Consider the following 72,089-nt stretch of genomic DNA (forward strand, 5'->3'; position numbering starts at 1 on the left):
ACGGGAGCTGAATTTGTCCTGAACCAGACTTTCCAAGCAAACAAGGTGCAAATGCACCCATAATGTTGTACACAGTTGTAGAATTGGGTAGGGATGGTAGGAACGTCTGCTTACCATTTTCCATCTCACAAACAGCAGAGAGGTTAGTGCTGCACTACTTTCTATCTGTAAAAAGTGGTTGGTGCTCTAAGTCATGCCTGATAACATATTTTGCTATTATAAGTTTTCCTCTTTCATTGTTTTACTCACATGATTAGCTGTGCCTGCTGCCACTCAGTCTGTTGAAGTAGCTAGCATTTCTGGCTAGTGCTAGCTAGTGCCAGAAAGTGCCTCTAGCTGCGGTTGTGTCTTGACTGTCAGGAGCAAAGAAAACAAAGGTAGGAGTTATTTTAGAGTGAGTCAGTGTAAATGTTGAAATCACAAAGACATTAATTTGTTGACTTATACTGAGTCATTAATAACATTCACTTAATGAAAATCTTGCTTCCTTCCAGTCACGAATGTGACTGAATCAATCAGACAGAATAAAAGCTGCCATGTGATTCAGAGGGAGAAGCAGATGCTGAAGCAAGCAGATAAGCAGGGTCACGGCAACAGGTGGGTTTTAGTACTCAGAGTTGTTGTTGTTATTTCTACATAATTATTTGAAATTTTATTAAAGTTAAACATGGCAGGATAAGTTTACCTGACCTTTTTTTATTGAAATGTTTATTTTTATTTAAAATAAGAATAATAGTTTAAAAATTAACATTCCTTCTAATATCACAAGTTCTATGCAATTGTAATGAGTCAAAATGAGTCACATATAGATTGTTTGCTAAATCATTACAATTATAAGGATTTATGCTACATTGGTTTATTGCTATATTTACAATTATATATTTTAACTACTATTTTAGACTATTCTGCATTTGAACCTTTTTTTTTGTTGTTTTTCCTGTCTGCTCAATATTATATTGTCAATAAATGTCTACCATAAGTACAGAACACTCACTAGTCTCACAGGAACCCTCTTACCAATGTCAAAATCAAACTTGCACACTTGATGTTGCATTTGAGTTGTTCATTTTGCATCATTATGGTAACAGTTTACTCAAAGACTTAGTAGTGCCTGTTACACCATGCCTTTAAATTGCACTTTATTTCAGCAACAATGGCATACCTAAACCTACAGAATACATGATAACTTTTATTATGACCTTCCATCATCTAATTTAGCTCAGTATGCTTGTCACTCGGCTCTCCTTCTTTCTTTCTGAGCTGATGCTGTCTTCAAGGAACAAATGGGCCCTTTCATGAGATGTGGAGTGGAGCCTGCACATGAATAATTTGTAGCTAATATCCCCTCTCCTCACAGCAATATAAACATGTTTTTCCTCAGTGTCTCACCTCTGTTGATGCCTTATTCTCTGCCTTTCCCCTCCCTTCTTCTTTCACTCAGTCACTATCTCCCTTTCTGCCTCCTGCATCGCTCCCAGACTTCACTGAACAGGCTTATAAAGGAAAGGGTGTTATGCTTTGTTTTCTTTTTTCGCTCAAGTTCATAGCGTTAGCATTCAGAAGATGGGGCCAAAAGGCACCATTATTAATTGAGAAGGCAGTTGTGTATGTGCTCTGCAAAAGTTAAAATATTAAAGTATCCATCTCTTGTTTGGCAAGCTAGAGTGTATCTATTTAAACACATGAAATTTCAGCTCTGCTGCAAAGAATGTGTGAAGAAACAGGAATCACTTCCACCACAAACCACGGGTCAGGTTTTAACACCACTGGAGCCACATTGGATGTGTCAGGATCCACAGGCACACCATGTCCTCCAGAGATCAGACTGTTTTTATTGTGTCCCTGTTGCATGATGCATGAACAACTTGCACTGAAAAAAGCGTCTAATCATCAAAAAGTTCAAGAAAAGGAAATGCGTTTAGTTGACTGCAGATACTTCAGCTGAATAGAAGAATATTTCAAACAATATCATCATGAAACTCTCCATGTTGATGCTAAGCTCCATCAAAGACTATGAAGTGCAAAATAAATAAATAAGAAATAGCAAAGAAGCCTCAGAGTGTTCTTTATTTAACTCTTTATTTCACTTCAACAAACTACTTATGTCATTTCCACCGTAGAGCAAAGCTAAAGCAGCAATGCCAACACCAATATAAGTAAGGCCAAGAATACAACAAATGGTTGGGATAATAGTAAATACTATGATAATAGTTAAAATGATAAAAAGTACTCACACCATTACATTACCTGGTGCTCTTATCTATGTGAGGCTTACTGGTTGTTCTTAAGTCTAAATAAACAGGTCCATGTCTCCACACAACCGTGTGGGAACGTGCCACATTGCTGGATTTCGTGTGAACATCTCTGTTCTATGAAGGAACCTTTTATATGTGTAGCAGAGATGTGCACACAGATGGCAATAATTAGAACAAACTGGTTTTTATTTGCCACTGGCTATGTACCCATTGCCCAAAGGTTGGAGCCTGAAAACATTTGAATGGACCAGAGCCATGTAGACCCAACTTCTCCCGCAGTTGATGTCCCCCCAGGCTAAATGTCAATATTTCTAGCATTTCTGAAGATTTGGACAGCAAAAGTAGTGGATACCACAGCACTTCACTAACAAAGGAGTTTTTTTCTTTTCAAGAGGTTTAAGATTATTTAATAATTGAAGCAAATTAGCATCAAAGCAAAACCTTACAATTAATGTGCCATCGTCCTCTGAGCTTGTTTTGTAAATGTTTTACAAATAATATTTTGATGTTAATCTCAGCTTAAGCGCAAACATTTCACAGATGAAAGTTTGAGGCTGAATCACCTCCTCAGTCCTTTATTAATTGAGTGAATTTATGAATGATATTTGCTGTCTTTTATGCAGCCTTTAAGAACTTTGATTCTTCTTTTTTTCTCATTTTCTTTCTTATTTTTTTAAACCTTTTTTTTAGGCCTCAAGTAATGTTAAATTTGGAAGTCAACAGTGAACGGGACAGGTTTACCTGTCTTATCTGAACTGAACAAGGACAGAAAAGCTAAGAGCAGGTAGCCCAGATAAAAAAAATTAAGACACCATTTTATAAATATCCAAGTGAAATGAATTCATTTGAAACTAATAATCTACTTATCATAGAGGCCACATTTACAAGATTTATCCCCAGCACTAATATATAAATTTCTAAGCATTAATCCAATAGAACTCTTCAACTAGCCCCTAGATGATGAACAAGTGATCAAGTGGTCAAAGCCAAACACCTGCAAGCATTGGACACTTCTTCTAAGTTCCCACTGGGCAGGTTGAAGTCTGTGCAGGCACAAAACCTATAAAATGTACTTAAGTGAGAAGTCCTGGAAAAAGCTAGGGTTCTACTTTTTAGAAAGCCTGTGCTCACCAAAACTAAATTTATGCCATCGTGAGCACTGAAAGAGAAGCATGTTAGCAAGCTTTGATTCAAAGGCACAATGTGGATTTTTTTTCCTTTTCTGCAGTCTTGAATGTTTTTTTTTCTACCTTCACTGGTTTTGATTTATTTCTTTAAAACCCTGCAAGATGCACCACCTAAGAAAGCAAGGGAGCATTACATCATATTATCAGCTAAGGGTTACTTATAGGAAAAGGTATAGTAGGAAACTGGATATCATTCTAAGTAGATTATCTTGCTGAGACTAGTCTGTGCAGTCATTTCTTTTTCTTTCTCTATACCTCATAAGAGGATTTGATGGTCTTCTCTTTTTTTTTTTTTGACTGAGGACACAGGGCAGTGAGACAAAGGAAAGATGCTGAATATATCAGGTCAGCTGGCTTTATTTAGAATGCTGTGAATGGAAGAGCTGAGTCAGAATCTTTTTTTTTTTTATTAGATTGACAAGCTATGAAATTATGGCAGTAGATTGTTTCCATAATGTTGGAATTTAGTATTAATGAAGTCCAATGTGGTGTTTAAAAGCTTTTCACATGCAGCGAGCTGTTCACAGCAAAGCTGTTGCTTTGCGTAGATTTGTTTGAAAAAGTTAAACTGCTGTTGCACCTCTGAGCTGAAAATACAGATGTGTACTGAGGCCAATTTACATGGATGCTGTTTACAACAGCTGTTGTCAAGCACCTCATTGGGCAACAACATACGCGGTTTCAATAGGGTGGCTAGGGGGGCCGGTGCCACCCCCAAGGTTTGATTGGCCACCCCTGATGCCACCCCAAAGATCTTTGAAGCTCATTGGTTTGCATCCATTTGAGCTTCCAGAAATTTACCAGCCGGACAGGACTTGGACGCAACAGGTGCACAGGATCGGCGGGCGACAGCAGTTTTTTTTTTATTTTTATCTACAGTTTACTCATGGTAAGTCAATTTTCCCAGTCTGTCCTTTGCTACTTTTTGGTTTGCTGCTGTAATAAATTTTTTTTGAATGTTTGCTTTACGTTTAAGCCTACTACAGTGCTTACGTTTTTGGCTAGTAACACTAGCTTGTACTGTAAAACTCGTTTGGATGCTGGGGTGTGTTGGTATCTATGTTTGCTGAATGGTAGACTCCTCGCTCCGTGGTAAAAGTCAGGCAAAAATCCAATTTGTCTGCGGGTCCACCAAAAATAGACCAAAGGCTTTTTTTAAAACCCTAGGGTCGCAATGCGTCGGTTTTCACTGCTTTGCCATGATCAATTAAGGCTTTAAAAATTTTTTTTTTTCCTCCGGAGTGCCTTGGGTTTGTTTTTGGTGAGCCTGTTGACAAATTAGATTTTTGCCCGACTTTTAGCACGGAGGGAGGAGTCTACCATTCAGCAAACGTAGATACTAACTTGTACTGCATTTGGCAAACTAGTAACACTGGCTGTGGCGCTGAAGTGCATCATGCTAAAGCACAAGAGCGCGAAATGCGCGTTATTAAACATGTCGGGACATGTGTAACTAAATGCTTTTTCAAATAACTTGCAATAAAAATGAACTGATAAAACGAGAAATTTTCAGTAAGAAAGTGTGGAAAAAAAAAAAAAAAACAAACAAAAAAAACAGGATTGTCCAAAGATGTCACACCAGTTTCCTCTTCATGTGTGAATGCTGTTTTGTTTGTTTATTTTTTTTAACCTGAGAAGTTTGTAGCTCATATGATCGCCTTTCAAGCTCTTGTACTTCATGAATATGCCTAACTATTTTTAAGAGTGAAGTACTCACTGCTCAAGCTGAGCAGGGCAGCAGCAGAACTGATATCATTTGACAAGTTGATATATATGGGAAATATCTATAATCAAAAATATCTATTGACAATAAAAACTATTCTAAGCTTAACTTTTGCTTAGCTTGACATTAAAAACAGTATGTAATTGGATCAAACAGGTCAACAAACTCTCTGAAAGAATAACTTTATAGATAATGACTAGCCTAAAAATGTTGTCATTTGTTGTTCAAAGAGGCACACAGCCAGACATCTAATATTAGTAGAAGTAATATATTTGTAGAAAAGCGCTCTACAAATACAGTTCCATTTACCCATTCCATTTAATCTTTTGTTTCACAACAGCCCACTTCTAGGTAAAAGGCCCCTGTCTTCAGCTCTTTTTATAGTTTTTACTGATATGACTGCAGATACTTGGTTTATTTACAGTTTAGTACAATATTTTTTACATTCAAGGGCCTTACAATGTTGCTTTAAAATATTTTGAAGATATTTGAATGATTTTAGCATATATTGGTTGAATATTATTGTATATGAAAACGTGCATGTTTTCATGCACATTTTTAATGTGGCCACCTCTGGAAATCCCTAAGCCACCCCTTGGCCACCCCTGTGAAAAATTCCTAGAACCGCCACTGGGCAACAATGGTATTCTATTTGAAAGCTCACATTTAGTGCTATGCTGTTTCATCGGTATTAAAAAGAAAAATAAAGTAACGTTGCTACAACTTTTCAATCAAATCTCAGTGCTACAGCGTAATATTCTTTTAACATAACATGTCTTGCACTGTACATAAGAGGTATGGATTTAATGAGAGATGATTCTATTTTGTATAAAAGCAGCAACAGTACGTCCATAAAACTAGTAGTAGTGTTATTGGAAGATGAGAGAGAATATGACAGGAAGCTAAGTGAAATATTATGAAGTCTTTTCATTTATTTCCCACCCCTTTCTTTAAACCTCAACATGATTTACAAAGTATGGAGACAAAGGTGAGAATAGGTGATGAAAAGGGATGTCAGTATGTTAAGTTACATTTTTAAACATTTACAAAACTTTAAAACAAAACCAAAATGAACTAAATTAAATATGTATGTATGTTGGTTGGTGCTTGTTTGCATCAGTGGTTCGGGCGTAAAGTTAAAACTAAAATGTCTTTCCAAAGATTTTGCACTACAAACACTTACATACTTGGTTCCAGTATATTTAAGGTCCCTTCATTCAGTCTTATTTAACACTACACAACTTAGGCAGATTTTACAGCGCGCCATAAAAAAGATTAATATGGCATCCATCTTGCCTCTCGCCAAAGCTCTCTCCAGCCAGTACAAGTCAGTCTGATGTTGACTCTTGACTTATCTCCTACTCTGTCTCTTTCTCTCTTTCTTTCTGTCCTTCTTTCTCTGATAATGTCCTCTTGGTTTCTTTGATGAATCAGCCTTGATGTGTGTTCAAAAGTTTGTGGATATCTAAAAATGGGCTAGATAAAAAAAAAAAAAAAAAAAAGGATTGTGGAGTGTGGTATCTCCGTGCTGCAGGGCAACAACGCCTCCAGGAATGTGCATCATGGATGTTACTGTGCTATCAAAACAAGTCAGAAGAACAATGTTTCAATGTCAAAAAATTATGCAGCTTTGCTTGTCTGAAAAATTTTAGACTTTTGGACTGAAGGAAAAAATACTTTACTTCACATCTACAGTATTCCATTACAAACTAAATGAATCCAACATAACACACATTTTAATAAAGAAGTTAGGGTATAGAACAATTATGACCAGTAACCAGGTTAGGATCCATCTTGCATCCTACCTCTCCAGCCAGAAAGAGACAGTCTTATCTTGACTCTTGTTCTGTCTCTTTCTCTCGTTCTTTTTCTTACTTCCTCTGATAATGTCTTCTTGCATTTCTTTGCGGAATCAACCATGCTGCACATTCTAAACGGCTGGTGTGTTTACATCCATTTCCTAGCATGTGAAGTGGAACTCGGCTGCAATGTTGCATGGTGATTAAAAAAAAAAAAAAAGTTTTATAGGGCAGTTAGTGCGATTTCCCAGCCTCGAGATGCTGCTGGGTAGCGACAGCTTCAGATATGTGCACGATAGATGTCACTGTGCAATAAAATGAGTCCAGGACGCTAAGTTTTAATGTTGGAAAGCTATGTAACGCCTTTTTAATCTCTTCTGCAGCATTAATGATAAAAAGTTGCTGAAAATATATATCAGAGCGACATGACCTCTCATATATTGCAAAGGCAAGGCTGAGAAATAAGATGACACATGGAAAGACTGGCTGGACTGCAGTCATGACCCCTCCCCAATAAAGAAAATGTGGAAAATCTTGAGTCAAAATTGCAACGACAATGACAACCTTGCTGCACACCTACAGAATGACGCAAAATAACACCTCAAATATTTTGGTTGCAGATTTACCAAAAGTTTTTTTTTTTCTTTTAGCATGCTTACTTTATTGCAGATGCTTCTCCCCTACATACGTACCATACTCAGGATTAGCATGTATGCAGACGGGACCGCGCTTTATGCTCTACTAGCTCTTTCTATTTCAAATCTTCTTTCCCCCAACTCCACCTCCCTTTTATTCTTCATCATGCTTCCACATTCCTCTCATTTAGCCAGAGTGTGATGCTCAAATGAAGTTTTAGCTAGCGGAACATATTAGCTGGAAGTCGCAGCTGCTTGTAAAATCCAATATCAAATTCAGTCCAGCCCAACAGTAGCAAAGCTGCACTGGCGCATCTCTTATTTTGACAACATAAATGAATATATGGATGGAAGCATAGAGGAGGGCTAAATGGGTGTGAGGGATGATTAGGGGGGAAGAGGGAGATGTGCTTAGGATTATGGATGGATGAATGAAGGGATGAGAGTGTACAGTTGGTGCTGCAGCAAAGACAGGGGTTAAGGAGTTTGGAAGGCCGCAGTGGAGAGAGGGAGAGTGAAACACAAGTGAAGAAAAAGCTTTTTGCAACCTGCCACAGGAGACATCACAGTTTTTCTGCTCAGAGGGTTTTCACTCGTTTGCTTTGTGTGTATGAGTGTGTGCGCGCTAAACTAAGCCTTAGCATGTTAGCACCACTGGGAATGCCTTCGTTTCTGTTGTCCTCTTCTGCACTGACTTTTGTCTTTATGCTTATCATTGTCTTTCCTCATATGTGGACATATTTAAAGACAAAATTGTCCTCTCTGTCTTATTTTTCCTTAATTCTTGCTTTCACTTTTTTCTTTGTCTTTTAGTTTTTCCTTCTTCCTTTCAAATAAGGTTATTTGTTCATTATTTATTGTCTCGACACCATTAGGTCCATATCCCTTCCCATTACACCTGAGTATCTTCGACAGAGTGTGACCACACAAAGAAAAGCTCTTCTGTCAATAATAGATTGAGCAACATGCAAAAAGCAGTGATATGTAAAAAGGAGAGGAGGAAATAAATAAAAGAACAGAAATGAGCTTGTTTTTTTTTGCATGAACTATCACCAAGTTGCATCTGTGTAGAAAGAAAGGCACTTCAATACAATTCATTACTGGATGTATAATGGAGGTGAGGAAGAGAGAAAATGAGTTAATTTGTTGTATAATGCTACCTTATAAACACTGGCTAAAACATGCTTCATGCCACACAAACTGGTTATCAAACATCACAAATACAGACAACTCCAAGGATAGCTTGATTTGGAGTCCTGCAGCTCCTCAACACAAGGGACTGAGATGTATTGTGACAGGAGATGGATAGAAAGGCATGCAGGCAAACATGGTTTAAAATGGCTTGGTGGGAGGTAAAATTTACTCATACGTGGGTCATGTTAAGCAGGGCATTGCAAAGACAAATTGCATTTTTCAGCCACCTCAGCCAGACATGGGTTGGTTTTATGAGAGCTGAAACGTTATTCCAGAGATGAATCTCCACTCTTCATTGTTTCTTTCTGAAACTATGGCTGCAGGTTATGGTCGCAGTGATAAATAACAGAAAAAGCTGAAAAGGAAGGGGAAGTAAAGGAATGAATACAAATGTAAAGAAAAAACATTTGTGAACTTGTGCTTTTTTCCCTTTTATGAAACTTTTGTTCATTTTCATGAGATGATCATTTGGTGGTTTTAATTGGGTAAATTTGGAAACGATACAAGCTTTAGTTTAAGAAGGCAAATGCTGAAAGAAAGAAGTTCATTAAAGTTCTTCTCCATTCATTAATTAAACCTCTAAAAACTCAACTCTCTTAATCAAATTTGCATTTCAGAACAATTTTTTTCAAGGAAAATCTGATTATACCTTAAAATATCTTAGATTTAATTACCCCTTTGTTTCATTGGGTATATGTGAATGTGTGGATTCGCAAAATAGGTCTTTCTCTATTTTTGCTTCTGCTGCTACCTGAAAACTTTAAAGACAACGCAGCCACATTTCCAATAAAATATCCAGTACAGAAGTATCAAGCACAGAGCTTGTCTGTGCTGTAAAGTCCTGTGAATATAAAGTAAATTAATTAACTGAGTAGAGGGCCAGAAGTCTGTTTGTGGAGCAGAGTTGAGCTGCAATGAAAAGACGAAATCCAGTCAAATTAATAACCATTGAGGTAAGTTATTGAGGTCTGGGTGTTTTTATTTTACTTTAGAAATGCAGCAGCTGTAAAACCATCCATTCATTCTTTTTCTTTACTGCTTAATGCTGTTCAAGGTTGTGGAGGAGTTACAGCTGTGTGACGTTACACAGCTGTAGAGCTTGCAAGATGTTTTATTTATTTGATTAACCGCTTGTTCTCTTTATTTTCGTACCATGTTAACCCCACAAAGACTTGCTCACTCATTTATTGCAGCTCATTTTTCAACGACTACATCAGGACATTTCTGTAGAATCGTGCCGTGGTAATTCAATTCAATTCAATTCAATTTAGCTTTTTTTTTGTATAGAGCCAATTTACAACAACGTCATCTCAGGGCACTTAACAAACAAACCAATTCAAGCCAATCTGTTGCCATTCAATCAATATTCATACAAGTCGATTCATAATAAATAATAGCTTAGCTAAAGAAAACCAACAGAATCTTTCACCTTAAACAATTTATTGAAAGAAAGCTAAAGACAGTGGTGGGTATACCACAACATATAACTTCTTGGTCTGCTGATGTGTAAATGTGAACAGTGTGTTTAAATACAAGCTGTCATAGAATCAGAACATTTAGTGGCCAATTCATGGTTTAGATACTTCTATCGGGGTTTTCAGTGGTCATGAGAGAACAACAAGGAGTATTTAAAAATTGAAAAGTTGTGCATTCAAAAGTTTAGAGAAAGCTAAACAATGTTCACCTGTAAAGGTTATAGTGTATTTAAGTGCATTCTGACAACATATAAGGCCGAATACCCCTGTCTTTTAAATTAAGTACTTTTTTATATTTGAAAATTAAACCATGATGTTCAGTCAAAAAAGAAAGGAAATAAAACAAAAAATTGATTTTTCTTTATTTTGCTCCAAAGAACTTTAAGATGTCAAATAAGTATTACTAGTAACAAATATTCCAGTGGTTTAACTTAAAGTAAAGAAAGAAATTCTGAAATATGTCCGGGATTAAACTTGACATTATTTACACAGGTAGGCATAAATTAGAAGCAGAGAGTCCTCAGCTAAACTAAAAACATTCAGCAGTGCAAGACCAAAAATAAGAGGTGCTCTCAAAAGTGCTGTTAATGTGCCAGTGCAGCTTTGGAGTATAAAATGTTCCCCTGATATTTTTGTTAAGCCTTAGATAGATGGAGATAAATGGGGGTCAAAAAAAATGATCATTTAAATTTGTTAGACCCTGAGGAAGCGTCCCATGGTTGAAACCCAAGTGGCAATAAAATTTATCTGAGCTATACAGGGGCCTGTAGTAATACAGGACCCCACATTCTTTATAAATAACACATGGCAGATTGTATGAAGACACCCACTTTTGGAGGAAGTTATGAAAAGAGAGACAAAGTGGATGAGCAGTGCAACAGGGTAAAGAAGACAGATGCAAACTAACAATGTTACTTGTTGCTATGGGAAGTAATGACCAGTTGGTTGACCTGTTCTGTGTCGTTTTGTGATGTGTCTGTCAGGCTCAGTCAGTAACACTGACCACGTGTGGGTTTAAAAATTTGTGAAAGAAATTCTTTTATTTAAATATCTAAAAGGTTAAAAGGTAAACTTGACACTAAAGTTGCAGCATACTTACATGGATGGGAAAGTGTGTCACACTGGTTTTAGTTTATGTCCAGGGGATGAAAGCTTTCTAAGGTGTATTTTGTTCACTTTGCAGTTGTTGTATCAGCATGTTACCATTCTGCATACGTGGGGAATAAGAGGATATTGAGTCATATAATAAAATGCAGCTTAAAATATGTAAGAGGCAAACAAATTATATTATTTATATGTGCTATAACATTACGTTCAGTGCTTCATATGACAGCTACATACACAATATTTTGACAACAGCATATGCAAACCTGTTTGTTCATTTATCAGTAATCAAAGGGTAAGTTATGATTATACTGTTCACGAACTCAGAGTTGATCCAAAATTTTGGAAGTTTACAGCTTTTGTTAATGTCTTCTACTGACTTGCAGGGCACACCATTGTAATACAAACAATGAACACAAAAGGCGAAAAAAAATTATTATTTTTTTTTATTATTATTTTCATAACCAACATCTTACTTTATAAAACTATTATATTCTTGTTTGGTCCTTAAACCACCTTGCCACTGAAAATCTTTGGCGGCTTTAGGCTTTGACTTTGCTAACATCTTCAATGCAATGACAAATTCACGAGTCAGGCTGTGTATGTGGTATACAGACACTGTGAGCAGCCATGTTAAGGGAAGGCAGTGGTTCAGGCGGTAGAGCGGCTCGTCTGAGTTGTTGGTTTGAACTCTTTTTCAAGTCATCAACTGCTTCGTTTTACCACTGTGTCTTTGAGCAAGACACTTTACCTCCAGTATCAGCAACACATTATGAATGTGAAGGAAAGTTTGATGCCTGGAGAGGCTGTTGGTGCTGATTGGCCAGCATGTTTCTACCCGTCTGCCCCTTTCAGGGCAGCTGTGGCTACACATGTCGCTTACCACCACCAGTGTATGAATGTGGCTTGAATGAATAATGGATTCAGTGTCATGCAATGTTTAAGCACCTTTAAAAGCGTTACAGAAATCTAATACAATATTATGCCTGCCTGCAATTACTTACTTTTGATGCAGTTTCAAAGTCCCAAACCACTTCAGCTGACTCCTTTCAATGCAGAGGTGGATTGAATCCTTGCATCTACTCCAAGGATGTAGAACCTCCTTACCTTACAAGGCTGAGCCAAGCCAACCTTTCGGAGGAAGTTTATATCAGCCGCTTGTACCTGCAATCTCAGTCTTACCCAAATATAGAGACCACAGATCATAGGACAATTTTCTGTGAAAGTGATATGAATAAATCAAGAATACAATATTTATAGTCAAGATTATATCTAGAATGTTATTTCACAGAAATCTTGAGGTAAAGAAAAAATTTGGAGAAATTACAAGCTCATTAAAAGCTAATTGTACTCATATTTTCTCTAACATACAGGTAGTTTCCATTTTGTACATTTGTTTTGAGATATTTACTTTTTTGTTGGGTTTTAATTTTAATATAAATTATTTTTTTAAAACCTAAGAATATTTTGCAATAAAAAAAATGACTGCGAAAACAAATCTATCTTCATGGTAAAATACTGCAAATGTCAAGATAGTTATTGCTGCATTTTGGCTCCTACATGTCACATTTTTCTTTTATCCATCTGCTCCCTTTTTTCATACATCTTGCCTGTGGTAAATTCTTCCTCCCCTCCCTTTCTCCACCTCCCATTTTGTATCTTGACATGTGTCTTCACTTATTGTCAAGGTCAGCTCTTACCTGTGCCTGCTTTCTTCTGCCATCTCGGCTCATCCACACCACCCTCTGACCTGTACATTTTCAAACACACATAATGTATCTGTAATATACATGCAATGCATTTGACCCTTAATGTGCAGTGTGCAACATTCATGAGACCTCTGTGTCCAGGAAATTGCATTAGTGGAGGCATCATCCTCTCCGCAATGGTAGAGACATTAATATAATATAATTTTAGGTGACAGAGTGCAGGAAAATGAAAGTAGCCGCTTGTATGGGAACTGTTGACGTCCATGAGATTTTTAAGCTGCGATTGTGATTTTATTTGCTTATCGTTTTAAGTTCAGCTCTATACAGTTTGACATAAGCACAACAGAAATATGTTTCAGGGGATTCAGTGCAGGTAAAAAAGGAGAGGGACATGCAGTACCAATAATTCTTCTGTTGAAGTGATAGTTTATTGTACTTTTTCATTACCAATATTTTTTGCCCCTTTAAGTGAAATCACTTGATTGAACAGTGTTCAATAATATCTTTATTGTAAGTGCAATGGGAAATATAAATAAAACTCATGAACATAAGTATCTATCTATCTATGTGGATAGATAAAAATGTGTCCACATTCAATGCTGCTGCTGTATGATGAAGAGACCAACTTTACACTGATCATTTGACATTTTTACTGAATTTATATTGTCTAGGCTATAAAACAATCTGTTTTACTTTTTTAGGGCTAAAATTTCTCTGGCATTCAGTTCACTTCCAGTCTGGTGAAGATAAATTTTGACAAAATGTCTTTCTGTTCGGTGTTCGTGCCTTTTTAATGTGGTATATAAAGACAAACAAAGCAAAAAAAATAAAAAAAAGGAAAAAGAAACCTATGTCTTCATGCAGAACCAATGTCAGCTTCCCATGAATCACCACCAAGACGAACATGGGGATCGTTTCTGTAGTTTGTGCATTTACGTTTCTGGATTTTCTACCTTTACTGGATATTAGACACTCAGATCTAAAACTCTTGAAAAGCTTCTTCCGCAGGCCATCAAGGCCATCAGTCCAACACATGAACATGGTCTTCAGTTCATTTTATTAATGTGTTAAACTGCAGAGAAAGTGAGCGAGCTGGAATCTCTCACCCTCCATGGGCGCAAAACCCATCTTAGTCTATGTGAGAAGGGAGATTCATGCACACTTTCTCCGAAGTACAAAGTAATGATGAGTTGTCTCGTAATTCCGAGCGGTAGGTGACGTCATTATCAGGTAACTGTCCTCTCAGTATTGGAGCTCCCTTCTTCCCCTCCCTCTCCTGTTGCTTGTTGTCTGAGAGTGGCTAACGCAACTCATATCCAATGTGAACATTTTTAAGGCTGACAGAGAAAAATTTCAGATGATTTTGAAATTCTGACGCATTTTTTTTTATGTCTGGGTACAAGAGGACGTTTGGTCACCCTAGAATAAGATATCACTCAGAAGGTAATAAAGCCTGTAATAAAGATAGTTTGTTGTGATATTAGAAGAAGTTGTATGTGTTTTTCAACTAGATGGATTCTTGATTCTTGTGATTGCACTGCAGTAGTAATGCGAGGAAAGCCACCAGCTGGCTATATGTTTCATCTCAAATGAGCCTAAATAATTAACATATTTTAGGCCATACAGCAAGATATTACCCATGATTGTTTGTTACAATATGTAATATAACACAGATTTCACACCTGCTTTGGTTAATGCAACCTACTTTAGTCAGTGTGTTGTACAGAGCCCAAATATTGTATTTTTTTATTTGTTTCTTACTGCAGTAACACAGTGTGAAAAGAGACTGGGCTTAATAACCTCTGCCAATACTCCCCCACCTCTGGTGCTTTAATAACGTTGCATATCAACAACAAATACTCAATTGCTTTTGGCAATTTAACCTTAATTTGTGGTTTAAAATGTGTAAAACATTTCCTACACAGTTCCTTTACTAGCAGTAAAGCAGCAAAATGAGGATCTGTTTTAATGAGGAAGGTCAACCGCATAAAACATTTTCATTTACAGCTAAGTTGTCTATTTTTAATAAAAGCTTTTTTAATATTCATCTTGTAAAATTGAAAATAATATATAATTCATTCATTCAGTCAAGGCTGTAATGCAGGTGAAAATGAACTAAAAACAGGATTCCAGAGGCTACGTTTCCTGTGTTTTTAGCAGCCTGTATGTCATATTTTCTCTTAAATGGTGTGTTCCCTGGGAAATGCAGGTCAGAGGAGCTAAAATCACACCAGGTAAAGGCTGGAGGAAAAAAATATATAAAAACCATTTCTAAAAAAAACATCTTAAAACCTTTTAATCCTCAGAATTCTCATGTTTGTACAATAATGTAATTCAAGGTTAGCTCATCAGGTAGGTACTCATAGAGAATCGTCTCTAAATGGTTCGTCTTCCACAAGCTCTAGGTCAGTATGTGAACAAATTAAAAGTAATTCAAGACCTTTTGCAAGACTGGAAGCAAAGATCAGTTTAAGAGCAAGCCATGCAACAATCTGCAAGGTAGCAGCTAAAAGCCTCTTTCATTTTGTCCCATGTAAATGAGAAGCATTAGAGAAATAATGAAAGGAAACATAGTTCCAGCATAAAATCATTGTAATGACCCTCAGACTCAAGTAGGGCTGCTTGATTATGGCAAAAATTATAATCGCATTTATTTTGATTGAAACTGAGATCTTAATCATTTAACAGTTATTCATTATTCACTTTAATAATTAGATTTTTTTTTATCTATCTATCTATCTATCTATCTATCTATCTATCTATCTATCTATCTATCTATCTATCTATCTATCTATATATCTATCTATCTATCTATCTATCTATCTAGTGGTTAACACCGCAGCCTCACAGCAAGAAGGTTGCTGCTTTGAATCTTGGCTGGGGGGAGGTTTGCATGATCTCCCCATGTATGTTTGGGTTCCCTCTGGGTACTCTGGCTTCCTCCCACCATCCAAAGGCATGCATGTTAGGTTAATTGATGACTCCAAATACTCCCTAGGAGTAAGTGCGAGTGAGAATGGTTGTTTTGTCCCCTATGACCTGTCCAGGGTGTACCCTGCCTCTCACCTGTTAATGCTGGGATAGGCTCCAGCTTACCTGCGACCCTTAATGGACTAAGCTGTACAGAGAATGAACGAATATATATATATATATATATATATATATATATATATATATATATATATATATATATATATGTTAACGTGCTTTAACACAATGCTTAATTAATGCTGTTAATTTTTTTAATAGCGCGTTAAGGTTTTCTTTTTTTTTTTACTGGCAGCTGGCTTTGGTGACAGAAACATGGCGTCCATTTCTCCTTTCCCTGCTGCAGCGGTGCGCCTGGTGTAATCAGGAGAGAGTGGGTTTATTAGAATAAAGAGACATTTTCTATCTGGAACTTAAGAAAGAAGAAGAAGAACCAACGTTTCTCTTTGTCTGTCAAAACTCATACAGGTGAACAGAGCATTGAGAAACGTTTTATTTATTATTATTTTTTTAATAAATGTGAAGCATAAATCGGGTCTTCTTCTGTCTCTGGTTCGGTGAATCTTGGTCATAGCGAGATGAAACTTCCAGCTGTGGAATCTGTGAGATGTGAGCTTTCAGTAGAGGAGTGTTTGTTCGTGTTCATGAGGAAACATCGTCTGTGTTTACATATTTTTCTGATTATGTTAACCTGAGGGGTATTGCACGAAACCAGAATAAAGAAATCCAGGATAATTAAGCAAGCCCAGCTTGACCTAGCTTGCGCGGCCTATCCTGGCTTAATTGGTTGCACGTTTGCTGAGCCAGGATGAGAAGGTGCGGCTAGGTTAAGCCAGGTGAAGATAGTTGGGATAAGTGCGTGTGCACGGCATACTGAAGCAGACCTCGCGATCGCTCACAGAATCACCGATGGAGAAATGGATAAAAGTCGCGCGTCGTACGTCACGGCCGCTGAACAACAGCTCCTGACGGAGTTCTCTGACGAAGTTAAGGATATTATAAGGAAAAAAGGCAATACTAATGCCATAAGTAAAGAACGCGAGAGAGCCTGGCAGACAATAGCCGACCGGCTCAATGCGTAAGTGGTCAAAAACTGTACAATTAATAAACAGTGCTCCACTGAAACTGTCATAATTAGGCTACAATTAAAGGAGTTACTTTTCAAATCCACTAACTGTTGTATACTTTAAGAGTGACAAGCAGGTGCATGTTACTCAGGAAATGTAGAGTATGATTAGGTGCAAACAATTATCCACAATGTGTCATTTAATCTATTTTCCTCATGTTACGTTTTTATCTATTTTATCTTTCTGTCCTTCTTAAAGGACAAACCTGTCTGGCCATAAAAGGACCTGGCAGCAAGAAAAAATTAAATATAAGAACATTTTGCAGGCTGGTAAGTGACTCCAAAGTAGATAACCGTGAACAAATGAGATGAATAGATGAGGTGTCTGCTGACATGTTCAATGTCTGTATGATTGTAGCAGTTAAAAAAAGGCCTATAAACTGGCACAGGGGGCGGCCCACCAAGCCAGGATGTGACTCCAGCAGAGGAACTGGCACTCCATTTAAATAAAGGGAGGCTAGTGATGGAGGGGATCCAGGGAGGGACAATAACTGACTCTGTCCCAGCCACAGAAACTGTCCGCTTCATACAAGGTACACAAAGTACTGCAATTCTACTGCACATGGGACACAATCAAATATAATATAGTGTCTGACTTTGGATAACCTTGCAGTGTCTGGGAACACAATTACACTTTTGGAGCCACCAGAAGATGATCCGGTTAGTACAGTGTCTCGAAATCACAGGCTTGGTATGTTCTGTGAAATCTTAATCCGAGTCCTCTCGCTGCATGTATACGGCAGGGGGAAGGCACATCTGCAGCTGCAGAATGCACGTCTGCAGATGAGGAGACTGTGTCAGTGGAGTCCAGAAGGCTTGAGGCATGTCAGTTTTATGGGATTGGCCTGCTTATTTATTCCATGAAGGATATGAAGTCAGTGATGTGGTGCTAATAGAAAATGTGTAGCAGGACCCGAATGCTGCACAGTCTCCTAAGCGGCCTGGTAACATTGTGAGTATTGGCTAAAGTACATCTACGTTATGCACAAATCCTGCTGTGCTAATTGACATTTCCTTTACAGACTTCACAAACTGTCAGAACGCTTTATTCAGGGCACCTGGAGAGAGAGAGAGAGCTGGCAGATGTTAAAAGCTGACTCAAAAAGAGAAAGCTCCAAGAACTAGAGCTGGATCTAGAGATTAAACACCAGACACTCAGAAAACTGCTGGAAATCCAGTAACCGAAAATCTGTATCTCTCAATGACATAGTCATCTCCAAAGGCCAGGGGATGTGAGCTGTCCCTGAAGACTCGTTCACGTCTGAATGCTCTTCTGAGGATGCGGGCTTCCTCGTCCAGCACATCCTCCGAAAAAGGGCAAGCCATTATGAAGAGGGAACAGGTGAAGGGGAGTTGGACCTGAATATTCTACATTGCCCTCGTCATGGATTTCTTTGAATACACCTTTGTAACCTCATCCGCTGTGTTTTGTAATCTCAATTAATGCAATAAAACACATATTTATAAAACCTCTGACAGCAATTTGACGAGCAGTCTTCATCAGCATAGCAATATAACACTTGGCCTGATGAAATCATGCACTTATGACCAAGTTGATATTGTGTGATGAAATCGTGATCCTGTATTTAAATAAAATGACTAAAAAAAATAAAATAAAAATTATATGCACTGCACTAGCACTACACGACAGAACCTGGGTCTAACTGGACTCAAAAGCGGTCTGACTAACACTTAATTATGATGTCCCATCTTGTTTGAATTCATGCTTGTGTTGTTCTTACTCTCAAATGTAAGTCGCTTTGGATAAAAGCGTCTGCTAAATGACTGTAGAATAGAATAGAATAATAATACTACAACTCGAATCCATATAAAAAGGCTGTTGCGATTACGAACAGATTTCGATTAAATGTACAGTGACTGTATATGTAATATTTTAATACTGGATGATTAAAATGACGCGCCATACTTAGGAAGACCATGGACATGCTGTAAAACACATTCATTCGTCATAGAATTGACGTTGGACATGCAGCTGACTCGCTAGGATTAATCTTAGCCTTTGGAGTTAGCCTGGTCTGGAGCAGGCTAGCTGCAGCGGATAAATCACCACAGTAACTTGGCCGGGATTAGTTTGAGCTGCTTTCATGCAACTGACTTAGGGCTAAATTCAGCCAGGATAACCAACATATCCCGGCTTAATCCCTTATCTTGGTTTCGTGCAATACCCCTCAGGTCTTTGAATTGTTTGTTGTCTTAACTGTGTTTGTTGGTGATAGAAAGGATTTTGCTGAGCTGGTAGCTGAGACTTTCTGTGGATACCACACATGTTTATAGTTACATCTACAAACCTGACGCTACACCTGGAAACGAGATGTTAACCCCTTAATTCCTGGTAGCGGAGGCTGCAGGTGCAGTCAAGCTAAAAATTAAAATTTAGAGAATTTATATGCCAAAAATCTGGATAATTAAGCACTGAAGGTGCATGGATGGAAGTTATTGTGCACATTGTGAATATTTCGCTCTCCTCACCATCTAGAAGCTGTGAGATTCTAATCCTGCTTTCTGTCTGTTCACCTGATGCTGATATTCATCACATATTGTTCCTTCTGTGTTTAGAGGGAAGCAGCTTCACAGCTTTAAATTCATCCTGCTGACTTTTTACCTTTTAGTTAGTAAATCCTGAACATTTCATCCTTCTTTGTCATAAATATTTCATTTTATAAATATATATGAAGAAATATTTTAACTGTTGCTGTTTAAAGAGAAAACTCCTCTTAAACCTGTTTATGTGTTTAGTGCAGGGGTCTGCAGCCTTTCCAATCCAAAGAGCCATTTTTCCCTCAGCCGACTAAATAAAACTCCCATAGAGCTGCCAAAAATGTTACGAGACCTTTTCAAAAAGGCAACTTAATATATACCTTTTTAATGAAGAGTCACCATAGGATATTTGTTATTTTTTGAAGAACCACTTTTTTATTTTCATTTTTAGGTTTTAAAATAAAGAAAAACATAAAACCTTTATTAAAAGAGGATAAACAGACTTTCTTCTAAGGGATGTAGATATTTGTGGAAAATGATGTAAAAGAAAAAAAGTCCCTGGTTTCCGACCTAATGACAAGAAAGATAGATTTAAAAATATATTTTAGCCACGTATTTAGAGGCATTGTGAAAGATCCAGAGAGACATTTGCGGCTCCAGAGTCGCAGGTTGGAGACCCCTGATGTAGTGTTTGTAAACCAAAATTTACTGCGTTTTCGTTATATAGCTGTAGGCCTTCTTTTAAAGGAAAGAGACATTTTGCACGTAACAATGCGATTAATCGTAGCATGTCATGCGATTATTCGCGATTAAAAATTTTAATCCAGCACTAATATATATATATACATATATATATATATATATATATATATATATATATATATATAAATAAATGAAGCTTTGTCACAGGAAAGAAAAAGTTAATCCAACTTTGACTTCAGACTGAAAATGCTTTGTGTGTGAAAAACGACAGATTAATCCAACCACATGCACAGTTATCTGTAAGTTGTACCAACCCAGGGCGGAACCATCAGCAATGAAGGCATCATTTTTCATTATTTTTCTAATCAAAAATATGCATTTCATCTTATTGATATTTAGTAGTGAAAGCACTTTAAGTGAACTCAGCCTCATGGGAAAGCAGGTAATGCAACAAGATCACGGTGTTAGACTCCCATCTGCTCAAACAGGATGATTAAAGAGGAATAAAGTTCATTCTCAGTCACCCAGGTCAGTTGTTTCACATGTTGTCTAGGAATCTAAAAAGTTCCCAAACAACCCACAGGACACACACGGGACTTCAATGATTCACAAAGGTGTGAGGGTCCCAGTAACTGCTTTGAGATCAGAAATTTCCCCCAGTTGTATTTGAAGTGAAGAGGCGTTTCATGGGAAGGATGAAGTAATGTCAAGAACTAGCAACAAAGTCCATCTGCTTACATTTTCAGCTCTTTCTTTAATGTAAAGGGAATGTTGTTGAACTCGAATGAAGAGTTTGATTTTTCAGGAATTAACTACACCCACATGAATTGGCTTCATTCCCTCAGCCTGATGTGTGCAGTATTTAAATGGCAATTATTCTGCTGAGAGATGGTCACACTAAATGTCCAAAGCAAAGGCTAACATGCCTTTGCTACTTAAAGATATATAATATTGCTTTGAATATAATGAATAACGAAGTATGTCATTTTGTTTTTTTAATTAGAAACTTGAGTTTTCTTAATCTTTGACTTTGGAATCTGGTAAAGTCTTAGATTGTATTTATACAGACAAATTTCTTACAAGCCCACAAACTTTCAAGCGCAGTTGCATATAACTACAGAAGATGACATTTTTAAAGAACAAACACCCAAAAACACAGTCTGGCTGATGGTTTTCTTTCTCCCTCAGTCACACAAGTAGTACCTGTATTCCCCACCATCACAGCACACCGAGGACAAGACGAACCCCGTTATCAGTCTTCATAACCACAGCATCTGCTCTTGTCCATGTCTGTCTTCACAATATATGAGTGGGAGGTAAATGCAGTGCCCAACACTATCTCATTGACATTAACTCATGATGGGGATTAAGTGAAGTCCAATACTTCAGAGCTCACATTATATCATCATTTCCTCCCCCATTCCCTCTTCTCTGAGGCATGTTGTTGGCGATATAGTTGTTCTCTCTGCTATTGTTTTGTCTTTCTATTTCTTTGCTGTCAAGCAAATGCAGTCAGCTGGATTGCTACTTTCATGGACCACTTGCATGATAACTAGCACTATTATAGACACTGTCAGCGGCTTTTCAAGATTATTCATTATGGTTTTTCAGCTGTGACACAATGATGCAGATTTTAGAGATCTTAGAGATGCAGATTGAGTTCTAAGGACACAAAGTCCAATGATACAGGGACATGATATTAGGGAGGTGGAAAATGGTCAGAAACAAATAAAACTGCAGTTGTCTTTCTACCCGTGTCTGAGATTTCGATTTAGATACCGTGTTTGTACATTTGTTTAACGATAAATGAACTGGCTACATTAAGATAGCAGTTCTCACTATTTAGTGTGACAATGTTTTGGTAATTAAACATCACCGCAGTCAATTTGTTAATCATTAAAATATATCAGTCATGTTTCTTTAAAGCTGTTTTGTCAGGTGATTCAAAACCCAGACAAATCAAATCTTTTGCCCCTTTCCCCACAAACCCTGTTGACTCATTATTTCCACTAAATACTATCAAACAAAGGTCACAGCAAATAATCTTAATCTGATTGTTGTGCTTATTTCAGAAACTGTAACAGATTACAGCTTCAAATTCATGTAATCCTGTTACATGTAATCCCTAAACTCCCCAACCCTGATGAGTCATTGCCTCCATTAAGAAATAGTCATACATATTACACAGCTGTTATCCTCCCAAAGCTTTTATCTTCCGTTGCTCTCAGCGAGTTCCCTTATCTTCATAAAAGGAAGCTTTTATCCAGTGTTTTGCTCATGGCATTGTCTTGAGGGTTGGGCAGAGGGTATATATGTGTGTGTGTGTTTTAGTGTTGGGGTGGGTATACCTCTCTCATCTAAACCAGGGTTCATATATCTACACTGTGCAGTTGTTAAGTACCATCGCCTGTTATGAGATTGCACAATTAGCTTCTGTTATCTTTAAAGGAATAACATTTTATCCTGCCTCTTGTTCATAACATTGTCTTGTTAGCCTGTGTAATCTTACTCCTTGTTATTATCCCATCCCTCTTTGTGCGAATTCCACTCATTTTTCCAAAGTGATTTGTGATTAGTAGAAGATAAAAATAAAAGAAATGCTGACTTATTGTAGCATCTGCTCTGATTTTAAAGTTATTCTTTTATCTGTTTAAACCATAGACTTTTATCCATTATACATCTTAATTACAATTCTACTGGAAATGACCAGTTACTTACTGGAAACTTTGCACAGTGTGTTTGGCTTATTCTTAAATCTACTGTGTTGCACAAACTGTACAATAACTCATGTGACAGATTGACGTTGGTCCTATGTGAGCATTCTTTCACACAGCTGAATTAGACACATATGCTGTTATGAATGTTAGATCATTGCTTGGAATTTTGAGACATGTATGACTTTTATGGGAGCTACACAAACTTAGCACCACCCCAGAAGTAAAACTGGTTAAAAGCAGCCACTTAGACCAAAAACTGAATTAAAGCTATTAGCTCTATGTTTACCTTTCTAACTGGTAAAAACCTGCATCTTACAAAACCCTAAAGCATGTTTGTTTTCTATTTTCAACAAAAGCTGTGGGTCATCAGTTTGTGTTTGTTTGTAGTGGAAGCAGCTTCAAGTCTGTTGCTTCCCATTCTGTATCCTGAGGGCAGAGGCTACAGAAAGTTGAAATTGGAAAAAAAAAACAAACTAAACAAACAAAAAAAAAAAAAAAAAAACCAAAGCAAAGTAGAACACCATTAAAGTTTTAATGATCTGAATTATTTTGGTTTCTCATTACAATAAAGAGGTTAGAGAATCAGACAAAGTCAGCTGTTACTGTCATAAGAAACTGATGAAATTGGCAAATAAACTGAGTTAAAACAAACAGCTGTTAACCTTCATCTGCCAAAACATTCAACTCAGAAGGTTTCAGATACACTATATGAGTGAGTTCTGCAGGTAGTTTCTGAGTGGAATTGTAAGCATTAGATTGATTAGATTTATTTAAAATCTAATCAAACGCCCTCTAAATTAATTGCTGTTGGTTAGCCCAAGACCTTTATTTGACAATTTTTAGCTTTTTATTTTGGCCCAATCTACAATAATGCTCTTATTTTGCAGAAAAGTGCCTTTATATTGTGATTTTTCACCTCTTTTCTTGTGCAGAAAGCATTTTTAGTAAAAAAAAACAAAAAAAAGAGAGAGAGAGATTTCTACAAGCACTCTTCAAAGTGAAGCCTTTTAAGACTCAATTTTCAGCATGTCTATGTGAACATGGTAAAGCGGGATTTTGTGGGAACAGTGACATCTCATGAAATCACATCCTATATGTACTAGTGTCTTTTTGCCTGGATAACTTTACCTTAATATTACATTTTTCTTTTGGTGGCATTTGGGCCTTGTGCTAGAACAAATGACTAAACTTTTGACGTGAAAGCGCTAACAGTGTCCACATAAACAAACTATCATTGCTTTGGTTTTGAAGTCACTACCAAAGGAGCAAACCGAGGATCTTGTATTCTGATGTGCTGTTAATGTAAATGCTATCACCAGCAATTGGCCTGTGGTGATTTCTGCAGCAACATTCTCATATCAGTGGAGATATTTTGGAAAACAAATCTCAGATGTTGCCTGGTTATACAGTGAGTAAAAGATCCAAAATGGAATTTGGACTTTCTGGAGTGGTTCTTTATTAGTTCAGGTCCTATTTAGAAGGCTGAAGTTATTGAGTGCTCTTAAAAAAAACAAACAAAAAAAAAACACCTTTATACATATCTCTATGTATCCAAATATATGTACATTTATATAAATCTCTCTCTCGCTCTCTTTCCACACACACACACACACACATATATATATACTCAATCATCTGGTTTGGGAATGTCCAGGGATCCCAGAAGAGCTGACAAAAGTGGCTGGACAGAGGGAAATCTGGGCTTCCCTGCTTAGGCAGCAGCCCTTGCAACCTAGTGAAAGTTATGTAATCTAATAAGGCTTCCAACCTGTGATGCCATAATATGAAATTAGATGAGTGATTTTACTTCCATCATAAACTCTGGTTCATATTTAGCATCTCTTGTATGCTTTAACATTAAATAACATTTTCTTTTACTCTGGTGCCTAAATCCTAACCATCCTTTTCCTTTTGTCCTCAACCCCAAACTGAAAAGAACTGACAGCAAAGTTAAAAAAACATGGAAAGCAGACAATACTGAGTTGGATAAGCAGTGTAATTCAACCATCTATTCCTTATTTCTCTTTTTTCCCTCATATGTTTATGTTCAATATCACTTGTTTAGACAGCTTTACACAAAGAAGAATGTTTAGGAAATTCAGACACACAATATTAGCCTTTTCTCTATTTTCTTTATCTGAGGTGCCCCGCAGTGTTGTTTTTGGCAGGAATCTCAGTTTTAGTCTTAGATTTGGTCGTCTTGACAAAAATGCTGATTAGTTTTAGTCCCGTTTTAGTCGACAAAAACTCAAAAAGGTTTCAGTCTAGTTTTAGTCAAATAAAAAAAGTATTAGTTTTTAACAAATTAATTTAGGTCAATAATGCGTATTAAAAAGTGGAATCAAGGTTGACAGGTTATAACAAGTAATTCATAAAAACAAGTTAACCTTAATCCTTTTACATAATTACCAGATCCTTTACCAGACTGATAGCTTTAGCCGAGACTTTCCCATCAACAGGGATGCAATGCTGCCGTGTTATACTTTGCTTTTTATTTCTATATTTCACCTTTTTTCATGAATTGATGTCCTACTTCATCATACAAAAATGTCACACAAGAAAATAGCAGATCTATAAGTTCAACATATAGCAGCGCATTGTGAGCTTGTTGTTTGGTTATTTTCATCAATAATTACAAAATTAAAAGGAATGATTTTAGACTTAGAAAGGTTTCTGAGCCAACAGCAAATACTGTAATCAATTACTCCTAAAAAGCAAAGAGCAACAGCATCCTTATGTTAGTAACTGGTGGCTTTATTTCTGAGAATTTTCTGAAGTGCAATACTATACCCTGAACATACACATGCCCAAAATATGAGCAATGGATGAGGAACACGTGCTTAACTTGACCTGGTCTGCTAGTGAAATTATGATGGATTATAGTTAAAATATGTATCGTCGCTTCCCACCAAACCCCTTTGTTAACACTGCGTCATGATTCATCTGTGTTATGGGATGTGTCTAACTGCTGTGTGAGTGGTTCAGCCAGCTCAGTGCGTGTGTTAGCGTGAGTGAACGTGCACGTGGAGAGAAACACGCATCGAGAGTGAAGAGAGCAGAGAAGTGGTGTAAAAAGTATGAACGAGGTCTTGTAATAAAGCCGTTTCTCAGCGCGACCACTGCCTTCCTTTCCTTGTGTTTCACCCCGTTAACAAGTGTAGAGAGGAGCGTAGGGAGTTAACCCCGAAGCGAATGCTACTTCGGCCCTGGAGAAGAAGGATCTCCCTGTGTCTTCTGACCACGGTCAGAAGAGGAAAACTGGAAAGGTTAACATATGAATAAATAAACTACTTGTCTGTGTGCACTGCACGTCTGGTGGTGGGCGTGGCCAAGGTGCAGCAGCATTGCTGACTGACAGAGTGCACTCATAACAGGCAGAAATGTTGTGTTTTTAATGTTTTTAATCAGCCCTTGAACATTTTCTTCTCGTCATGTCTTGTCAACGAAATCTCACAAACGTCTTGTCATGTTTTCGTCATCAGAGAGCCATTTTTAGCTCGTCACCATCTCGTTATCGTCATGAAAGAAAGGTTCGTCAACGAAATAAATTTGTCATCATTTTCATTGACGAAAACAACACTGGTGCCCCCTTACTATAGCTAATTTAACATCCATCTTGCATATTGTCTCTTCTCTAGCCAGTAGAAGTCAGTCCAATTTTTTTATCTCTTGCTTTGTCCCTTTCTCTTTTTCTTCCTCGCTTCCTCCAAAAATGTCCTCTTGGGTTTCTGTGCTGAATCAGCTACAGTGTGTGTTTAAAATGGCCAGTGTGTTGATATCCAGTTGCTAGCGTGTGACATGATGCAGTAAAGTAAAACCCAAATGTAAAGTGTGCAGCTTCTCACCCTCAGGACGTTGCTGGGCTACAGAAATGCACATGATGAATGTCGCTGTGCCATCAAAATGAGTCCCATTTTTAAGGTCAGAAAGTTATATCACGCTACTTTAATATGTATAATAGTTAGCTGATATGTCATCTTTGGTAAGTTAGATCAGTGCATCCAGTTACGCAGCTTCTAATTTTTTTCTAGCAAATCTTGTGGCACAGTTTTGAAAATGTTTCCCATTTGCCCTTTGAAAATCCATGAAACTGTCTCTCAGTATTCAGTTAACAGATAATGCTGTAGTATGACACTGTAACCAGGTTATCTAAATGATTGCCAACATGCAATATATGTTATATATTTTATTTACAAAGCAAACATACATTCCCAAGTGCTGGCTGTCTGATACTGAAGTCACTTGAGAATATGCAGACAGAGATAGTGAGCCACAGACTCACTTACAAAATGCCTATGGGGCCAAAGAGATCTAACCAGGCATGTAATCTGAAGATTTCTACCAGAGGAATATTCACTTTTCCATCAATCTGTTTCTTCATCTCTCAGTTATCACTATTCCTATGTCGTTCATTTCTCTTCCTTCTGCCTCTGTTATTGCAGAAGCTCTCACTTGCTAAAGTAAACATCACCAGATGGAAATGGACTTTTTTCGGTGTGTATTTGCGAGTGTGTACTGTATGTCATCGTTTCTTCTTTGCTGTGTATGCGGGACTTATTCAATTTTTAATTTATTTTTCTTTTTTCTTTTTCTGAACCACAAACCTCCCTTTCCTTGGATTTGTTTGTCACTTGCACAAACACACATGCACACAACCAAACACACACACTTTAATGGACCAAAAGGCTCCATTGTGTCCACTAGGGGAAAAGCCAATCGTCCCATCATGGTATTGTTGCTGTATGAAAAATGTATGATAGCATATAATACAGAGCAGAGCCCATATCTACGCAGTAGTGAATTAATCATTTGATTTTAAGAGCACTCAATAGTCTAAATTCTTTTTTATCAATATGTTCTTTCATTTTTTGCTTTTGACTGCCCTTTTTTTTTGTTTGTTCCTCTCTCACATATTATTCCACTGGCTGTCTACCTCACCTCTTTATCCTCTTTTTAGGCGATAGCTTCAGTAAACACTGGCGTAATCATTCTGTCCTTCCTGAAGCCACATTGCCAGCATCCAGTCTGAAATATCATCAATATTTAATTAAGTGATTATCTTTTTAGGACACAACACAGATAAGAAAAGGAAAGAGGCTTAAAAGTTGGCTCCAGTTCATGGATAATCCTCTTGTCAAAACGGCCACCCCTGCAGCGGTGTTACTGCCCACCCACCTGACTTAAACTAAAATCCCACAGATATAGCAAAATTGGGATCATGATGGGAGCAGAATGGTTTTTATTGAATTTAGTTTTGCCTGGCTGGGCTTCTGCTCTCCCACTAACTTCTTCTTGCTCCCCCTCGAGGATCCCCAGCTGCTCTGCTGCTGTTGGAGATGCAGTCACTCTGCGTAACAACAGTGAACCCAAGTTCAGTTTTTGGTGCTGTCAGCCAGGGAATAGAGGTCAAAACACTTCCAAAATACCAAAGAAATATCTCAGGTTCTTGGCTCATTTCCTTGTTGTTTCTTTTAATTTGAGTCATAATCCTTAACCCATATATATACGCAAATAACTCCAGCAGTCTCATGTTTTGATCCCAACTCGAACTTTCTGATGGCAGATATCATACTTTCACTACTGACTCTTTGGCCTCTAAGGAGGTAGGGAAACCCCTATCTGTTATTTATGTGCCTCAAATAAGCCAAACTTAATCCAATCATGTAATCTTGTTGACCTGCTGCAAGATTCACGTACTGTGACAAAGACTAATTCATATGCCTAGATCACAGATAGCTGGATCATCTGAAAAAACAAACTCAATGCCAGTGGCAGCCATTCAGCAGATGAACTGAGTACATTCAAATTAATTGTTTACTCACCAATAACTTCAGTCAAATGACCATGAGTGGAAAGCATAGCCCAGACGCTTGAGGATGAAGCAAGTAAAACTAGATCTACATCTTACTGTCTGCATATGCCATCAAGTGTCCCTCAGAGCTCAATTCTTGGTCCAACACCTTTTGCTAGATTTATACCTGATATTCCTCAATCTGTTTGTAAAGACTTCATGTACTTATATGCTGATGTCACAATCTTAAACACCTCTGGGCCTTCAGGTGAAGTTCTTAAGTCTCTTAGACATAGTTTTATTATGAAATATAGCAGACTTTTACCAACCTAAACTTAGTCTTAAATGCTAAAAAAACTAAAGTTATGTGGTGTTGTCACAAAGGCAGGGTTAGGCCATCCACCACTAACATCGCTACCACAGTTATTGAACAGGTTAGGATGTAAACATGTCTGGGAATTTGGTTAGATAATGAACTGTCTTTTACACATCACATAAATATGTTACTAAGTTCAAAGCAAAACTCCTCATTTACAGTTGCTCAGTCAAATGGATGATTGCAGAAAAGACCATCCTCCCCTTATTTCCTTACATACAACCTACTGACATGCAAGGCAAGGAACTCTTCAGAGACTGGACACAATCTACTACCCTGCTTATCTGACGAGTCACAAATGCTTCATTCAGAACTCTCCAATGTTTGTTTACATTATGAAAAATTTCATTGGTTCAGTCTGATCAATAAAACACTCCAAGGCCATTCACCTGTATAACTATAATAGCTCTTGTATCTAGTATCAGTATCCACGTCCAGCACACTGACTTCACATCTTACAATGCTACACATCCTCAAAACCAGGTTTCTTTTTGAACAATTGTCCTTTTTCATTCGCTGCATCAAATGACAGGAATTTAAAAAAAAAAGCATTGAAACTGAACACTATTTTCTGTCTCTGGCTTTAAATGTATACTAAAATGTATATGTCTACAACAGTTTATTGTTTTTTTTTTTCTCTCTCAAGGACAATGTCATCTGCAAACTAGAATCTCTGAATTGCTCAAAGAAACATGTGCAAGTCCTTTGACTGCAATAGAAGCTTTGAGAGAAGAATTTCTAATGGCTGCTTTTGCCAGCTACCAAGACCTTGAGTCAAACATGTGTGCACAGTTTTCTCTATAATGACCATGTGTCCATTAGCCACAACCTCTGTATGCCTCAGTATGTATAACCGGGATGACAAACATATAGGGTTTTGTAAGATCCAGTCTTGGTTAGCAAGTTATCAACAGCTATCAACATGTCACATTTGTGTAGAATTCAGTCAGCCTCCTCTGTTGTCTGTGGTAGAGATGTATGTTCTAACCTGCAACAACCCCATGCAAATTCTGTGGTTTAACTCCTCACCTGTGATGTGTGATAATATATTAAATAGGCTTTAATAAGAAAAGCATGAAATATGAAAATATCCTTGAGCTCCTGTTGAATTTTTTAAGCTTAAGTTGTTTGGATATTAATTTGAGGTAGACCCTGCTGCCTGAAATTGTAACCTCCTGAAGGGGGTGGGGGCCTCATATTGAGCTATCAGCAGCCAAAATAGACCTATTAGGCCTGCTGTGAATTTAAAAGCAGAACCCTTTTAGATGCATCCGGGGAAAACCACTAATGGTGGTATTCAAAAGTCAGTAACCAAGGTTGGCTACTGCATTTTCAAGCAGCAGTCTTGTTACCCAACAGTCAGGCATTCAGCTCAGAGCTGTGTTAACACATACGGGTTAACTGCAAAACTTAGTAAAATAAAAGTAAACAACAAAAAGCCTGATCCAACTTGTGCAATTTCTATACTATAACTATAACTGACATTTTCATGAAATGTATATAATAACAAACCCCAACAGAAATGCACACAAGTGCTCAGTCACTGACATTTGCATACCTAGCTCTTGTTTGTCTTTATAAGCCGCCGGGTTGACACTTTCTGTTGCAGCCCCTGTGCTACACTGCACTGAGAGTCTGCTGCTTTAAAAGTCTGCATGGCAGGGGAAGCGCTTCTAATGCGGAACCCCCCATTAAGACAACTATTATATCTGTGTTGTTGTTGGAGGTGATAAATCAGCATCTCTGAATAATTTACCAGCAGGAGGAGGAGTGCTTTGAGAGATTTAAAGGTAAGCTCTCATTTTGTTTGTTTCTAAGCCCCCCCCCCCCCATCCCTCGATCTTTACCTTGATCGCTTCCTGTATCCTCCATCTGTCTCCATCTCTCTTCTCAGGTTCTGTCTTTAGCTGCCTGAAGAACACTCACAAATTCTTCTTATCAAGCTGTAATTTGGCATGTATCAAACATAAATCTTATCTTAATTAAGTCCCCAGATGGTTTTAGTTGATACAGGTTATCTATTGATAGATTTAGTCTTTGATAAGGGCTATTAAAAATTTGACAAAGAAAAGGGTAAATCGGATGTGACCTCTATGTAGATGGCTGCTTCCCTTATAAACACCCCCCCCCCCCACACACACACACAATTTCTTTTTTTCTTTTTATTACTGTTCTGCCAAATCTTTGTATTTAGAAAAGGTCAGCCTTTCAGAGGCAGTCCTTTGCTTACTGTGCAACAGAAAGGTCTTGCTAAAGATTTTCTTAAGACAGAATTCGGGTTAATGGGCAATCTGTATTTCTTCATCCAAAACAGTGTCAAATATTCGCTGCTTGCAGTTTCTGCCTCTCTCAGAGATTGCATTGACAAAGTCATTGACCTGAAGCCTCAAAGCTTTCAGGTCTGGAGTAGAGTTAGGCGTAACTTAAAGCCTGTGGAATATCATTCAAGTCTAACTTTGACTCTTTTGAATCATGCTTTGTTACTTTCTTTGTTTTACTTTGACTGTATCTACAGAAAGTATTTAGCTAAAAATGTTTTATATTTGTGAAAACGAGTTGCTGTAAATTAATGAATTTACTCCACTTGTGTAATGTATTTCATGATTGTAAATAAATTCAGTTTTGTCACTGCAACCTGTAAATATACATTTATTGCAGTAAGTTTCCAGGCATAATCTATTATTGGCCTTACAAGGCAACATTTACAAACCAGGCTTTAATGCTCAATTGGTAGTTACGTTAAAATTAAATGTGATTACCAACAAAATCACGATATAATATGGTTCTGTCTATTGTCTTCACTTGATCTTCCTGCATACTGCTGCTTCCAGAGTAGAATTGTGACGTCGGACTCACGTTCATTCACTTTCAAAAAGATTCACTATGTACCCGATTTAGTACCAGATATGAAAGTAAACTCTTACAACTTTCCTCACCATGTGTTACAACCCAACTGGTAGTGGGGTATGCTGTAAGAAGGGACCACCATGTATTTGACACTTGAAATCTGTGTTGTTCTTACTCTCAAGTGTAAGTCACTATGGATAAAAGTGTCTGCTAAGAATAGAATAGAATAGAATAAAAAATCAGTAAAATTCTTGTAGAGTAAAAATTGGTACCATTTGTAGTAAACAAATGTGGGTATTTTATATAAAAGTTTGACAACTGTAGCTCTAAAATTAGCTGGTGACAGGCACTGAAGCAAAAAGTGTTACAACCATATGCAGTCTCCCCTAGTTGTGCAAAGTTCTGTTTTTGCAGTTGTGTCTAGCATTAAATAGCACACACTAGCATGTTGTCAAATGACATACATGACCGCAATATGAACTGCAGTTTGAGAGCTGGTGCATGTGAGAGAAAAAAACTAGTTATGTTTCATAGTTTGAATAAGACTTCTCACTGATTGTCCATGAGCGTTTTTATATCTTCCTACTTCCAGATTCAGAGTTCTAATCAAATCAGAACACAGGGTTCACTGCTCCATGGACTTCTTTTAAAACATACACAGCAATTAATTAGCAAGCTTTGTGTGTGTAACAAGCTGTGAAAAGGTGCTGAATAAAAGACTGTTGATAACAGTTATGGTTGCTGATCATCAAAGCGTCATATTAATGATTTTGTTCTTAAACTTTATAACGTTTTCTTTTTCTTAGTTATTGCGTTTTCAGATGTTTTTGTTGGATTTTCATTCATTCATTCATTCATTCATTCATTCATTCATTCATTCATTCATTCATTCATTCATTTATATCTGGCAAATTTTTTAACATCAAAATTCTCCCATTCGAAGTATAATTATACTGACATGACTATCATCTAAAGAGTTCTCTCTTTTATTTTTTCTTTCTTTATTTATTTTAATTTCTTTATTTATTTTATTGTTTTATTTTTGTAATCTTCAAATTTATTTTCTGCTTTTGATAATAATAAAAAAAAAAAAACAAAGTTTTTTTTTCTTTTTTTTTCATCTTTATAGATATTTGCTAAAGATGTTATCTTGAATCCAGACCTTCAGCTTCCCAGTACCTCTGGGGCCAAAACAGTATACTCTATAAGCTCAGAAGCTCTTCACTGGCTGTCAGTGAGCATCCAGGGTCATCACATCCAGAGCCCACAGAGCAAGTGCAACCCAGATATGCATGAACAGTGATGTCTGAAATTGTGATCCCTTGTGACTGATCAATATTCTTGCAAAAAAAAAAAAAACAAATTCAGATAGTACAAATAAAGATAAAAAAGAGAACCGTTTATTATCCTTCAGTAGTGGTTTACTGAAAAGATTACTGCAAGAGCAAAGTGTGTAAGAGTCTGTCATGTCACAGTGGAAACCCATAATTGCTCCAAAGCAACTGCTGATGTTCATAAATCCTCCATAAGAAGAACCCTGAATAGTAATAATGTGCTGAATTATATCAGCGGATTCTAAATAAAAAATCTCTTAAGTCTTAAGTCTATATGAACTGAACCTGAGAAGAGGAGGAGGTCACACAGGCACAACAGCCCAAAGCTGATTTTTCAAACAGTGAAGGAAAGATTGACTAAGTTAATGTTATATAATGGCCAAATCAATGTATAGACCTTTATCCACAGAAATTTTCTAACGTTTCTTGATGGTCTTAGTGAAGAAATATTCTTGCTTTGAAACTATGTACAAAGTGGCTAAAATTCCTCCAAGCTCATGTTTAGGACTGATATCAGAAATGTTTAGCCCCGGTTGTTGCTGCACTTAATTAAAAATTTATCATTTATTTACTCTAGTCTGTTTTACAACCTGTGTATTAAATTTGTGTTTTCAGGTCATAATTCTACACAAAAGTAGAAAATCTTTCAGTATGTAAAGTATAATACTTTCTCAGCTGATTATATGTTTCCTCAGATCTTCATAAACATGTTAGTCTGACTTGTGAGTATTGTTAGAAGTGAAAGGATGTGATGTCAGCCTAATTAGCACATGACACTTTGAATTGCATGTTTCACTTTCACATTTGTTTCTTTCTGCAGTTGTTAACTCACTGGATGATTGTTCTGCCTTGCTGGCTGGTTACTCATTGCATGAGTTGGAAATTGCTGACGACATAGTTATTTTACATGACTGTTTATGAAGCATGTTTTAATTTTAGGAAGTCAGTGACCTCAACGTCATAATCAGAATATATTTCCATTGATCAATATTAGTCTTGTTACAGTTGTTGGATGCATCGTTCAGCAAAGACCGTGCAGGGCAGCAGACTTACACAACTAACGCAGAGCTGTTTGATTTTAGTCATGCAGAAAATGAGGAATCGATTGTAAAACATGGAAAATCGTGGAATTTAGTCATATGAGGAGGTGATCTACTTCCCCTACTAATGTAAGAGTTTTTCTCTGTGTCTGAGCCAAATAAACAAAAAAAGCAAAATGTGATTAATATGCATTTTGACCGCTGCAGCTTCCCATCTGCATGAGGTCACCTGTGTTGGCAGAGCTCAAGTCTCCACCGGAAAGTCATTAACGGCTAAGAGACCAACAGATATGCCAAAGTTATCCAAGAAATGCAGAAATGCGATGCTAAATGGCTACAGAAAAAAAAAGGAAAAAAGCTGCCTCTATTTTTGGTGAAGCATTACAAACATGGAGAAGCGTTGTTAGAAAATGAGAGCAGCTTCTATCAAACTCACCCCGAGTGTCTGAGGTGCAGCTGGAGGGCCTCCTGAAGATCATTCGCTGTCAACAAACTACTTGTAGGAGAGACTGTTGCATATTAAGAATGAAAAAGGTAAGGAAGGATGTCTACAACACTAATCTCAACTGACTGAGTTGCTCATATGCAGAAAGTACAGCTTCTCGGTGCAGCTGCTGCAGGTTCAAATCCCAGCCTGGAGTCTTTCCTGTCCAGCAACTGTCATAAAAGCCTCTAGAGCCAAAAAAATATCTTTTTGAAAAAAAAAATATATATATATTTTCCTATTAAATTGTTGAAATTTTATACATCCAGCATATGATTAGACACATCCCCCCTGGAAAAGACTTCAGAGGGGGGAAAAAAACGGAAAACATGAAATCTTAAAATAAAAAAAGGATTTCGTACAATTGCAGAAACAGCCATTACACAGTGTGTGTTTTTTTAAATATTTAGTCAAAATTCAAGGAAGAATTTCTCAACTGAATGAAGACAACATGATTGCGGTTTGCGCTACATTTTTCTCACATTGAATTTTCCTCCAGAGAAAGCACAAGAAGCTCAGTCACCACAATCTGCAACATGTGCAAGTGCTTTGACGCATAGCATCTGCTATGTGAGGTATAAATCCTGCTTCATGCCACATTCTTAACTTGACGAGTGTCAGATGATTCAAAAGCAGCAAAACCCTGCCGAGGCTGCTCTGAAACATGCGTTACATTTGTTCACATAATAACACAAATCCACAGCTCTGATGTTTGCAGCTTCTTGTCTCAATAGTACCCACGCATGGCTCGGAGATGCTTCTGCCTAATGAAGCAGAAACTTTAATAAGAGCTTTACATGGCAGAGATCTGACTCTCTTCCCCCCCTCATGCTGTTGCTACCACTCAAGCATACCTGCACACACCATTTAATTTGAATCCCACCCAGGTTGAGCAGTCAAGGCGGCGGGTAGAGAGTGGGTGGAACATGTAATGAATATTGGGGCATATATTAACTGTCACAATGGGATGTCCACTTTCACTTTTTCATCTTCCCTCCTGTCTCTCCTTGGGGTCACTCAGCACATCGCCCCCCTCTGAGCTGGAGCCTGCTCATCTGCCTTTGACGCCCTCGTCCTTACACTCTCACTAATATGGCTCTTGCAGACATGAAAGAGGAGCCCAGATGATGACAGAAAGAGAGTGAGTTATGCACATATTCAGTGGTTGGAAAAAGTATTCAAATTTGGGATTGATTTATTCAGATTTCTTTATATTTGTATTTATAAATAATTTGACTTTTAAAGGCCTCACAAAATTCAAAATTACCTTTTCAATTTGATCTATTTTTTTCTTTTTAACCCTTAAAACTGTGCTAGATCACTGGCACCCCTGGACACTATCAGTTATATTGTCAACAATTTCTCAGGAATAGTAGTGTGGAAATTTTGATTGATAGCAACCTTTAGTTGACCTACTGAAGTTTTTCAGGCATTTATATTCCTTCCAGGAAGCTTACAACTCAGCCGCACAATTTAGTGTGTATTCAGAGACGGTATCTGGTAAATATACAATGAATAATCCATGATAACACCATTATTTATCACATTTTCATAGCAAAAATAAAAAGATTGTTATGGCTTCTGTGTTGCTAAAAAACATTTATTACAACCCAAAAATGATGATGAATGATGTTTGACCAATTAGATTTAGTTTGAAAGGATTATCCAATCAGGAGCAGCAAAAGATGCAAGGCAAGGCAAATTTATTTGTTTAGCATATTTCATGTACAAGACAATTCAAAGTGCTTCACACAAAACATAGAAAATTACAGCAATGAGCAGAAAAAACAATACCAGTGCATTAGAAAAACAAAAATTAAAAAAGATTAAATTGATTACATAAAAACAGAAAGAAAAAAAAAAGCTCAGATAAAGAAATAAAGTTAAGATTTCAGTGTAAAAGAACCAGCTGCAGATCTGAACTCCTAGTAAGAACTTTTTAAATGCAGCAGAGAACAGGTGGGTCTTTAGCTTGGATTTAAATAAACTGAGTGTTTCAGCTGATCTGAGGCTCTCTGGGAGTTTTTTCCAGACATGTGGATCATGGAAGCTGAATGCAGCTTCTCCATGTCTGGTTCTGACTCTGGGAACTGATAAGAAACTGGATCCAGATGACCTGAGGGTTCTGGTAGGTTCATACTGGGTCAAGAGGTCACTGATGTATTTTGGTCCTAAACCATTCAGAGCTTTATAGACCAGCAGCGGAACTTTAAAATCTATTCTCTGACGAACAAGCAGCCAGTGTAAAGAACTCAGAGCTGGACTGATGTGGTCCACTCTCTTAGTCTTAGTGAGGACTCGAGCAGCAGAGTTCTGGATCAGCTGCAGGTGTCTAATTGATTTTTTAGGAAGAACCTGTAAAAACACTGTTACAATAATCAAATCAACTAAAGATGAAAGCTGGACTAGTTTTTCCAGGTCTTGCTGAGACATCAGACCTTTTACCCTTGATATATTCTTAAGGTGATAGTAGGCTGACTTTGTAATTCCCTTAATGTATTTCTCAAAGTTAAGGTCTGAGTCCATCAATACACCCAGATTTCTGGCCTGGTTGGTGGTTTTTAGTTGTATAGACTGAAAGTGGTCCTCTATGGCTGGAATAAAGCAAGGAAGACATTTTTGAAAATGTTGGAGTTTGAATTGATTTTGTGAGGATAGTTGGTAAATAGTAGAATAAATAGCTAAATAAAAAAACACCATATAAAATCTGTAACAGTTTATTCTGTAGACTTTCTGATTATAACAGACTTTGCTTTGCAGTTCTACATATAATAATGTAGGCACATGAAACAAGTTTATATCAGTTAAATTTATATTTATTTTACCCTGCATTTTATACTGCAGAAAATGTGTTTTTCCTCCGAGTCACCATTTGCACATTACACATAGAGGGGAAGCTTGAGGAGAAAAAGAGACACGGGGTGAGGATTGTAACCACAGCAGGGGCACTTGTCTGCAATCTCTCGCTGAGAAAACCTGTAAGAAAGATCAGGGGAGGTGAAGGAGGAGAAACTGAGAAACGCAGAGGTGGAGGGAGATGAGGGAGGAGGGTTTTTTTTCTTTAAGCTCACTGAGGCGTTGATGTGCTTGTGTCCAGCTGTGAGCAAAGAGATAGCGAACCTATCTGGTGTATCAGGGGGTCTGCAGAAAGACACATGTTGGAGAAACAAACACAGGACAGAAAGGTGGAGTTAAAAGCTTAAGTAAAGAGGGGAGAGCGGGATGCTGATGTGAAGATAAAGACCAACAGAGAAAGGAGGGATTAGAACAAGACTGCTGTGATAATAATTGCATCCGTCATTAGTTTTTCTGTCACAGTGGGTTTGCCTTTTGTTTGGGATCAACAGGTAGATAACTGATGCAGCAGGGAGAGTTTGTTGTAAGAAATCTCACCTGCAGTGGGCATGATCACAAACCAGTTCTACTGTAGAAAGAACATGGAATTACAACTACAGGAACACATTCTCCCTCCTTGACACACGGGTTGTCGTCCAAGACCTCACAGCATCAATTCTTCATACGCAGGGTCTAGTTTTCTTTTTACCAAATAAACTTAACTACATAACAACTGGAACAAAGATGATTTATGCAGGAATCCCTGTACAGCTCTTACTCAGGGAGATCCAGATGTGGATCACCACTCTGAACATACAAGTGATGCACGATGCACTAAAATATGACTTTAGAGGCCTCCTTACAGTTACTGACAATTCAGTGACACACACAAAAAAGAATTTTTACTTTTTTTTCACATCTTTCACAATATGTTACAAACCTTTCAAAGACAATATTTTTATCCCACTATTAATGTAAGACCTGGGACAACACTCTGGATTTAAATTCAACTAAAGAGATCCTTACATAAAATGTATGATGAAAGGAGCAAAGCATTAAAATAGGTTGGACTATTTGAGAGTAACATGTTTTTTATCATCCATATTGTTGCTGTAACCGTGAGGACTCAGCTTCTTGTGTGTCTTGTTAAATTTAGAACTCATACACCCATTACCATAACAACAAAAATTTGATTGTCAAGTTTTGGGTGAGGTGACTGGTCCCATACCACGAGCTTGTCCTAAGCCTAAATGTATATGTGTAACTAAAGCAACGCAACACAGCTAGAGAAGGGCTTGAGACTGCCTACAAATTAGAGGTGTCATGGTCTTTGGCAGAGGTAGGGAAGTTGGGTCCTGGAGAGCCGCAGTCCTGCAGCTTTTAGATGTTTCCCTGCTCTAACACACCTAACTCAAATTAAATGGATCCAACAACTTATTAAGTTCTGCTCAGTGACTCATTCTTTTGAATGACTGGCTCTTGAGGCCTGAACCTGAATAGCCCTGGTCTTTGGGCTTCAGTTTGGGTTTTGTTGGATTTTTGTTGTCTGTCTTAATTGTGTTGTTTCCTGTTTTATTTTGGAGGTGTATCCCTTTCTGGTTTTATTCTGTTCACTTCACACCTGGTTTCTTATGCTGATTTCCTCGCTTGTAATCAGTTCCCTGTGCTCATAGACTCTTGGTTTTCAGTTGACTCTTGTTGGATCATTCTCATGTAATATTCTGTTTTTAGTGTATTAATATTCTTCCGATGAATTATTGGTTGTTTTTGTCTCATCAGTCTCATTAGTAAAACTACAGTTTATGACCTGCCTCCGCTATGCTGAGTTTGTGGCTATTTCCTTACATCTTCACCTTAGCTTATGACAAATATCAGACATTTTCTGATCTTGTGCCCATATGAGAAGCAATATATTAGGTTTGTGATGGCCTTCAACTATTCCAATTCATCCCATGAAAGTGTTCCACCTACAAATTCCAGAAAAGAGGAATCGGTGCCCTATCTGTTATAGCCACATAAAAATTCCTAAATTATGAATATTTGATGAGGGGGAACTCTAGAGTAAGGCATTTACTGGTAACAAGAGAAGATCTACGAAAATCTGTTTGTTTCAATAACAAGAAATGTAAGTTCAGACACAGTCATTTTTTTAAACTTTGAAAAGACCAGAGGGAAATTCTGGGGAGATTGGCTGCAGGAAGATTGGTAAATTGAGGAGATTTAAACTCTGCATGCAGTTTAGAAAAACCCCAAGCAATCTAATGATCCTTTAAATTCTGTGTTACGATTAAACAAATGATCATGGCTTAATTTATGCTCTTAATGTGCTTTTTTGTTGAAAACTCATGATAAACTGCATCCAAAACACTGTAATAAGCAGGCACTGCATTCACCTCACTTTTAATTTGTTTAGCAGAGAATCTGCAGAACAGCAGTATTTTTGGCTAAAATTGTTTTGTTTCGTGGTGACAGTGAATCCAAATGTGTGTGTGAGTCTGTACTTTAAATTAATGTATGTTGCGAACATCCCATTATTAAAACATGAAGATTACACACCCTGAATAAGCCCCCTATTCTTCATTTTAAAAATTAATAGAGGGGGGAGAGGAAGGGAGGAGAGAAAGAGAGGGAAGGCAGGAGGAGACATGGTGATTTGAAGAAGCGAGTGCAGAGGAAAGGGCAGAGTCTTTGGTTTAGATGAAGAAGGTGCATTAGAACCATTAATAAGTTAAGAAAGGAAGCAGCTTAGAAATAAAGGAAAACGGGTTGTGTAGCATTTCTCTTTTTGTGGGTTTTGAGTTATTTTTAGCTGATGAAAATAGCCACCAACCTGACCTCTCACTGGAGACAGCCTTAATCATCTCTTTTCATTTTCCAATTAGCCTGTACATTCTCACGGTTAAATACCTACATTTTATATAACTGACAGTAGGCTGACATCAAAATCATGGAAGCAGCAGCAGTCATCCTACTCAATAACCACTTCTGTCTGGTTTCATAGCCCACCACATCACAGAGACCTTATCAAAATCAAGAATTTTCTCACTGCTGCTCTGGACACATCGGTTTACTCATCTCCTCCTTGACCTTTCTACTGCTTTTGATACCATCTCCCACATCACCTAGGCATCACTGTTCCAGCTTTCTCGTGGTTTCAGTTCAGCTTTATTTTTATAGCACCAGTTCACAACACAGACACAATTCAAGCCAGCTGACTGTGATCCAATTAAAACACATCTGCATTATTCCAGTTTATAAAAACTGTGATCATACAAGTCAATTAATAAAAGAAATGACCTTGCTAGGAAAAAACAAATTTTGTCTTCAACTCAATTCCTCATCCTAAGCATGCACAAGGTGGTGTGTGTCTATGTGTTATGTTTGATCAAACATGTTACACAATAAATATTCCTTAAACGTATTTTTCTTGTACATATATATATATATATATACCTTTTTACCAGTTTAGAAACTGTCTAACCCTAAAAGCAACCATTTAAACAACTGTGTTAATCTTAATTTTCTACATTAAAATAGAAAAAATAAATGCAATCAATGTAAAAACGTTTAGTAGAACCCTCAGTGAAGTTAGTATTTAAATGAGTCCCACAAAAAGGTTTAACCTTCTGACATGAAGCCTGCTGCTGTCTGCTTGTTCAAACTCTCAGAGCCTGATGAGAACGGAAGTTAATGGCTTTGTGTCAGCAAGCAGCCACGCAGAGAAGTGACAGTGTGTTAATCTAAACCCTGTTAGCAGGACAAAGTCAGACGGACACATTTCAGTCACAGTGAGATGCATTTTCCAATGTGACAGATTTTATATTAGTACACCAAAGCAGCTGTGATGATGGAAGATTTTTCTCCAAACCTTTATCTCCCTTGTCATTGTTAACACCACCAGGTACCTCACAGACATTTACTTGTTTTTCTCTTTTTATAATATAAAGCTGCACATTTAATCTCGTCAGCTTCTCACAGCTCAGCTTTGTTGTCCAGTGATGTTTTTAATCTATTTTTTAGTATGTGAAGATGGATTAAATAATTGTCTTTTGAGCTTAGTTTATTTTCTGATTTAGCAGGAAACATCAAACAGAATACAAAAAGCCATGTGATTGGTTGATTAGAAGCTTATTGAACGTTTGTACCTCATACAGTGGGCGGTGAGTGTAAAGGTTCTAAGTTTCCCAGAACACATTCAGACTTTTTTATAAAACATGATCTGTTGCTGCTTTTTGGGAAGGATGTTTCCAAACTGAAGTTCCAAATAATACAACCAAAACTTTAGTATTATGTAATGTAATAAACATTTTAGTCTCTTCGGGTCACTGTTAATCCTCTTTCTTTTTCATCACAGGTGGCCGTTTTTAGTGTGCAGCTTTACGAACGTGTGGGCACGTAACTATAAGTCTTTACCATGATTCACTATGTTTAGCAGCATGTATATTCCATACAAGGAAAGAGGGATGTGTTGTCAAGAAAACATGACATTTGTACAAGCACAACAACCCCTGCTGACAGCTCAGGTAGCTGTTTTCTTTTATGAAACAGCTGTCAAGCTGGAAATTATTGGGTGTAAACCTGTGAATTATTGCCAGACTTAAAGAATGACCACAGGCTTTTTCTGCAGTTCACAAGTCTGTAATGTCTTCTACAAACAAGGTGGTGATGGCTGGAAGGAGGATTGATAGAAGGATTGAAATCAAATTGATTGAAAAATATACTACGTTTTTGTCCCTTAATATAAAAAGTATTTAAAAATAGTCAAATGGGCTGATATGTTAAACTTTAGCATGATGTCTGAATTTGTTTTGTCATCAGGAATTAGTCTGAATCAAAAGGTCAGTTTCATCCAAACTTTCCTGAAGATTTGCACCCTTTCATTTTTTAGTGACTGAAAGTTAGCAGCTTCTACCACACTATCATCTCTAGAGCCTGGTTTCCTGTTTAATACATGGAGATACATGATAGAAATGATACAAAAAAAAAAACAAAAAAAAACTGGAAACAAAGACAAAAACGACAAATGTGTGCAGATGAGATAACAACCAAATAAGAGGCTTATACAAGCACACATATATCAAAACAAACAAACAAAGTACATCAATATGACAAACAGGGGAGTTCACTAACAGCATGAAAAAAAAAAAAAAATTAAGTACAATGGAAGATTATAAAAGAAGGTAAACAGGTTTATATGCAGCACCCAGTAGCACTTAAGCATACATTTGAGATAGTTCCTTTATTATGATCCATTCAATAAAACATTAATTATAAAGAACATATGATGCAAAATCCCCCTTGACACTGTTCTGAGGATGAATATTTTCAGTGTACCTTCACATTTCTGCGTGACATTTTCTCAAGACCATGTTCTCTCAGTCGGTAACTTCAGCTGGCTTGATTAGTGATTTCTACCCATTAAGTAGCGGAGTTAATTCAGAGACTCACAATCATAGAAACACGGATCATCATTCTTTAAGGGAAGTTTATAAATCTCCAACCTTAAAAACATGTCGCAGCCTTCTGCTAATATGTGTTGTGTCTGCAATCACTGGGCGACCAAAGCAAATAGGTCAAAACTAATTCAAGCATTTATATCCTCCATGGATGAAAGGTTACCAAAGCTCATGGTGAATCAGTTTTCTGTGGCTATGTGTGTGTGTGTGAGAGAGAGAGCAAGAGAGAGAGAGAGAGGGAGAGCTTAATAGAAAGGATATGTGACCACTGGAAAAACTGTGAAAAATCTGTGCACTTAATCAATCATTCGTTGTCACAGATTCGGTCTCCATATGATCAGCAAACAAAGCAAATCAGCTGTAAAAGCCAGAATTCACAGAGCTTATGGTACAAAATGCTTCTGTGTTCATGAATATTGATGAATATTGTGAAGGGAGGACTTGATCTCCTTTGGAAGTGTTGGCTTTGTTAATGAGCAAAGGCAGAAAGGAGCAGGAGATTGAGAAACGAATTGGATAAAATCTGCATTGATGACAGAAAGTGAAGCCATTTTTCTAGGTTCAGATCCTCACTTATGTTGATGAGCAGTGGTGACCAAAATAACGAGTTTGCCAATGCAAGCAGTGAAAATTAGCTGCTGCTAAAGGGTGGATGAGCTGATTCTTAGGGATATGGCGAAGAGCTCAGCCGTCCAGGAGAGACTCAGAATAGAGTTGCTGCTCCTGCGCATTAAACAGAGCTTGTCGTAGTCTTTGAAATGCATCATGGATGCCTTCCAAGTAAGGTTTTTCAAACATTTGGCCTCAGGGCAAACCCAGTACCCACTGGAGTGATAATGTTTCCCAGCTGGCTGGTTCCCATGGAATAGCTGGAATAGATGGAAAATTCAAGGATCTCTGCTTAGATGGCTGCTCATGTATGACCCAATCCTAGATAAGTGGTAGATGATGGATGGATGGATGGATGGATGGATGGATGGATGGATGAATGGATGGATGGATAAACAAACATTGTCAGTCCTTTAAAAGGCCATTCTCGCCTATTATCACTCCTAGAAATATGAATCTGGCTCTAACTTTTGACCCTATTGCTTCATTTCAGAGAGAAAGTCTCCCATCGTTTTTGTAATCAAGGCGAAGGGTCTTTCTTGCCTTGCTAAATAAGTTCTTCTAAGGATTCATTGTAAAACTGAATAAAGTAGTATGAGGGATTGATTATGTCTCTCAATTTGACCGTATGTTGTTTGTATGTTCAAAAGCCAATTTATTACCAACAAAACCTCCTGTAAATACTGAAGCACTTGGTGCTTAATAGCTCCGAGCTCTAATCTAATTACTTTCTTAAAAGAGACATACAAACATATGTCTGGGAGGCATGTGTGCATGCAGGTTCACAACATGCTGCTTGTCAGGCCCGTCAGTGTAATTAGTTGTCTGTGTTGGTAACTGGCAGATCATTAACCAGCTAGAAAGCTGCTAAATTAGCTTATTAGTATCAGCCAAAAGTATGAGCACACTTTCCTATTAAATCCAATGTGGAACTGTGTCCAAACCTCTGATAGATATAAGAGCAAATGAACCAATGTACAGCACTTTTTGAGATTTTTTTAGATAATTTTGAGAATATATATGTAAAAAAAATGCAAAATGCAAAATCACATTTCTAAATAATTTTCTCTGCAAATGGTTTTCAGAAACACTGAAGTCACAATATCTATTTTCTCTTACATTCTGTCTGAATCTTTATGCATCAGTCACCATTAAAAACATGAAAACTTGATATTCCTTAAACATTTAGAACACCTATGAAGCTGACTTTTTCAAGTTCAAGTTATCTATGTGGCTTTGACCTCAAGGGCTAAACATTTATGAGATACGAGCCACATTATACATATTTTAACATTCTGAGTCCCTGAGGAGCTTTCTTTGTCCCACCTTTTAAAGGTTGACCTCAAAAATAAGTACACAAGCACAATAAACAGAGGTTGTCCCCAGAATTAAACATTAACATATTTATAAGGATACGTATGCATTAATCATGGAAATAATTTACGACAGTATTTTAAAGTATTTGAATTTTTTTGCATCATGACGTTTTTGCATCATGATGTTTTTTGCATCATGAAGGGAATATGCTTACACTGAACATTTTGAAAGCAAGAAAAACTTAAGCTCTGATGCAGGATTTTACTGGCCACTGTACATGCAAATTGACAACAAGCTGGCAGATGTTGAGTTTCTTTTTTTTTTTTTTTTTCCTGTAAATCATAATTGTAATTTCCAAAATAGCTGACAGATGCTTGGCAGGTATGACCTTCTGCTGAAAAAACAAACTTGGAGGAAAATAAATATCTCTGCTGCTGCTAGAGAGACAGTTTGCTGTCTGATTTATGTTGTAGGAAGAAGGCCTTTCCTATCCATCAAAGCTTGGCTGCGTACCTGGGTTCAGGTTATGACGGCAATGAACTAAACAGAGTAGCTAAGCCAGACGTGCCATTCTTTTGCCCATGTGTTCCTGTAGTGTCTTCTGGATTTGGTCTTCAGGGTCTTTGCTGAAGTGTATGTGTACATTACTTTTGAAAAGGTTTGCCTCTTCCTGGATGCATCCTAACCCAGATTCCTAAGCTGTGGTTTCAGGTTTCTTTGCCTGGAAAAGACCTGACAGAATGATGACATTGATGAGAATATATGAAGGAAAACCATGCATGACAGTTAAATGGCTCACCTTAAATGACATTTAGCAAATATTTTGATTTAACAGCTGCAGGTGCTGCCGTCATTTTGGAAGACCTTCAAACTCCCAGACCAATGATATTGCCCTTTGGATTTGGGATGCTCCTCTAAACATCCTCTAAAGCTATTCATTTTTAAAAGTAATTTTTAAAAGATCTCTAAGGAGAAGTGGTAATGAAAAATAACGAGCTGTTTTCCAAGTAGATGTTAGCAAACCTCATTCAATTTTTAGTGTGAGAAACTGTCCAAGTCTGAGCTACTGCTTGTTCAAACCTTCATGTGGTCCATGGATTGCTCTCTTTATAATTTTTAGATAATATTGTATTGATGCAGAGGATGCATACTAAGCATTACAGAGATACTGTCATGTCCTGACACATACACACATATGTGCGTATTTGAATATGGGCAAACTTTTACATCGGTGTCCTCTTCAAAGTCAAACTTTATAATCTTTAAGTGTTTCAGCAATTGGCCATAGCAGTTCCTTTGCCAGAGACTCTAAAACATATGTGTCAAACTCAAGGCCTGCGGGCCTCATCCAGCCCGTAAATGAATTATCTTTGGCCTGCATGATCATATCTAATCACTCTTAGAGCTGGTCTGCTGATAGAGTACACGCACCACTATAATACTACTACTACAAGTCCCACAATGCACTGCCAGCATGTTGGTGCATTAATCACATTGCCCGCGAGCGCATACCTCGCTTGTTCTCTAGCAGCCTCACAGAACTACCTTAGTCAACACCCCCTCTCCCCAAAAAATGGCTAAAGTAAAAGAGGACTTTGGAAACAGAGAATATGTTTGCGGATGTAAAAGACAAAGCAGTGTCTTCTGTGTGGAGACAGTGAGAGTGTGATGAAAGAATACAGTGTAAGAAGACACTTTGAAATGAAGGACCATGGCAGATACAAACATCTGGACAGGAAACTAAGGTTCCAAATGTTAGACAAAATAACCCTTTAACCAGAGTTTTAAAAGTTTTTAAGGGAAACTGTAAGGGAGAAAAATGTGGGAAATGAACCAATGTTCATGATGGCAGTAAAATCATCTAATTTCATGTTGTGGCAGGACATTTAATGTTTCCAATTTCTTTTAAATGTTTTCACTTAAAATTACTCTGAAACAATGCATGTAGAGCCATCAGAAATAAATACAGTTTGAACCGACTTTTTAAAATGTATTTAATGATTTATGTTGTTTTATAGACAGTAACTTATAGGCTCTGTTAATTCCAGGTTCAACATGTGCAATCATGGTCATTTTAAAAAGTTTTTAATAAACATTGAACCAGTCCAGACCTCAACTTGTTCCAGTTTTATTTATTTTGGCCTGCAGTGTATTTGAGTTTGACACCCCTGCTCTAACAGGACTATCACCAACAAGACAGGAGGTTTTAAATGGAAGGACGTGCGACCCATGGGTGTTATTTCCAGAGAGGGTTTACATGACTTGTGATGGAACTGGAGCCTTGATATACTTGATAGTTAAGCTGAGAGAACTATGCATAGCTGGTTATGTTGCAATATGCACTGGCAGCCCATTGGATTAATTTAACATCATCTAAAATGGTTGTAGCTGTCTCTGTGGACTACATATTTGGAAAAAGTGACATCCCTACTAAGCACTGCAAAATACTCACACATGCATTTTGATTTGTATTTTCACACATGAGATCACACATGAGATCTTCCATCTGCTTGCTCCATGGCACTACATTTTGTATGGATTTAGTTTTTTTTCTCAAAGACTTATACATGAGTCTATCACAGTCTATCGTTGTGATGATTTGATTAATTTGTACCTAAGCTTTTGAAAGTCAATGGACATGTGGCTGACGATGATCTTATTACATGTTTGACAGGGTCAGTCACCCACTTGCAAGCACTGTCAAGGCCAAACTTTGAAAGATAAGTTATCAAATGGCAAGAGAAATTGTTTGCATTAAATGCAAATAGGATAGTATAAACACAACATAATGAACTGTTACTGCCATCCTTCTCTTAAAACATGTAAGTTGTGACCAGTGAAAACACTGGCTGGACCAGTAACCCTGACCTCACACACTGTAAATAAGTGAAACAAACAAAAACTCTTTAATTGCAATGATCATTTTGAGGTGGTGGGATATGTGTTAATGAGTATTAAAGCAAAGTCAGCAGCTTTATCATGTTTGACATAGAGCTTCCCTCACTTTTTTGAAGAGTCTCAAAGACCCACAAAAATCCCTTTAAGGTGGAAGGAAGAAGCGGTGGATGGGATGAGATGGATAAATACAAGACTTTCAACTAAAAGAAGTTTGATCATTTTCCCATTCATTCTGTTTTTTATACTAGTTTTTTTTTTTTTTTTTTTACATAAGTTTTAGTTTGCGTTTGCTTATTTTCAGCCAACAAGAGTAGTTGGTTTGGGTTTAGAAAAAAAAAGTGGTTTGTTATGAATGAATGAATCACCAAGTCAGCTCCAGGCATTGGTGTGGTCATCTCTGTATGAGACTGGACTCATCAAGATGGGAAAGATTAAAAGATGGGAAAGAGAAATATGGGTCTGAAAAAACAAATCTATAATGAGCAAATAAAAGTCTTATGAAGTTTATTAATTTCACATGTCTTAGTGAGATCTGTTGAGGGTAGAAATATTTTAAATTCAGATAAGTTCCTGAACAACAAAATTATTTGCCAACTAATTATGGAGCTAAACAGCTGCAAGTTCTACACGTGATTTAAACATGTTTTAGATCTCTCTCTCTGCATCTCTCGGATTGCTCATTTTCACTCATGTCCTACATACACACACACACACACACACACACACACACACACAAAGAACTTAAAAAACGGTCTTGATAGCAACATACATATTGCATTGGCATTTTATATTTAGGGCAAACTGTCTTCATCACGATATCTCAGTGCAATAATACTCAGGATGAGAGAAGAACAGCTGCAGGTTCTGCTATCATGTTGGAAAACCTCCAAACTCGAGACCAGTGATATTGCCCTTTAAAATTTTGGATGCTCTTCTAAATGTTCTCTACAATAAAAACTATTAAGTTTTAAAATAATTTTTAAAAGACTTATAAGGACAAGTGCTAATGAAAAATAACAAGCTGTTTTTCCAAGTAGATGTTAGCAAACCTCATTTAATTTTCAGTGTGAGAAACTGTCCAAGTCTGAGTTACTGTTTGTTCAAGCCTTCATGTGGTCCATGGATTGCTCTCTTTATTTTATTTTTTACATTCTATGGGGTATTGTATTGCTTTAGGCACAGTGGATGTGTACTAAGCATTACAGACATACTGTCATGTTCTGACACACACACAGACACACACACACACAGAGACACACACACACACACACACACACACACACACACACACACACATTCACTTTAACGTGTAAATTATGATTAATTAATTACAAAAAAATGTATTTGAATGATGGCAAACTTTGAAATTGGCGCCTTCTTTAAAATCAAACTTTATAATCTGTAAGTGTTTCAGACCACAAACAGTACAGACAGAAGCATCAGACTATGAAAAGTAGTGAATGTTGTGATTGTATAGAGGCGATAATGCATGCCCTGGGAAGAAGCCGATGTTGTTAATGTTGTACTTTGTTGTAAAGTTTTAAAAACAGAGTAATCTAGTGAACAAAGCCATCCTAAGAGAAAAATCAGAATTCAGACATACTGTATTTAGGTATTTACTACAATAAATGGCATAGTTATGACATTGGTTGATTTTGTACAATATAACTGTGTTACTGTACAAATCCACAATGGAAACAAATCTGTGGACTTGCCTGCTAGCTTGCCAACCATGGTACATACAAGCTAGTCCACCTACAGTAACTGCTGTCAGCTTAGTTTACCTGTAAAAGCTATACAGGTGTAGCAGTTGGTTGTCTGGTGTAAGGTTGGATTAAAATGTTTGCTTTTCTATCTATTGTGTTTGCCATAATTCCACAATTCTCAATAAATAAATACATAAATAAGTAAGTAAATAAATACATAGAGAGAGAACGATGCATAGCTGGTTATGTTGAAGTAAGCACTGGCAGCCCACTGGATTAATTAAACATCATCTAAAATGGTTGTAGCTGTCTCTGTGGACTACATATTTGGAAAAAATGACATCCCTACTAAGGACTGCAAAATACTCACACAATAGCGACATCCTATGTTGTACATGAGATCTTCCATCTATTTGTTCTATGGCTCTACATTTTGTATTGATTTTGTTTTTTCTCAAAGACTTATACATAAGGATCCTCTGCAGTCTATCATTGTGATGATTTGATTAATTTGTACCTAAGCCTCTGAAAGTCAATGGACGTGTGGCTGACGATAATCTTATTACACGTTTGGCAGGGTCAGTCACCCACTTGTAAGCATTGTCATGGACAATCTCTCAAAGGTATCTCAAAGAGGAAACTTTATCCCCCTGTCATCTCCACATCTGTTTTTACAATAAATGCAGAAATGCCATGAGAAAGACGAGAGCGAAGGGACGGTGGAAAGCTTACAAATTTACTAATTTTGAGATGGATGGGCTTCAATTTCCTTTTTGACATGTGAAGGCTGGCCCACTGAAAACAATTATTTAGAGATATGTTGCCAGATTATCAGTTACAACATTGAACTACAACACCATTATGAAGTATGTAAATGGTAAGCATTTATATAGCACTTTTACTGTACCTGGAAAGATACCCAGAGCACTTTAGATCATACATCACATTCACCCATTCACACACACACACACAAACTGATGGGGGAAACTGCCATGCAAGGTGCTAAACCACAACCCATCAGTAGCAGGGGTTCGGTGTCTTGCTTAGGGACACGTCAACATGAGTTTGACAGGCCGAGGATCAAACTGGCAACTCTCAGGCTACAAGACGACCACACTACCCACTGAGCCACATCGCCCACATACGGGTGTAACATATGTGTTACATCCGCACCAGTCTCTGCCACGGACACACCCACTCCTCTTCGCTGTCATTCTCCTGAGTTCTAACCATCCACACCTGTGACAAATCAGGCTTTATAATCATGAGCTCCACACTCACTCCCAGTTGGACCTCGTTCCAGTATTGATGGACTTTCCTTCTCTCGCCCTACCAGCTCCGACTCCCCTGGTTTTCATCTGGACTCCAGTGTTAACGCCTCCTTTGGTTTATTCAGTAAGACCATCGCTTGCGATCAGTTACTGCATTAAAGATCCTTGTTAATCTTATCTGTCTCTGTACATAACAGTACGGAGAGACTGTATATCAGAAAGGGTTAATACTTCTGTTTTATAAAGAACCAAGTTATCTTTCTTTCTTCTATGAAATGGAATCTGGGAAAATATAAAAATCAAGCACGTGTTTTGACTTCATTCACCATGTAAAGGTTGTAAAATGTCTACCCTTATTTTATGATGGAACAAAACCATTATTTTCTTCTTGCGCTGCACCACATGACAGACTTTCCCTGCATGGGAATATTAAAACTTTAGCCCTTAAGGACTAGAGCTGGTACCCCAGGTTACTTTGAAGCGTTATTCAACCTCAGCAGTTAATATATGTATATATATATATATATATATATATATATATATATATATATATATATATATATATATATATATGCAGACTGATCTCCACAGACATGGTTCTGTTGTTGAGCCTTTCAACACCAATCTCACACAATTGGAATGGAAGATGAAATAAAATTACATTTTAAAAAGGGATGCAGAATTGATGTTGAGACATTAAAAGGTGGTTAGTAAGCTGCAAAGAGAGCAGCAAGAATAGAGAAAACAGTTAAAACTCCTCCAGTCATTCTCACTGTTACATCATACACAGGCCTGACCAAATCACCCAAATTCCTCCTTTGTTCCACTGAGCCCTGCTGACTTAGAAACTCCTACTGCTGCTGCCATGTTAGACTTCAAGGAAATAACCCGTCATTTTCCACTCAGGAAAATCATCCATTATGCTCCAATCGAAAAGCACCAGGCTTTATCTTTCTCAAAGACACAGACAGAGAAGCAAAGAGAGAGATAGCAGGGAAGAAAATTCAAATCTCTTAAATTATTCTACAGACAAAGAAAGTGCACCAGTGAAGCAGTGGGTTGCAAAAATCAAATCAAAAACCCAATTGAGTGGCACAGCAGATAGATATACAGATATAATTTGATTGATTTAGTTTTGAGTGATTTGTGATTTTTTTCCTATCAGTCAGAAATAAATATGGAGGCATCAACAGGATGGTTGTTGTGCTTTATTATTCCAATCTGCATTTGTTGCTTTTCCCTTTTTTTAAAGGAGTTGGAAAAAGATTCAGTAACCATGAGTGCCACTCAGTGGCAAGTAAAAGTCAACAAGTAAGGTTTTTTTTTTTTTTTTACTGGCGACCAGGTGGGAATAATTCATGACTAAAATTGGTTAAAGTATAACAGAATCCCTTCCTGTCAGGATCCAGCAAAAGACAGATAGTCAAGTGGGATGCCCGTCTTTCTTGTCTTGGCAGGAAAATGTTTTTGTATGACTTCTCTTAGCAGCTGTTTAATGAATGGCATTCATGCGAGCTATGTTCAACCAAGATTGTGCTCTACCTTTAGTCCCAAAGGCTTTTATTTTTATTTTTTACTGGAAAAAGAGGTTTCATCCAGCTGTTTGCTCACATTTCCACTATTGTGTTGAGACCCTCGAGCTGTTTCACAGGTCACTAGGAGCCCCGTGTCTTTACTCTGGTTTAGTGTCAGAGCTGCAGGTATAGTGTTGTGATGGGACGACCTGACCTGCAGTACACTTGAAGAGAGCATAGAAGCCACAACAGACATTAAAAGGATAAATAAAGTCTGCCCACGTAGCAGTTCAGGGTGCATGGTGGTGTCTTGGTTAGCAGTCAGGACTGACTCATGCAACCCTGTATGAGATAAAGCAGATATGGAAAATGAGTGAACAATTTTCTGGTTGGATATTACACTTGAGTTGCTTTCCTTTATAAATTCCTATTAAAATCGCTACAGCAGTTATAGGTGAGAGTTGAGAAATTCAGTTTGAAATAGTCACATCTAAACTGTCCCCCTGGTACTGGGTAAAAGTACATGAATGGAGGGCAGTCATGACAAATTGTCATGAAAGAGAAATAATTGTATTTGTTCAAAAGGAAAATGTTCTTAAAGCTCTTTTTTTTCAATTTGAGTGGATGTGGAATCAGATTGTTAGCAGGAAAACATGCATAGGTGTCAACTAGAAATTCCGGTTTGTTTCTTTGTTGAACAAAGAGGTGGCTATGATGCTCCATGACATTCCTAGTGCAGCTGCCAAAATGACCGTTCCACCGGCTTATTTCTCTGCTTATTGTCTGAGACAAGCGTTTGAAGTGCCTCATGTAAAATTTATGTTAATTTGGGGAACTGTAGGGGGGGGTTTCCTGTCTAGTCTCATTTACACTGCTATCTGCGAGCCTTTGCTTCTTCAACTCTCTATGACAAAGATAGCAAATGAAAAGTTAGCACAACAGAACCACAATGACTTTGCTATTTGTTCTAAATGTGGTTCGCAGCATGTACACAGAATCTGAGTTGGCTGCACATAGCGAACATCTGAGCCATGCAAGACAATTTAACAAAACCAGAATCAGAGTTTCAGAATCTTAATATTTTGCTTGTTTCACCCAGAACAAAACTGACTGCTGTAAAATACACAAATACACATTGTGTGTTTGTAGAGATCTGAAGCAATGGTTGTTTCTCTTCTCTTCCCTTGTCCCTGTCTTCTTTGTAAAGGGAACAGCATCCAGAATAACCTTTAAAAAGCCAGGACTGACCTCCATTCCCCACTGCTTTGGTGTACTGAGGCTTACTGTTTGTGTGAATAGTGAATATTGACATTTTCTAGCAACTAGGGACTAATGTGTGTTTGAATCTATGTATGCCCTGGAACCCCGTTAACAGACAGAGTCACACTGATATAAAAAAAACCACAGAGCAGCCCACACAAAAAGCACAGAAATATCTGTAACTAACACCAATGTGCTCATAATACATCCTGGTTTGAATAGGGTGCAAACACATCTCTGTTTCTTCTTCTATGTCATAAATAAAGTAAAAAAGCACTCATGTATACGCAGTGAATAAGCATACTTACAAGCCAGATAATGCATGCTAAAACACTAACCATGCATGTACAGACTGAGTCTTCTTTTATTCTGGTGTGTGTTTGGGAATCTGATCAGAATTTCAATCCATCTATACAGACAGAATGATTGACAGCTGTCATTATTCTTTTTTTTCCCATCCTTCTTACTTTGCTATTTCCTAGTTATCTTTCTCTTCACACATCACCTTCCTTGTCTACCATCTATTTCTCTGTTTTTCACCTTGCTGCTTTGCTCTCTGCCACAGGTGTTTTATAAAATTACACACAATGTGTCCTTTCTTTCAAGTGTCAGGGTGAGCGTTCATTATTTGAATCTATAATTGTGCACCTGAGTGTCATTTTAAACTGACAAGCAGCTGATTGTCATTTTTACAGCTCAGTCTGGCTGGTTTATTGCAGGAAATAGAAGATGATGCATAGTAGGCTGACAAGGAATCATGGAGGCCAAAGCCATGAGAAGAACAAGTATGTGTCTGCAGAAGATTCAATCCCTGGCAAAAACATATGGAATCACCGCAGAGCTTTTTAATTCAGAAAAAAGAAATTGATGTCATTTTTCTTTTTCCTTCCGATCAAACAGAGGGAATCAAAAATATGGAATGTTTTTGTAATTTGGATTTCTAAATGAAATATCTACACAAGTCTAAATATTCAAATGAGTCTCTAGTTTAAAGAAAGTGGTGAAGCAGCACAAAGAAAATGATTATACAAAAAGTTTATACTAACAATGAATTTAATAATGATTCAATAATTCTACCAAACTGTTGCAAAACATTTTGGTTGTTCCCACTGTAGTGCAAGCAAGTATGAACAAAATGGGAAACCTATACACAGGGGCGGAGCTAGAGATGTATCCAGGGTGGCACTGGCCACCTCTGAAATCTGACTGGACACATAAGGTGCCACCCCAGGTGATTGGCAGATCACTGGAGGAGGAGGAGGACACACATTTTTTCCAGACATGCATGGATCACATGGAAGAAGTTTCCTAATTAGTCATCCTGGCTACACATTTCTAGAAGAGATTTTGTCCCTGTGAAAGTGCAACCTCTGACATTATGTAAGGCTAATGTTAGCCTGAAGCTATGCTGCAGTGCTAATCTTGATGATGTGGGGAAACCATGTCATATTTAGTTTTTGGTGAGTGTATTTAGGGAAAATATTCACATTGAAGCAGAAGATAAATTAGAATGATGCTCGAACAGTACATCAGTAACCGAGTTTCTTAGCACCACTAGAGTTACAAGATCCAACTTAGCTAAACAGGAGGCTACCAAGGATGCTAGCTGATTTTAAAGTAGCTACAGCATGAACATTTGGAGAATGAAAGAGAAAGGACACAGATCAGACCGAGGCAGACCCCAGCCCCAGTGTTTGTAGCTCCAACGCTCCTGACGTGGAGCTAGCCACACAAAGATCCAGTCTACCACCACCACCAAACAAGTGCCACATATTGCTCCCCCAAAAAAACAACTTACCTTTCTGTGGACCTTTTCAAATTGTAAATTTTTCCACTTGGTGATGCAGATGATTAATGAAAAACTGTTTTATTTCTCATGTCTGTCCGATGTGGCTATCACAGCAGTGTGTGTGTGTGTATGTGAGTGTGTTACAGAAAGGAGCAAAATACCCTCCTACCCCCGCCCCGACAGTGATTCCATCATCTTTGCCATGGGTTCAAACGCTGTTTGTTTTGCTAACTTGTGATTGTTTTCCCTCACTGAGCTTTGCATCGCTTGCTTTAGCACAGGCCCAGGTCTGTTAAATTCTGGGTGCATATTCACCTCTCATGTATTCATCGGTAGATCTGAGATTTTGAACCTGTGAAGCTCTGTACTCTGGGGCGAGCCAGTCCACACTAACATCAGTAATGTTCAGGCCTTCTGAAAAAATTGTACCAATACTGAAGATCGGATTTATTTCAAAATAACTCAAAATCGCTTTTTATTGTTTGTACATAAAGATATTAGTATGTTCAGGATAAAGTTGTCAGCTGAAGCAGTGCAGGTCTGTCCTCTCAGAGTAACATTGAGGAGATATATAGTCGGCTTTAGTGGCTGAGGCAGCAGAGATGGAGGGTAATGGTGGCTGGAAGCAGCATGATGGGTTTCTGATGAATCAAAGTGGAATTTCCTTTTAAATGGCTGCTGCTACATCTTTTTCCAAAGTAAAACAAAAGTTGTTCATTTCTACTCAATCGCACTACAGAGTGTTATAACATGGTGTCTTTGTTTTTATAATAATGTATTAAATACTTCATTTTACTAAGGCAGAAGCAAGAACTCACTCTTCTTTAACAGTGTTACACAGCAAACTTCTTTTTTCTTTTTTTATTGCACTCAATATGGACTGTTTTTAAGTACCATTACTAAAATGTTTGATTTTAAATGAACCTATGTTCACCTTAAGTGAATTTCTTTTTAAGGTTGTGTGTTTTTTAAGCCTTACAAACAAGCTTACACATATAATTAGTGCTAAGATCACTATGTTGCAGGGTCTCAGACTGACTCACATTACTGTAAAACACTTTGGTTGATCTGAAAAAGGCACATTCAACATGTTTGGCTAAAGTGGAAAAACGGTCCAAGTCTCCACACGTCCAGCAAGAGATAAACTTCCATGATTGTCTGTTAGGTTTCCAGATGGTTTTCGTGTTTCTGCTCTTTGGCTGCTTTTACAAAGTGTTCTTATAAAACCAAGATGTTGTCAAAACTGCCTCCACATGAGGAGTAAAAGGAAGATAAAGATTTGGAGAGAAAAGTGCAAGGAGTGACAGAGAGAGGAGAAAATGAGTAAATAAAAGTGTGCAGTTTGGAAAATGAGTGGGAGAGTTTTTTGACAGTTATTGCTCATGAACACTGAAAGAAATTCTTATAACTCAGCTACATTGGAGGTATTTTGATTTTGGCAAAATGTTTTTTTTATAGATACAGTACTTCATAATAAGATAGAAACCAGTCTGAATAGATCAAGAATACGACAAAAGATTCCAGGAACAGAAAACAGACATTACAGCTAAATTTGATTTAACATTATTTCATTATAGGTTTTGTTAGAAGTACATTTTGAACATGGTTTCTTGTGCAAAGTTAACTACAAACAAAACAGAGACAAGCAAAGTATGCAGTAAAAAAAATAGAAGGAAAAAAAAATAAGGAAGTGTTTACTTTTAACAAATTGACCTATCAGTGTTTCACAGCCTATTTCTATCTGCTATCGACTTTGTGTTGAAATGTTAAAGGAAAACTTTTAGAAACCCTCTTTTTTTGGTAACCCAATATCTAAACAAGCCTTAATATTATTGGAGCATTTAAGAGGTTTAAAAGCCTAAAAGGTCAGCTAGTTTATTTAGTCTTTGATGCCAGTATATTTTATGGTATTTTGCAGTGTTATCTTGGTGTTTGATTCTGTCTCAAGGTCGGTAAAGTGAAAGCCTGCTATGCAGTAGGGAGTGAATGTCGGCTTGTGATTACAATAAAGACTAAACTGACAAGCCCAGTCCGCTTCAGCTGGGAAATCAGAGAGGAAAACAGGGTAGGAGAGATGTTGCTGATGTGGGGCTGAACAACACAATGTGAGAAAAAGCACACATTTTTCAGTTCTATGTCAAAGTGTATTAGAAAGGAGAAAACAATTATCTAGTTCTTACCAGGTCTTAAATACAACCTGTGATGTACAACAAACCACAACATATTACAATTCAGCAGGAATACAGATGCAGTGTGTGAAAAACAAAGTCCCCCACCTGCTTCCACAGGACTTACGAAGGAAAGTAGCAGCCAAGTGCTGCTAATCAATACAGCTGATTAATTGATCAGTATCAGTGTAAGCACCAATATAAAAGCAGATATTTTGGCAGTTTGCTCGTCTGTAGCTAACAGGTGTGTTAACACAAGGTCAACTTTATTTATTTAGCACATTTAACACCACGCAATGTGGTTTTAAATGGTTATTACTTTTAAAATTTTATACCTACATTCAGTTTTGAAGACGGGGGGGGGGGGGGGGGGGGGGTTTACATGTGCGTGTGACTGTGTGAAAGATTTTAATGTTGTGTAATTCTATTTTGATGTGCAAAGGGTTATTTTATTTTTAATATGCATGAACTGAAAAATGTTTATATATATATACATATATATATACATATTATTCCTCATCAGGTAGAGAATAACAAACAAGCAGAATAAGTTTGTGACTTGTTTTGACTTGTCTTGTTTATATATATATATATTATTCTTTTTTTAATCATGTAAAGCACTTTGTGTTGCCTTGGGCATGAAAACCGCTTAATCAATAAATAAAGTTTGAAGTTTTGAAGTTTAAATGGCAATGCCGAGGTTGAAAGAGATCAGCAATGATTATAGAGAAGCAGCTATTGTTGCTCATCAATGCAGGAAGGATTTTAATACCATTTCCAGACTATCTGAAGTTGATTATTCTACAGTAAGAATGAAATTATTCATCAGAAGAGAGTTTCCAGTCTTCCCTAGGATAGACCTTCCAGTAGATTCAAACTCTACAGGCCTCACTTAGCTTGTTAAATATTAGAGAAAGTCTCATCAGCTTTGGCTTGTTATGTAAGGAGGAAGCCTCTTCTGAATATAAAAGCACTCTGCAAAGGTTTGCAGAAATGCATCTGAACAAACTACGAAACTTCTGGAACAATGTTCTTTGGATATGGTTTCCAAGTTGAGATGCTTCATCATAATTTGCAGCACCTTATTTGGAAGAAAGCAAACATCAGCACAGATACCTCATGCTAACTGTTAGGAACAGTAGTGAAGGGCTTCATCTGCAGCCACAGGACCTGGATAGCTTGCAGTAATTGTGCTGACAACAGCCTGACAGCTAAAGCTTAGCTCAAACTGGGTCATGCAACAGGACAATAATATCAATCACAGCAGCAAATCTACAGCAGAGAGAATGAAAAAGAAAAAGAATTACGTTGTTGACAAGTCAGTTTTTTATTTATTTATTTATTTTCAGAAGCAGACTTACTTGGAGAATCAGATAGTTTCCTTACTTTTTAAATGTAATTTAACCTTTATTTTTACCAGGGATACAAAGTAATTAAGGATAAGAACACTTACTGGTGCCCTGGCCACAGATGGCAGCACAAGTAAAGCACTTTTTTTTTTCACACACTACTTCAACATTTCGACATGTTTTATGTATGTTGTTGTTTATCTGAGGTTGTATTCACTTTACGTTTGGATGTAGGAGCATGACATTGGAGAAGCAACCACAAACCTCCCCATGATACATTCACAGTGGTCATCTTTCATTTGGGATAGCCTAAAATATGTGTATAATGCACATCCGACTCAAAGGAGACCACGGAAAAGACATTTTGTTTCCCTTTTTTACCCACTTGTAAAGTCCTCTGTAATGAAATACTTTGAAGTGTGAACCACTTCCAGGGAGGACAACAGTGTTGGAAAGTGATGTTACCAAGAAAAGCTATTGTCATTTCACTTAAAATCCTGTTATTTAGTTGTTAATGTCCATTGGGACTAAAGTTGAAAGTATGTTGTTTTTGTACACAGACACAACAAGCCTTGGCCCCGTAACTGGTGGTGTCCAATCCACCTCATCACATCAGCCCCTCGTGGTGGTGATGGATGATGAGCACAACTCTGTTCATATCTATAGAACGATAGGAGAGCTGGCAGAAAGAGAGATTTTACTTGTCACATTCCTCATCAGGTAGAGAATAACAAGCAAGCAGAATAAGCTTGTGTGACTTGTAAGTCAAGGGTTGCCGGTTCGATCCCAGCCCGGAGAACTCATGTCGAGGTGTCCCTGAGCAAGACACCGAACCCCTAATCGCTCCTGATGGGTCATGGTTGAACGCCTTGCATGGTAGCTTCTGCCATCAGTGTGTTAATGTGTGTGTGAATGGGTGAAGAGGGTGGTGTGGTGGTTAGCACCGCAGCCTCACAGCAAGAAGGTTGCTGTTTGAATCTTGGCTGGGGAGAGGTTCAAACTTAGAGGGCAGTGGCCTTTATGTGAGGAGTTTGCATATCTTACTCCGGCTTCCTCCCACCATCCAAAGACATGCATGTTAGGTTAATTGATGACTCGAAATTCTCCCTAGGTGTGTGAATGATTGTTTGTCTCCTACGTGTTGGCCCTGCGATGGACTGGTGAACTGTCCAGTATACCCTGCCTCTCATCTGTTAATGCTGGGAAAGGCTCCAGCTTACCCATAACGCGTCATGAGAACAGTACAGTGCGGTACAGAGAATGAATAGATTAGATAAAAAAGTCTGAAAAATTCTCAACAGCAAATCTTTTTTGTTGTTATAATCTAATCTTGCCCCTTCTGAATTATTTCCCCTTTTTTTTATCCCCATTCAGCTGCATTTCTCCAGTCTAAATGACATTCCAATAACCCTGCTGTAGATCCTGATGATGTGGATCAGTGAGTCCATGTCTTTTGACAAACTTTTGACTGGTACTGTATCATACAGTAGGTTTTATTTATTTATTTATACATATATGTGCATATATTAGGGCTGTCAAGTGATTAAAATTTCTAATTTGATTAATCACAGCGTACAAATGAATTAATCAGGAATAATCATGATTAATCACCATTTGCGACTATGCCTGGAATCTGAGCATCTTTATTGCATTGCATTAAGCAAAAGAGCAAACCAATGCTTACTTGGGTTTTTCTTCACATTTTTACATTGGATGATCACTTTAGTTGTGATAATCAGTTCAATATTACATAAAATCAAGAATATATCTGATTTGTGCCAACCTTTTCCTGGCCAGGTTCCCTGCCTAGCCCCGATCTAAACTTTTCTAGACCTGCCCCAGCATATCTGAAGTATAAATCCTTCTAACCAACTATTAGCTACTTTGTTAGAGAGGAGAGCTCCCTTGATTTGTATCTCAGAACCTGTTAATAATTTCTCTCACTACATTTATGGCCCCTAAATGATCAGACCTGTCTCTTCAACATCTGAACAGCACCAAATGATTGAAGATGTCCCCTTGTTTCCGTGACAGTGACATGGATCGGATTGACATGAGACTGATAAATGTTGCTTACTTTAGCTAGAATGTCCAAGAAAATATATTTTAGGATAAATATGCACCAGTGTGAACCACGAACCACCACTTTCCTCTGTCTTAACTGAACGATAAACAAATGCAACAAGATAGATAGTTCTAGCAACAGAAAAGCCGATCAGCTGATCACCGACAGCCATCATGATTCATAACAAGAGAGGGAGGGGGAGAGGAGGAGGCTGCCACGTTGTGCTGTACAGCCACAGAGACAACCGGAACAGTAGCGTTTGTCCAAACTACACCAAAAGCCTTTTTTATTTTTTTTTCATGTGGGAAAAGTGCAAGGACTGAACCCTCTCACAAAAGTGAGGGTGTTAAAACATCCTCAGTGTGACACCCTTAAATCCATGCATAGAGCCAGCCGACTCACATTTTCCCATATCAGCTCTAGACACCTCCATGTGTCGCAGTCATTAATGATGAATGCTGCGCATGCGTTAGCATTTTGTACTAAATGGTGTTATCTTTAAAAAACGTGACATATATAAATGAAGTAGAATCAAATTCAATATATTGTAAGCTCAACTGTAATTTGTGATTTATTGCTGTTCAGTAAATATTTTTTTATCTTTTATTATTCTTTTTCTTTGAGGTCATTATGTGTTATGACAATTACTGGCTGAAGGCTTTGCTCTTTCCTCTGCAGAGACCGTCATATATGGGCCTTCAGACTCTGTCAGGCTGAAAAAAATAGCAGCTGACTGTCTTTCCCATCCAGTAAAAGCCTTTTCAAGGCTCCCCAGAGATTAATAACATTGAGCCACATGCTTAATGACAACATGTTAGCCTAATGAATGTTTAGGATTCAGGCTAAAGTGCATCCAATGACTGGGTACAAAGAAATGTTCACTGTGACTCTGGTCGGCCTGGAGTTGCTGAAATAGAGTTGGCCAGGAGGACATGGAGGTAGGTAATGGGTGATGAGGTAATTTCAGCAGACAAAGGCACTAGACTGGTGCCATTATTTGTGAGGAAAAAAACAGAGGGAGGTAGAGAAAGGGAGAAAAGGAGGGACAACCAGAGACAGACACTAAGAGACAGAGGGTGATTAGGGTTAGACATGGTGCCACAGCTAGGCTGGATCTATAGAAATAGCCTCTTAACATGATGTATGAGGTACACAAAAACACACTCTGAGCTGGTGATAGTAGTATTGTGCTGCCAGTAAGGCTAAAGGGGGGAGGGGGGTAACTTGGTAAAAAGTATAGGTACTGATTTATATCTTATACCACTGTTATCAGAAAGCATTGATAGTACAAAGTTACAGCACACACACATTTGTTGGGAATATTTGTACACTGCAACTCTGCTGACCAACCACTCTGTAGTTTATTGTTTTAACAGAAACGATTTAACTTTGGACGCCTTATTGCTTTTAGAAGATCAAATCTCTCCCCGAATACATGAACTAAATTCTTTTCTTCGATATATAACTCACTTTAACCAAAAGAGAAAAACAAAACAAAAAACTCCACTGTGGATTAGAAGCTGTAGAGTTTTTTATCACACTAAGTTACAAAGAAAAATAAAATCTGCTGCTCTAATGCATTTTACATGTTCAGAATGTCCATATTGCCAAAGGCTTATTGTTGTTTACTAGACAGCTTTGTTTACATTTTTTAAATGAATTTTACATTGAATGATAATAAATCCCGCTCTGCTCAGCTCACATAGGTTCTTTAGAGAAATATGGCTTGCCCTTTAGATGCAGGAATGTTGCTGACAAAAATAAACATGTAAATAAATAAATAAAAAAAGAATAAATACAGCCAGTAAAAACAGCTGATGGTCCACCTGGTTTTCCATTATGTGAAACTATTGTGTCACAACATGCTGAATAAGGATGGAGGATCTTGAATAAAACACATCCCACATATACTTAAAAAAGAAAGTTGAGTGAACTTTAAAAAATAAGCCAACCAGATGAAAAGTGTTAAAACAAAAAAACAAACAAAAAAAACAAGGTTTATTGAACCTAAATGAAAAAGTTAAATCAAAGTGAAATCTTAAGTTTAACAAATTTAAAAGAGCTACTCAGGTCTAGTCATGTCTTGAGCTGAAACAAGTTTTTAAGTTGAAGATAACTCTGAAAAAGCGGAGGTAACTTACACTACCGTTCAAAAGTTTAGGGTCACTTCCGTATTGAATCCCATGGCAAAGTGACCCCAAACTTTTGAACGGTAGTGTATATTCATGAGTAAGTCTAAAGTTTGTCCTACTTAATATTACAACTTTGATCTACCCACTTAGTGAAGGTTGACTTCATAATTTAAAGAAAACTAAGAGAAGAACAACAAATTTAAATAATGTAAAAAACAAAAGAATAATTACCACTGAGACATAAACATTCTAAAATATAATCAATGAATGTAGATGGTGCAATAATTGTAAAGTAATAGTTTACAGAGACAGTAAGATGCATATTGTGCTGATGTATGAGAGTCTGTTAGAAGCTTTCCTTGTTTAAGCTCACCCAATTAGTCATTCTTTAGTTCGGAAGTCTGTATTACATCCATCCATTTTGTTATTTTGTTCACGCATTTACTCCAATGTGGGGTCGTGGGGGGCTGGAATCCATCCCAGTAGTTACTAGGAGGCAGGGCTCACCCTAGACCGGTCACCAGTCCATCCCAGGGCCCACACAGAAAGACAAAAAGTCACTCACACTCAATCCTGGGGTGAATTTACCTGGAGAGAACCTACACATTCATGGGGAGAACATGTAAACTCCACGCAGAAAGGCCTGGCTCGATGGAGGCAGGGATATTTTAAGTTAGCTGAATTATTTTTAATCTAGTTGCACACCTAACTTGGAAAGAAATATTAAAATGACAAATTTGTAGTTTGGGTTTTTACAGTGTACAATTCATCTCCTATTATTTGGTCTTTTTTTGTAACTGAAAGCAGCAACATGACCATAAGGTGAGAGAACTGAATGTAGATTTAAAAGGCAGTCATTTCATTAACAGGAAGTTAATGGAGACTTGCTCTTCATTGATGAAGCCACAGGTAGAAATTGGACACTGCTGATTCTCCTACAATGGATCTAACGCACATATGCTGTCCATTTATGTATATCTTATCTCTTCTGAGTGAACAGTGAACTCCTATGAGGATGGTGAAATGATATTTTAACATATCAGAGATGTCACATTGGTGTTTTCTTTTTTTTTTTTTTTTATCACTAAGAGATGGAGCAAATAAAAGAAAATGCTATAAAAGCATTAGATTTATGGCTTCAGGAAAATAGTCCATTACCGGATACGCTGAACAGCATGTTTGTGGTTTTTCATTTTCAGGGACACAAAGATTATCCTCTTTTTTGTCCCCTATCAGCATTATTGCGTTTTTTAGTCATTACAACAAAGTATATGACATTTTAGCTTTGACTTCCTAATTTTGCAAACAGCATAATTAGCTTATTTCAACTGTGTACCAGTAATAAAATAACATACATTTCCTGAGTCCTCATCTGTGAAAACAGTTTTAAAATGGCTGTAAAATGCCAATATGATCTGAAAATCTGGCTAAGGCTCTACTTTTCAGCAAGTAAAGCTTTAGCCATCCCACTGTTTTGTAGAAAACTTTAAAGTTACACCCACTAAGGCCCAGATTTACTCCGGCTAAATGCTTGGATTAAATCTGGGCCTTGGTAATAAACTGTCACTGTTAAGCGTTGGCACCAAGAAGCTATTAAATGTTAGAAATTGAAGCTACCCAATGACAGAGTGCCAAAAATACAACAATAAATTAAAGCAGGGGTTCTTAACATTTCTTTTGGCCTTGTTGACCAACTTTTATAAAAGAGAGTGATCAGGGGCCCCTTCAAATATTAACTATAAGCACTCGGAGAGTGCAGACAAATATTTCGAATGACTCCTAGGTAGACCATCAGCATTAACACGCTTGATAGCCGCTAGCCAGTTATCACATCTTTCTGGGCTTTTGTGTCTTTTTGGTAGATTGAAGAATTATCTGTCAGTGTCTATGGAACAACTATATTTATGGCAGCCAACCACAACACATCTTTTTGGCATATTTGAAGGAAACTCTTTGAGAAAAAAAAAAAAAAATCTATGAGGATCAACGTTGAAAATCCAATGGGGTTACACTTATGTAATCTTTTGTTTTCACCGGTGAAAGATCCGGATTTGACTAAGTTCACAGATGTTCACAGATGTTTGTGCCTGCCCTGTCCCTGTAAAAAGTCCTTTCTGGATGCAGGTGGCGATCAGGATCATAGTCAAAATCTAATCACTTTGTCCATTTTGAAGATTTCCCGAAAATGTAATAAAAATCATTCCATAACTTTTTTGAGTTATGTGACTAACGGACATTTATTAAAAAGAAAATTAGAGTACTTGTCTATTGAAAAAAAGAAAAAACTGCCAGTAAGTGCATGACAGACTTTATCTGCAGTTTATTTTCTTTTCATTTTTTAAATTTTTTACAAATTCCACCATGTCTCCTACAAGTATTGGATGTTTGGTTTCTAGATGCCACTTTAATACTGAAAGCTTCAGTGCTTCAGGTGTAGATAGCGTTACATTCCACACCCTGAGCTTACAGGTCTGCCTCACTAGCTTCATTTACAAAATCATACTTAACGAATCACGTTGGATTCAGCTGTTAACCTTTACGGTTTTGTGGACCTTTCAGCCAACAGGTACCAAACTGAAAGTTTTTTGTGGTCCTCCAGGTGGCGATTGATGCCAAACCTTGGGTCAGAGGCCCATAGGTAAGAATCAGACTTAAAAAAAAAAAAAAGAAAGCATATGCTTAAACACATGTACACAACTTGCAAATGTCTTGAGAGACAAAAGTGCACACAGGAACTTATTAGAATAGTGAGAATTCAGTACCAGTATAACAACTACATTGAAAAATAAATGAAAATAAAAACCGTAGCTTCTTAATTGGATGGTCTTATTTGTGAGTGGGCAGGCCTTGCTACATGGTGCCTGTCAAAAAAAGTACCAAAGACCTCATCAGGTAACTAGTGGGTTTTGTTGGTATAATTATTTCTATTTATGTACCTTTTTTTTTTTTTTATTGTAGGCTTTCACTTTGTCACCAGCTGATTTTGTTATGCACTGGAGACACTTGGTTAGGTTTAGGATCCATAATTGGATTTATTTAGGAAAAGGATGTGATTGGGTTTGAAATGCACAATGTCATTATATTAACCCATATACTGATACAGAAACATGCTCAGTCTTTAGCCACAGTCTTGTAAACTGTCACTGAAATGTACCTCCTGCATTGATTTGTGGTGCTAGGGAGTCCTGACAAAACAGTAGTGTTTGATGCTTATGCAGTGACTGTGTTGTGGTTGCATACTGACTTCACCCTACAATCAACAGCTTTCAGCAAACAGTGTCATCCACAAAGATTGCTGTCTCCTGCACATGCACATGAAATTTCATAAAAAAGATGAAAAGGAGTGAGAGCAGAGAGAAAAGGAAAAAAAAAAAGAAACCTGTGCAAAGGAACACTAAAAAAGGGGGACACAACAAGAAAAGAGATTAAGAAAAGGAAAGCCAACAATGGAAGTTAAAGAAAAGGAGGTGAAGTAAGGTTTTAAAGCCTTTTAAAGTGTGATGACAATTCCCTTTTCTTTAGGTGAGATCTACGGTTTGTTTATTCTTTCTGGTGCTATTTCTGGCTTTCAACAAACCAACAACTATCTTGGCAATTGTGGAGCGGAAAGAAGTGAAATGACCTTTCAATCCAAGTGCAGTAGAGTGTGTAATGTTGTTGAGCCTCAGTGATAACCTCTTAAATTTGCCATTAAAAACAGTTTCCCTTACAGTACCGAGGAAGATAAAGAAACTGTCACTTCTAAAACATGTAAAGGTCAAAAACAAAAGACAGCATGCTTAGCTGTCTTTATAAAATATGCCGTCAATATGGCGTCTAGCATAAAATACGGCGTTGATGTCTTGCTTAGCTTGTTTTTCCTTGCTTAAGATGAAAAATGCATAATGCATGTTTGCTAGCAGTCATTGATTACACAAACATTCACTGTTTGTGAGTGTTTGTTGTGACTGTAGTATGATTTATATTAAAATATTTTTGAAAGGAGAAAGCTTTGAAGCCTAAAGGTCTCAGATATGTCTGACCTAAAATACTCAACGTGCTACATTACAACAATACATGCAGAGTGTGGGGTTTGTAAATTTAATAATGAAACAGCTAATCAGATTATGTGTTCATGTTAGGTGTAATCTTTTAATCCCCTTAATCCAGATAAAGGACAGTAAAATCTGATAAGTCTGATACAGAATCCTTCTCCCTGTTGTTGTGCCACCATCAGATAAGAACAAAAACCCAGACCTGCTCTGTATTCTTTTTTCTCTGTGTATTTGTGTTAGTGCTTTTTAGATGCACACAGCAAGTGGAAGTAAGTCCATGTGCACACTCAAGGCTATTAAATAAAGAGGTATTACCCTTTTGAAAAATACTTCAACAGTTTCAACCATGAAAAGAAATTGGAAGAACAAAGAAGTAGAATACTAAATGTATCCGCCTGTTTTCCAAATATTTCACATTTAATGATTATAATGACATCTGTAACTGAAATAAAGAGGAGGAAGCTGTGAGAAAAGAAGAAAAACCTGTTTGCCATTTCAATTGACTCGTGGAAGAAAGATCAAATCAGAAAATAATAAGATACAGGATAAAAAAAATAATGCTGATCTAGAAAAAAAAAGATTCTCTTTATTTACAGATAACCCACGCAACATGAAAAAGCCAGTCAAAGCATATTTGTAAAGAAGCTGTTTAATGCACAGATTTTAGGCAGAGCAGATCCGTGTTTATAAGCCAATTATATGTGCGGTGTTTTGTTTCTCCTAAGCTCTCTGGTCAGAAAGGATCATCTCGCCAACACCAGAGCAACTTGATAGCAATCAAAAGTTGTTTATTTATCCACATCTGACTAGGTTTTTCCTCAAACTAAACACATTACCTCAAAATGCTATGTGGCTTCTACTGTAGTTACAGTTGGGGGGGAGTTTGAAGCCACTATTTTTGTCATTGAAAAGTTTAAAAACAACTGTGTTACAAAGTTTTAATCAACAGCCTGGTTTCACAGATAAGCCAGAGAACCCGGAGAGAACCAGTGACCTTCTTGCTGTGAGGATGCGGTGTTAACCACCTCGCCACTGTGCAGCCCAGGCACCACCTAAAGAGAGCCATCCAGGGTTGACTCCAGTCCAGAGTTGGCTCTTGTCTTGTCTCTTCCTTTGACCCTTTCTTTCCTTCAATTCCTTCTCCATTAATGTCCTCTTTGCTAAATCAGCCACGTTGTATGTTAAAATGGCCATAACTTATCATGGATATCACAGAGCTGATATCCAGTTTCTAGTGACTGGTGCGGTGCTGTAAAGTGAAATGTTGCTCCAAAGTGATGCTCCAGGATGGAAAACAAAAGTGACAGCAACGGCTTGTCACCATGCCATCAAAACGGGTCAAGAGTGCAGAGTGTTAAAGTTAGACATTTGTTTAGTTTAACAATATGAGCTTAGGATACTAATTCTTGAAACTTGGTAGGTTTCTTTCCCACTGTTGCTTGATGTAGGATTTCAGTTGTCTATATATATATATATATATATATATATATATATATATATATATATAAGTTATATACATTTTTCAAGTTTTGTCCTGTTAAGGTTAGTGTCACTAGACAAAGAGACAGAAGGGAGATGGGAGATAGGAGACTATTTCAAGAAATGACACCTGTCAGAGAGAAAAAGCAAAGAGTAATAATAATAATAAAAAAGAAACTCTTCTGAAAGGGAAGTGACACACAGAAGATTGCATCAGGACTGATAATGAAATTTGCTGTAGCAAATAACATAGTATAACTGAATGATGGAAAATTCTCTCTTTGGAAATATTTCAGCTTAATTCAACAGTAGCCGCTTCCAATAATAAGGACATGTGGTGAGAAAGAGTTTTACAGAATAACCTTTGTTCACCTAAAGGAACATTTCCACTTTACTATAATTTAAAAAAAAAAATCACAAAAGAATGTGAGCTCTTTGGCTCTGTGGCAAAAAAAAGAAAAGAAAAAAAGAAAAAACCTTTAAAAAACATTTAATTTCTAATTTTTTTCTACTGGTTTATGGCATTTACAGTGAAGTATAACAGACACTTCACATTTTACTTTATTTTAAACTACATTTTCACATCATAAAGCTTTATTCATTAACATTGATGATTCATTTGCTAATGGAAGCAAATATCCATATATTTCTCACTACAAGATAATTTTATATTATATTATTTCTAATAGAAAAACTGGAAAAGACAAAAATGTTTGAACATTGTTTAAATACACAGACAATCTCACCCTCTGCTGCCTCTCCATTACCAGTTATTAGGAAAGAAAGGGAAGAGTGAGCCGTGATGCCCTTGAGCTTTTCAAATGAAACTAATTACTTGAATTCAGGGACTGCAGAGTCGTAATGCACTCACCATCTTGTGTGATTTGTTCCCATGGCTTTTCAATGTGTCAGCCATCAAAGCATCTTTGTCAGAGACCAGTTGGTTTTTCAGAGAGAAAAAATGAGGTAATAATTTGCAAAAAGCTGCTCTTTTCTGCTCCCTTCTCCTTATTTTCATAATCTTCTCCTTGTCTCTCACCTCCTTCCTGTTGTCTTTCTCATTCCCTCCCATGTCTAGATCTATCAGTCCCTTTTAACCTTTTCTTACTTTCTTCCTTCTCCTTTGACATCATTTTCAACTTTTTTATTGACTCATAAAACCAGAAGTGGCTAGTTAAAAACCACACCATGGCCTGGTTGGACCCAACTACGAGTTATGGCACTGGCTATGTTCACCTTTCAGCTTACATCACTTGATTAATTAACCAGTAGTAGAAGGCTTTGTTCCGCATGGCTGTAATACTGCCAGGGAATAATACCACAATATGGTCAGGTATGGTTAAAATTTATGGACTTGCTGTACTTAATTATTCAAGAGAAAATGCTGTGATAAATGTCATGTAACAAGATTTATACCATGTGTAACATTTGTAGTGAAGGAGTGGAAAAGACACAAAAAGCCTACAAGGTTTGACGTTGTTTCTCGTCTATTTCTTGTCTGAATGGAGACTGTGCTTCTGCCCACTCATGCAGATTTATACAACTTGAAAACAGAATTTGCTCAACATATTACATTGCATATGTATTTTACTACTGTTTACATACATTCTTTTACTTTTTAATGATTTTTAACACTTTGATCTTTGTGTCAAATACATTTATTCATGCTACTCCCATATGTCAAACATAACCTGCAATTGGGTGGGTTAAATATTCAGAATAACTCTCCATACTATGTATCTTGGGACAGCTGGTTCTAATGAATTGGTGGTGGTATCGCATGCAAAGTCTTGTTGCATGTTATTTTTAGTATTTTTCTGTAGCTTTTCAATCTATACAGTATATACTGAAAGGATGATGCCAAGCCTTGTGATTTTACCCTAGTCCTAAGAATCAGACTCCTCTACCATTTAGGTGTCTTCCTATAATGTGAAACATAACCAGGTGTTCATGGTTACAAACAATGCACAGGATGACTCTCAAACCACTGATCATAGGGCACATTCACACCAGCCTTTTCTATTCAAATCCTTGTCCGTTTGCTAGGAAAGCCCACTTTGTTCAGGGTACTGTGATTGTGCAAACAAATTCTGATTCAACTCAAAGAAGCAGACTCAGTCCACCTACAAACGCAGGTCTCAGTCTGTTTCAACCGGACCAAACACAGGAAGCAGACTACAAAACTAAGGATGGGAGAAATAGCTCGAAGTCAGATATTGAAGAATCCCGTAAAAGTTCTGACAGGAATCTGAACAATCCAACACAGCTAGCATCCGATGCAGCCCCATATTCAGCTGTTATGTCCTAGAAACCAAAAGATGAACAAGTTTTCTTCTGTTCCTGCTGATGATGCTGACTCTCCCTTATATACAAACATTTCTCCACTACTTTTTCTCTCACATAAATCCGTCTTATATACTGTGTTCTTCCCCCTTTCATTTTTATATATTTGTACTCACTCTGCGTTTTTTTTTTTTTTTTTGTATTGTATTGTTGCATTGTGGTCCTGTGTATGCACAGTTGTCTGTTTATATGTATGTACGTTATTTATTCCTGCTGGGGCCTCTTGGCCAGGTCATGTTTGTAAATGAGAACTAGTTCTCAAACATTTTTTTACCTGGTTAAATAAAGGTTAAATAAAAAAAAAAAAAAAAAAAAAAAATTTTCTTCTTTACTGTGTTTGTCTTTGTCTTTTTAAAGCAGTGCCACCACTGGTGAAGAGTGGAACACGTTATTTAAAAAGTCAAAAGATTCGCACAGCGTGAACACAATCTTGGTCCGGAAGAATATTACACCCCCCAACTGAACCGAGTCCTTGATCAGACCGAGTCTCAAAGATGAAAAGATTAGTGTTTCCCACCATCCATTTTCATCCAAGCATTTATGGCCAAGTAAACACTAGGGAGACATGGAATGTGGACATTACGTAGGAAAAGAAGGGAACAAAGGCAAAAAAAATGTGCATGTATGTAGGTTTTTAGTTTGTATTATGAGAATTGGTTATAGAAATTCTTGGCACCATTGGATTTTTAAAATAGGAGAATTGTAGTCTATTTTTATTTGCATTTAAATAATTATTCCTATAATAATAGTAACATTTTAGGAAATATGTCAGAATATGATGCAGAAAAATGTCTTCTTGTCTCCTGCTCTTTACTCACTGTTAGTTTTACAGATCAGGTGAAAACCTTCACTGTTTCACATTTTCTCATAGAAACCAAC

At 37.4% G+C, this 72,089-nt stretch overlaps 1 long non-coding RNA gene across 1 annotated transcript; it reads left to right on the forward strand.

Annotated features, from left to right (window-relative positions):
* Window positions 1-4,256: 4,256 nt before the first annotated feature.
* Window positions 4,257-19,661, forward strand: LOC121655068. Its single transcript, XR_006013076.1, has 3 exons — window positions 4,257-4,335; window positions 14,262-14,273; window positions 19,650-19,661. It is a non-coding gene; the product is annotated as an uncharacterized LOC121655068 (long non-coding RNA).
* Window positions 19,662-72,089: the final 52,428 nt, after the last annotated feature.

Source organism: Melanotaenia boesemani, chromosome 16 (genome assembly GCF_017639745.1).
Source record: "Melanotaenia boesemani isolate fMelBoe1 chromosome 16, fMelBoe1.pri, whole genome shotgun sequence".
NCBI classification, from domain to species: domain Eukaryota; kingdom Metazoa; phylum Chordata; class Actinopteri; order Atheriniformes; family Melanotaeniidae; genus Melanotaenia; species Melanotaenia boesemani.